We start from the raw sequence: 72,089 nt of genomic DNA, 5'->3' as shown, positions 1-72,089 counted from the left end.
CCTGCACTTTGGTTGGAGTCTGGATCTAAAGCTAGTCAGAGCCATTATAAACATAAAGGTCTTCAGGGTAAGCAGCAGTGGCTAAAGACCCTTGAACCCTACATGCTCCTTTTGGCTTTTGGGTCTCAATAACATGCAGTTCACCTGAGGTCAATTTCATTTCACCTCTGGTCTGTTCCTCTAGGACCTTACCCGTAGGACTCCTGTTGTTTGCACCCACTTTGACGGTTTGCTGTGAAGCAGTCAGATGTATGATTAATCACAATAATCACAGTAATCTTTCCCCTTCCAGTGCAGGATGAGGTTTTCGAGTTCCCTGGCGTCGCAGCTGGACACCGAGACCTGGACAGCAGAGCCATCACACTGGTCACAGGCTCCTCTCGCAAGATCTCCGTGCGGCTGCAGCGGGCCACCACCAGCCAGGCCACCCAGACCGAGCCTGTGTGGTCAGAGGCTGGCTGGGGGGACTCAGGGTCCCACACCTTCCCCAAAATGAAGTCCAAGTTCCATGACAAAGCAGCAAAGGACAAAGGCTTTGCCAAGTGGGAAAATGAGAAGCCCAGGGTGCAGGCTGGTGTGAATGTTGTTGACCGAGGCACTGCGTTCGAACCAGACCAGGATGAAGCTGACATGGTTGAGACCAGACAGGACGGTGAGGTCAGTGCTGGTCAAACCACAAATAAAATCAGAAGAGGGAGGCTGAAAGCAGCTGAGATGAGTGTTATAGTGAGTCCACAAGGCAGCCTGGTAGTTTTGAAAGCAGAATGGTTGGGAATCAAGACATATCACTTTTAGTCTTGTCTTTGGCTAGTTATGTGACTCTGGACAAATGGTCTCTTCTCCTTGGACATCAGTTTTATGATGTATAAAACTGAACCGAATGGGTTCTAAAACTCAGTGAAGGTTTCTGTGTCTGTATACTGACGTGATGTCCAGGGGCCCTTGACTGTTGCTTGTATCCAATATAACAGTACGCTATACCCATCAGCTTAGTTTTCCAAGCTAGAATCAGGGTCCAAACTCAGAGGAGGCAGTGAAAGCAAAAGACATGTAGATAGAGAAGGAGAGCTGGAAACTCTTGCTCTTACTTAAAAAAAAAAAAAAAAAAGGCTTTTGACAGCATCATGGAGGAGAGGGTGGTGAATATCAGAGACATGGGGACCTCAGGGTTCTATGTGTCAGGCTTTGCCTCCACACAAAAAGTATGTTCAAATCATCCAAAGCAAATTGGGAAACATATGGAATTTGTTAGAACAAGCTGAAAATATAAATTGATTCAAGATGGACTTAGATAAATTTATTAGTCAATAGTCCATAGTGTATTAAGAAAAAGGATTTGGGGAAATTGGTGTCACATTCCTAACCTAAAAGTAATGTCATGGAGGGAAGCCATTGCCTCCCTACTGAATCATTTTCATAAACAGAATATTAGGTTAGGTAGAGACCCTACTGGATCAAGCCAGTGCTCTTTTTTCTCATGACTGGTCCTCCACATTCCACCTGTCCTCAGGAGATCTAAGCGCACAATCTCCATAGTTTCCTATGATGAGAAAATCGCCAATGACCTTTAACCAAAATTCCTCTAGTTCCTTCCTCATCGAAGACAATTAGTAAGGATGCCGCACATGGTCTTCAGTAGTATGAAGTTTATTGTAAGTTCCTTCTGAGCCATTGTTTCCTTTCTTTTAACACCAACTTTTTTTTTTTTTTTGCGGTACACGGGCCTCTCACTGTTGTGGCCTCTCCCGTTGCGGAGCACAGGCTCCGGATGCGCAGGCTCAGCGACCATGGCTCATGGGCCCAGCCACTCCGCGGCATGTGGGATCTTCCCGGACGGGGTCACGAACCCGTGTCCCCTGCATCGGCAGGCGGACTCTCAACCACTGCGCCACCAGGGAAGCCCTAACACCAACTTTTAAAACAGCTTTATTGAGATATAATTTATGTACTATAAAATTTACCCATTTAAAGTGTATAATTCAATGGTTTTTAGTATATTCACTGAGTTGCACAACCACCACTACAATCTAATTTCAGAACATTTACATCATGTGCTTTGTGGACTACATGATCTTTTATTTCCCTCTATAAATCTTGAGTATACAAGGCACTGATCATTTGAGATGTTCCCTTGAAAACTGCTTTCTAGGAGTAGTCTTATTTTTTTAAATGAGATGCAGCCATACAACAGGTTCTGATTCGTATTGCAGGAAGGCTGACTTCAGGCTGAGGACACTGAAGGCAACTGTGTTGGCATTTGGAAGGAGCAAGATGAGACGCTCTGAAGAACACTCCAAAACTCAGGAAGTTATCTGAAATTATCTGGACATTTACTGCCTTGTGACACTGTGGGATCTCCCTGATTGAACTATGGGACAGAGGACTTACCCTATGAACTATTTATTTCCTCCTTCCCTGCTCCTAGTGAGGTGCCACAAAGACTGTGTTATGTAGTTGGTAGTTTTCTCTCCTATCTTTCTCTAGAGCCATTTATATACGGGTGAAATGAAAGCTTTTGTGCATGTACTTGATATTCATTCTCTAAACTCAGACTTTGCTTTTTCTGTGAGAATGTTATTTCCGTATTTTTATAAACTTTTGAGGGGGGTGTTTAACGAGGAGTCGATTTAGGGGTCTTTTTGTGTGCTTTTTGGACGGGACCAGGACTTATTTTTTTGAGGGACAAGGAAGCTCTTCCAGACTTGGAAGGCAGTGGTTCTTCTAATGATGATCTGCTGCAAGGAGAAGCTGTTTACATTGTTCTTACCATACAGTTGCTATTATAATGTGTAACAAGTCACACTTCTATAATCATATAAGTCTTGCCAATTCGGCATCACTAGGTAGCTATGACACAGTCATGAAAACTATCCTAATATTTGTCATTGCCATGGGGGGAAATTAACTAAATACATGTCCCATCTCACTAGGTTTAGCCATCTTTCATAAGACTGCTATTAAGAAGTATGAATAACAATTTAAAAAATCAATTCAAGTTTTTGGGAATAAAATTCAGGAGAAAAACAAACCATCCCTCAAACCCCTTACTGAAATGCAATTTTTAAAATTCAACCAGCAATTTTTAAAACCTCAAAATAGTTTTGAGAATTTTGTTTGTTATAAAAGAAAACTTTTTGGTTGTGAAAGAGAGCTCTCATGCTCTTCCTAAGAAATTGCCATCATGATTAAGAAGAGTCATAGAAAGCAAATCATCACAAACCACCTTTGATTAACATTTCATTTAAACTTTTAAAGTATCAATATTTTGAATATCTTCCTTTGACCCAACATTACTAGACATGGGTCTGTTTCTTACATGATGAGAGAAGAAAGAACTTGGTTGAAGATGTTCAAAAATAGAGCTGGGTTTGAGCCTATGGCTGAGGAGAATGACCTGCTACCAAGTGCCCAGTCAGAAACTGGACCCACAGAGGTGCACTGGTCTGCATTTGGTAGTTTAAGTGTATATAATCCACATAAGACTGAATTTGTTTCTTTGGGGGCAGTCGCTTCAATAAAAAAATGCCTTTCTTCTCATTTTCCATTAGGTAAATGAAGACAGTTCTGTTCAGCAAACACTTGTTGAGTACCTGCTCTGGGCAGGTCCTGTGTTAGATGCACAAAGAGGAACAACTCTTCATCTCTGCCCTTGGGAGCTGAGAGCCCATGGGCATTTAAGGCAAGATGACTCCTTAAAATAGAGTTTCAAATCCGCTAGAACTGACTTAATCATGCCAAACAGATTCAGAGATCAATTTGCAGAGATATTGCAAGTTAAATGAAGTTATTAGGTGAGGGAGTTGTGATTAAGCTCAAAAATGTAAGAACTCACCATTTGTGAGCACCTCAGAAAGCAAATAGCCATCCCCAGTGTTGGTTCCATGTATATATACTCTCTATTCCTATTCATAAATGCAATGAAATACATGTTAGCAAAATTAAAAAGAGAAAACGGCAATTTAAGTACAAGAAACCCTTCTTCTGTGTGTGTTTTTTTTGTTAATGAATGTTAAGACTATTCTTTTTCTTCTCAAAGCAGTTATTTCACTTGCCACTTAGTTTGGGTTATTTTTTATTTTTCATATATAAGAAAAGTTTTATAGGATCAGCCTTCCTGTTACAATGATACTAAATGAACCTCGAGTAAAAACAAACCAAAAAAATAATAAAACTAACATATTATGTGTATATATGTACGTAAACTATTTTTGTATATGTGTGTATATATGTGTTTATATGTATACACAGGCACGCAAACACACACACATACACACACATACTACTATTATTACTTTGCTGAAGAGGAATTTGAGTCCATAATAAAGCTGCTTTATAATTTTGATTATATCATTTACTCATAACCAATGGTGACTCTGATGTTTCCAATATGTCAATTTCCCATAATCAATAAAATAAGTAAATTAGGCAAACCCATGGTGGAGCAAAAAGAACTATGATGGTTGGTTCCTCCAGACCTTCCTTTTGTAGGTTTGATGATCACTGTCAAAGCAAAACCAAAACCAAACTCTTAACAGTGAATATTGGGAGTTCCCTGGTGCTCTAGTGGTTAGGATTCTGGACTTTCACTGCTGTGGCCCGGGTTCAATCCATGGTCGGGGAACTGAGATCCCACAAGCTGAATGGCACAGCAAAAAAAAAAAAAAATTAATAATATTAGATACCAAGAGAGGAAATGTTAGATACTGCAACTGGGTCTTCATTGAAGGATGTGCTAATTGTATTGATGCTTTTTGAGATCTGCCTAAATCAGAGAGTGATCCTAACTGGTATTTGAACATTTTATGTTGAGTGGTGTTTCCTGAAGCAATAATGTCCCCAGATTTCCATGGTAAAACAGCCTCTCCAAAAGACAGAGAGGTTTGCTGTTTAACAATGAAGGCAGGACTCCTACAGAAGGAAGTACCAAACTGTTATTGATGGCAAGAAGCTTAAGCATTCCTAAGATAAACACCTTGATTTTTGACTGAGGAGGTAAATTCAGTCAAATGAGATTCCCACAGCATATCTTTGGCATGCAATCCACAGCCAGATTTAAATCCCATCTATGCTAGTTGTAGTCATGAGATCCTGGGCAAGTCATTATACATCTATTTGAGCCTCAATTTTCACATTTGAGAAGGAGAGATTTTACCACCTTCTCCAACTACCTTATAGAGTTGTTGTAAGGATGAAGTCTAATAGTACATGTAGAAGTACTTTGTAAAGACCTTATAAATTAATATTATTTTACAGTTAAACAAGGTTCTTCTCTACAATTGTCTTCAGACTACATGTTTACATGGCTGTGTTCTTTGGAGGCTCTAAATCCAACATTTAACTAAATTTTGTGTCAAAGAATTAAAAAAAAGAAATATTCACAGGGGTTTTTCTTACGCCTGGCACTGTGTGTGTATAGGGTCAGTTCTGCTCTGTTTTCTAACATTAGCTATTCTCACTCTGTTTGAAAATAGGTAGACAAGATTAAGAAACCAAATGGGTAAAATGTAAATAAGCTTAGAGAAAAATAGGTCAAAGTAGAAATGTGCTTAAGAGGCTGACTCTTGGAAGAATTTATTTTACTACAGGGAGACGAGGAAAATAAAAATTAACTTTTCAAATAAAAAGGACTCCATTTATTTGACAACTAGAATGTATTTTATAGCGATTGAAGGTGGTAATGATAGGAAACTACTTGGAATTTAAGGCTCATTCAGGAAATATCTTCCTCCATGCTTCATCCAAAACTTGCTTGCTGAAGTTTAGAGAGTACTCAGACCTCAAACAACAACATTTATTCTCTTTTTAAAATGTTAATGGAAAGCACATTGGAGTTCACATCTATTTAAGTGACTTGCAGTTTATACATAATAGCATAAGGAAAGCATCACATGGGGCATTCTATAAGGCAGTCGACCTGAATGCTTCAAAAATAAAATGTCTTAAAAAAAAAAAAGGGAAATGGATGAAAGGAGCAGTTATGGATCAAACAAAACACAACAACAGAATGCAGTGTTGTAAACCTTGATTGGATTCTGAACCAAATAATAAATAAAGCAGACATTTTTGGAGGGCAACTGTGGAAATTTAAATGTGAACTACATATTAAATGACATGGAATGAATGTTAATTCACTCCAGTATAATGATTTTATGGTTATGTAGGAGAATGTCTTTATTTTTAGGAGATAGCTGGTGAAGTAGTTAGGGCTATTACAAGTTAATCACTAAAGGGATGTTCCCTATCAGCTTAAATTATACATCACGGCCCATCTCTGGGAAACCTGCCTCCCAGGTAATGAGCCTTAAGCTAAAATACCTTTGTTTAGCTCACAGGAAACATCCTGACCAGGCCCACCTGTGAATGACTGCAGGCAGGAAGAAGTTAACACACCCCTTCCGGAGGCTGACCAGAACCAGGAAATGTTCGACTTTACTCCCGCCCCTTTTAGTATAAAAGAAGCCTGAATTCTAACTCAGGCAAGATGGTTTTTTGGGACACGGGTCCACCATCTTCTCGGTCTGCTGGCTTTCTGAATAAAGTCGGTATTCCTTGCCCCAGCAAGTCTCTTGATTTATTGGCCTGTCGTGCAGTGATCAGTATGAGCTTGGAGTTGGTAACAAATTTTGGTGCAGTCAGCCAGGAGCCTTGCTGCTCGTGGCTAGCCAGCCCTGGTTGGGGAATTTTCAGTTAAGGCCCTAGCAGCTTCAGGGGTCACTTGCCCTGAAGATCCTCCTTTCAGATTTCCCCAAAGTGGCACTGGTTGCCCCAACGCTTGGCAGTTGGAGCAAGGAATCAACACTTGGGAGTCGATGGGCTCCAGACAGCAGGTAAGTCACTCTGGTGAGTACAGTTGGCACTTTCTTTCCTCCCTGGGACTTTTTCTCTGGAATAAGCCAATTTATTTTGTATTTGAGCGGGGTACACTGTTGATGAGAGAGAAGAGTTGTTGGACTTTTACCCAATTTGTGAACTGGTTCATTTGTTTCTTTGGATGATAGCATTTTTGTGTATAATTTGTGTTTTGCTTGTCTTGAATTTCTGTCTTTAAAAATGGGGAATGTTTCAACTATCCCTAAAGAAAATCCTGTGTGGCACATTTTGGATAAGTGATCTGATTGTAACTATGAACCCATGGGTGAGAGGAAGATGACATTTTTTTGTAAAAATGTGTAGCCATAGTACCTGTCAGGAGTTTAGGCAGGGTTATCCTGGGGCCCTGTGCACCATGTACTGCTACTGTTGCTGTGTTAATTAAACAATTTATGGTCTCCTGTGTCGTTGGTGTATGTAAAACCCCAAGACCAAACTTGAGGGTTTATTTAGGATTTTCTGTTTGTCCTTTGGATTTTTCATTTTATTTTGTTTGGTACTGTTTCTCCATTTACAGCCAAATCAATTCTGTGATATTTAAAACTTTTTTTTTAACATCTTTATTGGAGTATAATTGCTTTACAATGGTGTGTTAGTTTCTGCTGTATAACAAAGTGAATCAGTTATACATATACATATGTTCCCATATCTCTTCCCTCTTGCATCTCCCTCCCTCCCACCCTCCCTATCCCACCCCTCTAGGTGGTCACAAAGCACCGAGCTGATCTCCCTGTGCTATGCGGCTGCTTCCCACTAGCTATCTATTTTACGTTTGGTAGTGTATATATGTCCATGCCACTCTCTCACTTTGTCACAGCTTACCCTTCCCCTCCCCATATCCACAAGTCCATTCTCTAGTAGGTCTGTGTCTTTATTTCTGTCTTACCCCTAGGTACTTCATGAGCTTTTTTTTTTCTTAGATTCCATATATATGTGTTAGCATACGGTATTTGTTTTTCTCTTTCTGACTTACTTCACTCTGTATAACAGACTCTAGGTCCATCCACCTCACTACAAAAAACTCAATTTCATTTCCTTTTATGGCTCAGTAATATTCCATTGTATATATGTGCCACATCTTCTTTATCCATTTACCTGTCGATGGACACATAGGTTGGTTCCATGTCCTGGCTATTGTAAATAGAGCTGCAGTGAACATTGTGGTGCATGACTATTTTTGAATTATGGTTTTCTCAAGGTATGTGCTCAGCAGTGGGATTGCTGGGTCATATAGTAGTTCTATTTGTAGTTTTTTAAGGAACCTCCATACTGTTCTCCATAGTGGCTGTATCAATTTACATTCCCACCAACAGTGCAAGAGGGTTCCTTTCCTCCACACCCTCTCCAGCATTTATTGTTTCTAGATTTTTTGGTGATGGCCATTCTGAATGGTGTGAGATGATATCTCATTGTAGTTTTGATTTGCATTTCTCTAATGATTAATGATGTTGAGCATTCTTTCATGTATTTGTTGGCAATCTGTATATCTTCTTTGGAGAAATGTCCATTTAGGTCTTCTGCCCATTTTTGGAATGGGTTGTTTGCTTTTTTGTTATTGAGCTGCATGAGCTGCTTGTAAATTTTTGAGATTAATCCTTTGTCAGTTGCTTCATTTGCAAATATTTTCGCCCATTCTGAGGGTTGTCAAATGGAGGAAAGAATCAGGAAAAAACCCAAAAAAACCCTGTCTGTTCTTATCCAAGAGTGGGACATTCCCAGGGAGAAGAGAAATTTCCACTTGACTCCTAAAATCACCAAAAGCTATAAATAGAAGTGTCTTTTCCATAAATACTAGTAAAAAGGGTTTAGCCATCTAGACAGGTGATCCTGATTTATCCCATCTGGCAGAAACCCAATTTGAATCCAATCTCTTTTGTAACTGATGGGTTTTACATTGTTACACCTGATTCATGGCTGAAATTTTGGAATGGGAACTATGAGGTTCCTGTGTTTGTATGTGTGTTATAGATGCATGACACTGCCAAAATTAATTTGTAAAAGAGCTCTATTTAATTAGCTTAAAGGAAATTAAGCACTTATATAAATACTCAAACATAAAAGACTGGCCAGAATGAATTTTGGGTTCATGTGATCTAGGAAATATTCAGTATTGAATTAATATCTGGTATTAAAGTTAGCTTAAGCTTGCTTGTTTGATTAATACAGACATGTCTTTAGAGTCATCAATTTAGGTATAATACATTTATGGTACCTAGGTCTACTAGAAATAAAATAAGACCTTATTATTCCTGTTACAAAGTTTGTCAGCAAAAGATAACAATATGACAAAGCTTTTAAGTAAATAGAGGTAAATGAGGTAAGAGTTTTAGATAAACTCTATAGGAATAATTATGTTTTGGGAATGTCTAACTAAAATAGTCTCTCCAGATTTTCATAACTTGAAACTAAACTAAGTTAAATGAAGAGAATTCATTGACTATCTGGGTCATTTCAAATAGGATAAAATATTAGAACATTAATTGCTGGGCAGTCTAAGTTTACCTAACTTTGCCTTCTTAGGAGAGGAAGACTAAAGCATACGTTTGTCAATCAGGAAATGCTAGTATGACAAACAGATATGGATATTCATTGTTTTTTTTGTTTTTTTTGTTTTTGCGGTACGTGGGCCTCTCACTGTTGTGGCCTCTCCCATTGCGGAGCACAGGCTCCGGACGCACAGGCTCAGCGGCCATGGCTCACAGGCCCAGCCGCTCCGCTGCATGTGGGATTTTCCCGGACCGGGGCACAAACCCGTGTCCCCTGCATCGGCAGGCGGACTCTCAACCACTGCGCCACCAGGGAAGCCCTCACTGTATTATTTTTAAGGTTTTTCTGAAGGTTTGTAGTTTTAAAAGTTGTGGGAAAAAAAAAAATTACTGCTTCTCTTACTGGAATTCATCAAAACAGCAACAATGAGAATAAAAACAAACAAACAAAAAAGCCAAGCTCCATTTGCAGAGAAACTAGAAGAGATCTGAAATACTAGGCCCAACAGAGGAAAGATAAAAGCATCAGAGATTGATCAGAGAGGCTTGCAGGAGAACATGGAGAGAAGTTGCTGTAGTGGAGAGGGATTTAGCAGCTGCAATATAAAGAAACAAAGAAACAGCAGGCAGCGACAAATACCCCTCTCAGCACAGAGGGGCACAGTCTGAAGTGCAAATCCTCAATCCATTGTTTAAAACCAAAGGAGTGGATACCAGCAGGTGGTGGTAGCTTCCTGGATCTGGTCTGGTTCTGAGAAGCAGTAGGGAAGGAACACACAGATGGAATATTGGCAAGAAGTGATCTGTCTCTAAGATAGCAAACTGCTAGAGAGTCCTTCTGATGGGAAAAAAAAAAAAAAAAAAAAAATCCCACAGTTGCCAATCCCTGCCAATTAGCCTTTGGTAAGCAAAGTTACATGTAAAACCTAGGATCATAAGACAAATTTCACCTGGCCTGGATATTATTCTGGCTTCTTTCCTACAGGAACTTCCTACAAATTTTGGATAAGAACTCAAAATTAAAATGGTTAAGACAAAACAAAAAACGCAGAACATACTAGAGGGAAAAAAAGGATAGTTAAATGTGAGACCTCTCACCAGAAAAACAAACAAACAATGCTGTTACAAGCTAAGAACTAAAGCCACTTAATGAATTCCTGATCCCAGAAACCATGATAATAATAAACACTTATTTTTTTATATCTTTATTGGCGTATAATTGCTTTACAATGGTGTGTTAGTTTCTGCTGTACAACAAAGTGAATCAGCTATATGTACACATATATCCCCATATCCCCACCCTCTTAAGCCTCCCTCCCACCCTCCCTATCCCACTCCTCTAGGTGGTCACAAAGCACCGAACTGATCTCCCTGTGCTATGCAACAGCTTCCCACTAGCCATCCATTTTACATTTGGTAGTGTATATATGTCAGTGAATGCTTATTGTTTTAAGCTACTAAGTTTTAGGGTGTTTTATTACACAAAATACCCTACTTGGTGATTAAACCATAACATTTGGATTATCTTCTCTACTGCACAGAAATAATTTGCACCTCTATCAGATAAAAATCATTTGCATCTTAACAAAGTTTCTTCAAGTTAGCATCTGGGACCTAATCCATAATAAATAGTATATCAAACAAAGTTACATTCTCCTAGAAGAGCTTTTCAACCTCTGCACTACTGACGTTTTGGTGTGTATAATTTATTGTTGGAAAGGGGTGGGGGCTGTCCTGTGCATTGTAGGGTATGCCACTAGATGCCAGTAGTACTCTGTCTCCCCTCTGAAGCTGTGACAATCAAAAATGTCTCCAGATATTTCCAAATGTCCTCTTTGGGACAAAATTGCTCTTGTCTGAGAACCACTGCTCATGCATCAGAATCATGTGGAGGTCTTGCTCAAGCACAGATTGCAGGACCCCATCCACAGAGTTTCTGTCAGGGTGGGGAGGGCCTGAGAACTTGCATTTCCAATGAGTTCCCAGGCAGTGCTGAGTGCTGATGCTATTAGCTGAGTACTGCATTTGATAATTGCTGCTCTAGGAAGTCAGCTAACTCTTAAGCCGCTCTTTAGACACTGCTCTAGAATGACATCGAAAGGGCAGTGCAGCCATCTTGCCTTATTTCCAGGTTCTGGATGACTTTTCTTAGTAATTCTTTCTAAAGAAATATAAGGTGAATCCAATTCTACATAGTTATAAAGGTAAACACTGGAACAAAACTCTAAATCTTTCTAAATATCAGAATAAATACAAAAACCAAAACAAAGAGATTCTCTATGACTTGTTATAAAAGTAGAAAACAGAACCTAAAATAAGACAGAACTAAGTTCAAACATATCTGTCATATAAATATAAATGGGCTAAACTCAACGATTTTTTAAGAAGATTCTCAGACTGATAACAAAGAAAAATTCAATTCTATTATGTGTACATGAGACTTCTCATGAGTGATTCAGATGGTTAAAAAAAAAATAGGCAAAGATATAATGGGCAAATGCAAAGAGAAAACACTAATAAATATAATATCATACAAAATTAAATTTAAGGCAAAAGGCACAAAAAGAGAAAAAGGCAGGCTGATTTTTAATGCTAAAGGATACAATTCACAATGAAAATTTAATAATTGAGTATTTTTGCTCCAAATTACAGAGCATCAACATTTATAGAACGGGAACTAAAAGCAATTCAAGGAGAAATACACAGAAATATATTAATGGCATAAGACATTTATTTTCACCTTACTCAGCACATGATATACCAAGCACCAAGTACACAAAAAATAAGTTGCTAGACGTATGCCATCTAGTACAGTGGCCACTGACCACATGTGGTTATTGAGCACTTGAAATGTGGTAAGTCCAAATTGTGGTGTGTTATATGTATAAAACGTGTCAGATTTCAAAGACAGTGCACAACAAACAAGCTAAAATATGTCATTAAGAAATTTTGTACATTGATTATATGTTGCAATGATAACATTTTGATATAATGAGTTAAAATTATTTTTAATAATATATTTTATTTACCATTTTTTTCACTTTCTTAACATAGCTACCGTAAAATTGTAAATTGTGTATGTGACTTGTGTTATATCTCATGTGGATAGTGCTGCTCCAGAAGAACTAAAAAATCAACAAGGTAAATCTAAATAATTGAAACAGCTAATACATATATAGTGGTTATTTCATTCTAGACACTGTTCTAAATGCTTTGCATATTTTAATCCTTACAACAACGCTTAGAGGTACATGTTATCATTATAGCCATTTTACAATGCGGAAACTGAGGCATAGAGAAGTTAAGTAATTTGCCTAAGATTCCAGTAATGAATCTGGGATTTTGATCCTGTTAGTCTGGCTTCAGAGTCTGTACTCTAAACCATGATGTTAATTGATATATATACAGGGAGGAGCTTTAAGATGGCGGAAGAGTAAGATGCAGAGATCACCTTCCTCCCCACAGATACATCGGAAATACATCTACATGTGGAACAACTCCTACAGAACACCTACTGAACGCTGGCAGAAGACCTCAGATCTCCCAAAAGGCAAGAAACCCCCACGTACCTGGTAGGGCAAAAGAAAAAAGAATAAACAGAGACAAAAGGATAGGGACAGGACCTGCACCAGTGGGAGGGAGCTGTGAAGGAGGAAAGGTTTCCACACACTAGGAAGCCCTTTCATGGGCGGAGACTGCGGGTGGCGGAGGGGGAAAGCTTAGGAGCCGCGGAGGAGAGCGCAGCAACAGGGGTGCAGAGGGCAAAGTGGAGAGATTCCCGCACAGAGGATCGGTGCCAACCATCACTCACCAGCCCAAGAAGCTTGTCTGCTCACCTGCCAGGGCAGGCAGGGGCTGGGAGCTGAGGCTCGGGCTTCGGAGGTCAGATCGCAGATAGAAGACTGGGGTTGGCGGCGTGAACACAGCCTGAAGGGTCTAGTGCGCCACAGCTAGCCGGGAGAGAGTCTGGGAAAAAGTCTGGAGCTGCCGAAGAGTCAAGGGACTTTTTCTTTCCTCTTTGTTTCCTGGTGCGCGAGAGGAGGGGATTAAGAGCGCTGCTTAAAAGAGCTCCAGAGACGGGCGCGAGCTGCAGCTATCAGCGCGGACCCCAGAGACGGGCAGGAGACGCTACGGCTGCTGCTGCCACCACCAAGAAGCCTGTGTGCGAGCACAGGTCACTATCCACACCTTCCCTCCTGGGAGCCTGTGCAGCCCGCCACTGCCAGGGTCCCGTGATCCATGGACAGCTTTCCCGGGGGGAACACACGGCACACCTCAGGCTGTTGCAACGTCACACCAGCCTCTGCCACCCGCAGGCTCACCCTGCACTCTGTACCCCTCCCTCCCCCCGGCCTGAGTGAGCCAGAGCCCCCGAATCAGTTGCTCCTTTAACCCCATCCTGTCTGAGTGAAGAACAGACGCCCTCAGGCAACAAACACACAGAGGCGGGTCCAAATCCAAAGCTGAACCCCAGGAGCTGTGCGAACAAAGAAGAGAAATGGAAATTGCTCCCAGCAGCCTCAGAAGCAGCAGATTAAATCTCCACAATCAACTTGATGTACCCTGCATCTGTGGAATACGTGAATTGACAACAAATCATCCCAAATTGAGTAGGTGGACTTTGTGAGCAACGATATATATATATTTTTCCCTTTTTCTCTTTTTGTGAGTGTGTATGTGTATGCTTCTGTGTGTGACAACAAATCATCCCAAATTGAGTAGGTGGACTTTGTGAGCAACGATATATATATATTTTTCCCTTTTTCTCTTTTTGTGAGTGTGTATGTGTATGCTTCTGTGTGTGATTTTGTCTGTATAGCTTTCCTTTTACCATTTGTCCTAGGGTTCTGTCTGTCAGTTTTTCTTTTTTTTTTTACTTTAAAAACTTTTTTCTTAATAATTATTTTTTATTTTAATAACTTTATTTTATTTTATGTTATTTTATCTTCCTTCTTTCTTTCTTTCTTTTCTCCCTTTTATTCTGTGCCGTGTGGATGACACGCTCTTGGTGCTCCAGCCAGGCGTCAGGGCTGTGCCACTGAGGTGGGACAGCCAAGTTCAGGACACTGGTCCACAAGAGACCTCCCGGCCCCACATAATATCAAACCATGAAAATCTCCCAGAGATCTCCATCGCAATGCCAAGACCCAGCTCCACTCAATGACCAGCAAGCTACAGTGCTGGACACCCTATGCCAAACAACTAGCAAGACAGGAACACAACACTATCCATTAGCAGAGAGGGTGCCTAAAATCATTATAAGGCCACAGACACCCCAAAACGCACCACCAGACGTGGACCTGCCCACCAGAAAGACAAGATCCAGCCTCATCCACCAAAACACAGGCGCTAGTCCCCTCCACCAGGAAGCCTACCCAACCCAGTGAACCACTGGGGGCAATCACCAAAAACAATGGGAAATATGAACCGGCAGCCTGCAAAAAGGAGACCCCAAACACAGTAAGTTAAGAAAAATAAGAAGACAGAGAAACACACAACAGATGAAGGAGCAAGGTAAAAACCCACCAGACCTAACAAATGAAGAGGAAATAGGCAGTCTACCTGAAAACGAATTCAGAAAAATAATGATAGTAAAGATGATCCAAAATCTTGGAAATAGAATGGAGAAAATACAAGAAACGTTTAACAAGGACCTAGAAGAACTAAAGAGCAAACAAACAGTGATGAACAACACAATAAATGAAATTAAAAATTCTCTAGAAGGGATCAATAGCAGAATAACTGAGGCAGAAGAATGGATAAGTGACCTGAAAGACAAAACAGTGGAAATAACTACTGCAGAGCAGAATAAAGAAAAAAGAATGAAAAGAATTGAGAACAGTCTCAGAGACCTCTGGGACAACATTAAACACACCAACATACGAATTATAGGGGTCCCAGAAGAAGAAGAGAAAAAGAAAGGGTCTGAGAAAATATTTGAAGAGATTATAGTTGAAAACTTCCCTAATATGGAAAAGGAAATAGTTAAGTCCAGGAAGCACAGAGAGTCCCATACAGGATAAATCCAAGGAGAAACATGCCAAGACACATATTAATCAAACTATCAAAAATTAAATACAAAGAAAAAATATTAAAAGCAGCAAGGGAAAAACAACAAATAACACACAAGGGAATCCCCATAAGGTTAACAGCTGATCTTTCAGCAGAAACTCTGCAAGCCAGAAGGGAGTGGCAGGACATGTTTAAAGTGATGAAGGAGAAAAAACTACAACCAAGATTACTCTGCCCAGCAAGGATCTCATGTAGATTTGACAGTAAATTAAAACCTTTACAGACAAGGAAAAGCGAAGAGAATTCAGCAGCACCAAACCAACTTTACAACAAATGCTAAAGGAACCTCTCTAGTCAGGAGACACAAGAGAAGGAAAAGACCCACAATAACAAACCCAAAACAATTAAGAAAATGGTAATAGGAACATACATATCGATAATTACCTTAAATGTAAATGGATTAAATGCTCCAACCAAAAGACATAGACTGGCTGAATGGATACAAAAATAAGACCCATATATATGCTGTCTACAAGAGACCCACTTCAGACATAGGGACACATACAGACTGAAAGTGAGGGGATGGAAAAAGATATTCCATGCAAATGGAAATCAAAAGAAAGATGGAGTAGCAATTCCCGTATCAGACAAAATAGACTTTAAAACAAAGACTATTACAAGAGACAAAGAAGGACACTCCATAATGATCAAGGGATCAATCCAAGAAGAAGATATAACAACTGTAAATATTTATGCACCCAACATAGGAGCACCTCAATACATAAGGCAAATACTAACAGCCATAAAAGGAGAAATCGACAGTAACACAATCATAGTAGGGGATTTTAACACCCCATTTTCACCAATGGACAGATCATCCAAAATGAAAATAAATAAGGAAACACAAGCTTTAAATGATACATTAAACAAGATGGACTTAATTGATATTTATAAGGCATTCCATCCAAAAACAACAGAATACACATTGTTCTCAAGTGCTCATGGAATATTCTCCAGGATAGATCATATCTTGGGTCACAAATCAAGCCTTGGTAAATTTAAGAACAATGAAATCGAATCAAGTATCTTTTCCAACCACAATGCTATGAGACTAGATATCACTTACAGGAAAAAAATCTGTAAAAAATACAAACACATGGAGGCCAAACAATACACTACTTAACAACCAAGAGATCACTGAATAAATCAAAGAGGAAATCAAAAAATACCCAGAAACAAATGACAATTAAAACACAATGACCCAAAACCTATGGGATGCAGCCAAAGCAGTTCTAAGAGGGAAGTTTATAGCAGTACGATCCTACCTTAAGAAACAAGAAGCATCTCAAATAAACAACCTAACCTTACACCTAAAGCAATTAGGGAAAGAAGAACAAAAAAACCTCAAAGTTAGCAGAAGAAAAGAAATCATAAAGTTCAGATCAGAAATACATGAAAAACAAATGAAGGAAACTATACCAAAGATCAATAAAACTAAAAGCTGGTACTTTGAGAAGATAAACAAAATTGATAAACCATTAGCCAGACTCATCAAGAAAAAAAGGGAGAAGACTCAAATCAATAGAATTAGAAATGAAAAAGGAGAAGTAACAACTGACACTGCAGAAATACAAAGGATCATAAGAGATTACTACAAGCAACTATATGCCAATAAAATGGACAACCTGGAAGAAATGGACAAATTCTTAGAAATGCACAACCTGCTGAGACTGAACCAGGAAGAAATAGAAAATATGAACAGACCAATCACAAGCACTGAAATTGAAACTGTGATTAAAAATCTTCCAACAAACAAAAGCCCAGGACCAGATGGCTTCACAGGCGAATTCTATCAAACATTTAGAGAAGGGCTAACACCTATCCTTCTTAAACTCTTTCAAAATATAGCAGAGGGAGGAACACTCCCAAACTCGTTCTAGGAGGACACCATCACCCTGATAGCAAAACCAGACAAAGATAACACAAAGAAAGAAAACTACAGGCCAATATCACTCATGAATATAGATGCAAACATCCTCAACAAAATACTAGCAAACAGAATCCAACAGCACATTAAAAGGATCATACACCATGATCAAGTAGGGTTTTTCCCAGGAAGGCAAGTATTCTTCAATATATGCAGATCAATCAACGTGATACACCATATTAACAAATTGAAGGAGAAAAACCATATGATCATCTCAATAGATGCAGAGAAAGCTTTTGACAAAATTCAACACCGATTTATGATAAAACCCTCCAGAAAGTAGGCATAGAGGGAACTTTCCTCAACATAAAAAAGGTCATATATGACAAACCCACAGCCAACATCATCCTCAATGGTGAAAAACCGAAACCATTTTCACTAAGATCAGGAACAAGACAAGGTTGCCCACTCTCACCACTATTATTCAACATAGTTTTGGAAGTTTTAGCGACAGCAATCAGAGAAGAAAAAGAAATAAAAGGAATCCAAATTGGAAAAGAAGAAGTAAAGCTGTCACTGTTTGCAGATGACATGATACTATAAATAGAGAATCCTAAAGATGCTACCAGAAATCTGCTAGAGCTAATCAATGAATTTGGTAAAGTAGCAGGATACAAAATTAATGCACAGAAATCTCTTGCATTCCTATACACTAAGGATGAAAAATCTGAAAGTGAAATTAAGAAAACACTCCCATTTACCATTGCAACAAAAAGAATAAAATATCTAGGAATAAACCTACCTAAGGAGACAAAAGACCTGTATGCAGAAAATTATAAGACACTGATGAAAGAAATTTAAGATGATACAAATAGATGGAGAGATATACCATGTTCTTGGATTGGAAGAATCAACATTGTGAAAATGACTCTACTACCCAAAGCAATCTACAGATTCAATGCAATCCCTTTCAAACTACCACTGGCATTTTTCACAGAACTAGAAGAATAAATGTCACAATTTGTATGGGAACACAAAAGACCCCGAATAGCCAAAGCAATTTTGAGAACGAAAAATGGAGCTGGAGGAATCAGGCTCCCTGACTTCAAAGCTACAGTACTCAAGACAGTATGGTACTGGCACAAAAACAGAAATATAGATCAATGGAAGAGGATAGAAAGCCCACAGATAAACCCACACACATATGGTCACGTTAGCTTTGATAAAGGAGGCAAGAATATACAATGGAGAAAAGCCAGCCTCTTCAATAAGTGGTGCTGGGAAAACTGGACAGCTACATGTAAAAGAATGAAATTAGAACACTCCCCAACACCACACACAAAAATAAACTCAAAATGTATTAAAGACCTAAATGTAAGGCCAGAAACTATCAAACTCTTAAAGGAAAACATAGGGAGAACACTCTATGACATAAATCACAGCAAGATCTTTTTGACCCAGCTCCTAGAGAAACGGAAATAAAAACAAAAATAAACAAATGGAACCTAATGAAAGTTAAAAGCTTTTGCACAGCAGAGGAAACCATAAACAAGACGAAAAGACAACCCTCAGGGGCTTCCCTGGTGGCGCAGTGGTTGAGAGTCTGCCTGCTGATGCAGGGGACATGGGTTCGTGCCCCGGTCCAGGAAGATCCCACATGCTGCAGAGCAGCTAGGCCTGTGAGCCATGGCCGCTGAGCCTGCGCATCTGGAGCCTGTGCTCTGCAACGGGAGAGGCCACAACAGTGAGAGGCCCACGTACCGCAATAAAAGAAAAAAGACAACCCTCAGATTGGGAGAAAATATTTGCAAATGAATCAACAGACAGAGGATTAATCTCCAAAATTTACAAACAGCTCATGCAGGTCAATATCAAAAAAACAAACAACCCAATCCAAAAATGGGCAGAAGACCAAAATAGACATTTCTCCAAAGAAGATATACAGATTGCCAGCAAACACATGAAAGAATGCTCAACATCATTAATCATTAGAGAAATGTAAATCAAAAATACAATGAGATATCATCTCACACCAGTCAGAATGGCCATCATCAAAATATCTACAAACAGTAAATGCTGGAGAGGGTGTGGAGAACAGGGAACCCTCTTGCACCGTTGGTGGGAATGTAAATTGATACAGCCACTATGGAGAACAGTATGGAGGTTCCTTAAAAAACTAAAAATAGAACTACTAATGACCCAGCAGTCCCACTACTGAGCACATACCCTGAGAAAACCATAATTCAAAAATAGTCACGCACCACAATGTTCATTGCAGCTCTATTTACAAAAGCCAAGATATGGAAGCAACCTAACTGTCCATCGACAGGTGAATGGATAAAGAAAATGTGTCACATATATACAATGGAATATTACTGAACCATAAAAGGAAACGAAATTGAGTTGTTTGTAGTGAGGTGGATGGACCTAGAGTCTGTTATACAGAGTGAAGTAAGTCAGAAAGAGAAAAACAAATACCGTATGCTAACACATATATATGGAATCTAAAAAAAACAAAAAAGAAAAAAAATTATCATGAAGAACCTAGGGGCAAGATGGGAATAAAGACGCAGACCTACTAGAGAATGGACTTGAGGACACAGGGAGGGGGAAGGGTAAGCTGTGACAAAGTGAGAGAGTGGCATGGACATATATACACTACCAAACGTAAAATAGATAGCTAGTGGGAAGCAGCTACATAGCACAGGGAGATCAGCTCGGTGCTTTGTGACCACCTAGAAGGGTGCAATAGGGAGGGTGGAGGGAGGGAGATGCAAGAGGCAAGAGATATGGGGACATATGTATATGTATAACTCATTCACTTTGTTATAATGCAGAAACTAACACACCATTGTAAAGCAATTATACTCCAATAAAGATGTTTAAAAAAAGAAAAGAAAAAATCATGCTTTCTCACTTTTATTGAAAATAAGTATATTGGAAAAAAAATTGATATATATACATATTAACTCTGTCTTCTGAAAACAGAGTACATCTCCAGTTCTATCTTCTTCAATGAAACTATCACAAAAATTGACCATATGTTAGGTCACAAGGAAAACATCAGTAAATTTCCAAAATTTGGAAATAATAGAGATAAAACTTTATCATAATACTATAAAATTAGAACTTAATGGCAAAACCAGAAAAATAAAATCTCTAAAATCCAGAAATTAAAATAAAACAAAACCCACCTGTTCCAAATTTTTCAAACAACTCTTAAAGAGGAAATTGAAATTTAAGAATTTATAAGAAATGATCATGAAAACACTATACATACTTCCTATAGGTTCCACATAAGCACTACTCAGAGGAAAAGATAAAGTCTTAAATATATGAATACATTAATAGAGAAGAAAGGATAAAAATAAACCACTACTTTGCTCAAATCTAGACCCAAAAAAGAAAGAAATGAAAACCTAGTTAAAATGGCTAATTTCTAGGAAAATACAATCTGCAAAAACTGACTTAAGAATAAAAAAGTGGAGTCGTTGAAAAGCTGCTTTTCAAGGTTATCATCAGACTCAAATAGTTCTACTAGAAAATTTTATCAAACTTTTAAAGTATAGATTAATTCAGTGTAACTTACATTGTTCTAGAACACAACAAAGAGTTCTAAAAACTTTAAAATAAACATAATATTGGGCTTCCCTGGTGGCGCAGTGGTTGAGAGTCCGCCTGCCGATGCAGGGGACACGGGTTCGTGCCCCGGTCCCGGAAGATCCCACATGCTGCGGAGCGGCTGGGCCCGTGAGCCATGGCCGCTGAGCCTGCGCGTCTGGAGCCTGTGCTCCGCAACGGGAGAGGCCACAACAGTGAGAGGCCCGCGTACCGCAAAAACAAAACAAAACATAATATTGACACCAAAACCCAATGAGAATTGCCCCAAATAAGAAAACTGGAATAATCTCATTTATGAATATCAGGGCAAACCTGAAATATTTTAAGCACAGTGCAAAATATGAAGGTTCATACCAGGAATTTAAGAATGGTTCAGTATTCACTTATCTATGAATATGTGATTATGTTAATAAAATATAAACAGGAAAATTATATGACCATCTTAATAAATGCTAAATAAACATTTGACAAAACTCGACACATATTTTGATTTTAAAACTTTTGAAAATAAAAATAGATTAAAAAAATAGATGAAAACTTCTAAATGTGTTTAAAATTTATCTATCTCAACCACAAACCAGCAAGATACTTAGAAAACACTGTAAGCATTGTTACTAAAGACTCATCTAAGATAAGAAGGCCTATCATCATTATTATCTAACATTCATTGCCTTTGAGAGGTGTTAGGTAATACAGAAGATAAAAAAGAAAACAGGAGTATAAATATTTTAAAGTTGGCAAAATAATCACTTTGAAGTGACCATATTGAGAAACTCAAGAGAATCAACTGAAAACTTACTACAAACAAAAAGAAAAACCAATAAGATAGTTGGGCATTAAATTAATAGACAGAAATAACTGTCATAAATACAGACAGTAATCAGAAGATAAAATAAAAGACCTCATATACAAGTGACAAAAATAGTTATGATATCAAGGAATAAACTTAATAACAAACAAGCAAGCTAAACTTTAAAATGCTCCCAAGAAACATGAAAGAAGATTGAAATGAATGGAAAGGTACCAAGTTCTTGGAGAGGAAGAAAACATTGTGAAGATCTCAGTTTTCTTCCAAGTGAACCTTTGAATTTCTTACTTCGAACCCCAAAAAACACAGGGAATTTTTTATGCGTTAGCAAGTTGATTTAAAGTTCATAGGAAGAGAAACAAACATGAATAGCTAGGAAATATCTGAAAAAGAGCAATGAGGGAATACTAATTAGCCCTGTCAGATATTAAAACATAAAGTAAAACAGTTTATTACAAGGGTATGAATCGATAGAAATAGAATAACAAGTCCAGAAATATCAATAGAAGTAATATGGTAATTAAGTATGTGCTAAAGTGGCCATCTCATATCATTTCAGAAAAAAATATTACTCAAAATAATTTAAGACAACTGGGTAACAACCTTAACATAAACTTGGATTTATTGCTCAAAACTTATACCACAATAATTTCCAAATGAATGAAAGATTTAAATGGAAAAAATTATACCATATTATAAACTATGGAATAACTATTTAAAATTATTATCTTGGATTGGGAATGCCTTTCTAAATAGGACACAGTACCCAGAAGCCTTAAAAGAGAAGATTGATAAAACAGCTGTGTAAAAAAATAAATAAATAAAAAGTCTGAGTGGCTTATCCCACCAAAATCTAGGTCCAAAGATAAACAAAAAATGTTTTAGAATGTATGAAGTCATATCACTAACAGAGCTAGTTAATATATAAAGAGCTACAAATGCATAAAACAAATTCAACATCCTTGTTTCAAATAAAATGGGCAAAGGAATTAAACAGATACTTCACACCAAAAGAAATCCAAAGGACTCATGAAACCACGTTACAAAATGAAATGTAACTTAAAACTACTCTGTGATAACAGTTTTCACTCATCAGATTCAAAAATTTCAAATACTTTCTTCACATGAATGTGGGGAAATAGACATTCTATTCACACATCACTGCTGGCAATGTTAATTTGTGGAATCTTGATTGAAGACCATTTTGGCAATATTCATCAAAACTAGAATTGTATTTTCTTTTTGACTTAGTAATTCCATGTCTGGGAATTTATCCTAAAGATAATAGTGATAAGAATACCAGTAAGAGTAGTAGCAGCAACTAATACTTACAGCATTTACTGTATGTCAGGCACTTTTCCAAGTAGTCTGCATAGGCTGATTCACTGAATCTTCACAATAACCTGAGTTCTTACTGGTAAGAAACCTGAGGCACAGAGAAGTTGAGTAACAGGCTCAAGGACACACAGCTGCTGGGGTTTGAAGCCTGGTGGAGCCAGGCTTCAAACCCCAGCAGTATATCTCCAGAATCCAGGCACTTGCTTGTGACTTCTCAAGATATGCTTGGACGTAAGAGAAATACAAAGTGAACTAGGCTTTTCAAAACAGTATTGTTTGGGATAGGAAACAACTGGAAATAATCCAGTATCCATTAATAAAGCCTTGGTTAAATAAATGATTACATCCACATAATGTAATACCATTCAGATGTTAAAAAAAAAAAGAAACTCTATGAATTGATATGGAAAGGTCTCCAAAATAAATATTAAATAAAAATCAAGGTGAAAAACAGTATGTATTGCATGCCATCATTTGTGTACAAATGGGGAAAAGAATGAATATATTTAATCTCTTTGTATGTTTAAAATATCTCTGAAAGAAGACACATGAACACACACACACATCCCCCTAACAAATTAGATGTCTGTGACAGTAGAACTGTGTGGCTGAGGGGCAAGAGTGAGGAGATTTCTTTGAATAACTCTTTTCTACATTTTGAATTTTGATCCATGTGTTACCTATTCAAAAATTAAATAATAATAATAATAAAGATGGTATGGACCCTCCTCAGGGTCTGTGTCACAGAGGAACAAATTGTGGCAAGGTTGAACAAGGGTGACAAATGCCTCCTTGCAGCAAATTCCTAAGAACGACTACAGAAGAATGCATACAACACATTTAATAAACACTTAAAGAAATAGAAAAATCATAGAATTGGTTATTAGCAGAATGGAGATAAGAACAAATTTTTTCAGCTCCTAATATAGTCCCCTTTCCAGTACATCACCCATCACTCTTATTTTTCCCATAGCTAAAATGACTTCAAAGGTGGTGTTCTATATACTCCAAAGATAGTAGAGATTATATTTTCAAAAAGGGGCTGGTCTGGCGTATAACACACAGGGAGAGATCTCTCTGGTCCAGGATGATGCCCTAGTAATGAAGTATTCCTCAAAGCACACATGAAGACATTTATCAGTTAGTGGTCTTTAAGCCTTTCTGCTCACCTGCACATTTTAAAGTTTATATACAAAATGTTTTATCATAAATTTAAATGTTTGTTTTTGGTAAAATGAAATGAGTTTTGACTGTGATCAGAATGCACACCTCATGACATGATTTGGTAAAATCGGTTCTAACTATCTTATTTAAGACATAAGGACCCCTGAATCTGAAAGAAGTCATTTAACATTTTATCCATGAGTTTTAATCCAATGTGTCTTAATAGATTGGTTTTTGTAAAATAGTCTACATATTTAAAAGAATTCGTATAATTAACAAATACTCTTTTGGGTGTTCTGAACTCAGAGTGTCCCTAGACAGGCCAGTTTGATCCTTAAAGGAAAATAAGTAAAAAGGGATTTAAATGACTAGAATGCTTTGAATAGATTTTAAAGGAGGCCTCCTTGACCCAGTATTTTGAATGATCTCTGTGATTGGTATCCAGAAGGTTTTATACTCTGGGGCAATTCATAAGAGGAAGATGTAGGGTGTATTTTGGGATTTTTTATTTTTATTTTTGCAAAGTGGGAAGGCTTATTTTCTCAGCTAGTTTTGAGAAAGAGTACTTGTGGAAGATGAGGATAGAAAATGTATTCCTTTGCTAAAAGCAGTCAATTCAAGCAGCATATCCCTTGCAATGACTGTGTATTCTTGCTTATACCATTTTGGAAAAACATGCCAAACCACAGACATCAACCTACCTTCTTATTTTAGCTTGACTTTGATGAAAACAAACTAAAAAAGATGCTCACCTAGAGGGAACATTCAAAAGAGATATAAGAATTCTGTAACATGAGCCCACGAGTGATGAGTCTCCTAATCTTCAACTCACTCCCTTGGTTGTCCTTGATGATGCTGCTACAAGGCTGCTCTGTTCTACAGACACTAAATACATCGGAAAAGATTCTCATGTTAGACCAAAAAAAAAAAAAAAAACCTAAAAAGCAAAAGACTGTCCATCATAGATTCTGTATGTGCGGGCAGTTGCGATATTTTAGGCTGTTTTGAAGTTGTAGAAAAGAGAACTGAATGCTATGCACTTCTTTACAACATTTGCTCCAAACTTGAACCAGGAAGGGAAAAGAGATATTCTCCCTTAGATTCTGTTTAAGTTGTTCCTGAGTACTAATTACCTCTGTATTGATAATTGCTAAATACTGAGTGCACATTACGTATCATACAATGTGGTAGGCACTTTACACAGATCATCACACTTAATCTGCACAGCTATTCTTTGAAGGTGGGAATTGCTATCCAGATTTTCCCGATTGTAAGATTACTTATGGTTTAGATGGTTAAGTAACTTGCTCAAGGGCACAGAGCTAGTGCACCAGAGTTCTGAATCCAGATCACCTGCCTCCATGTGCTCTAAATGAATTGTTAGGCAAGTACTTCTTGCAATCACCCACTGCTTTTGGATTTTAATACAGGTACACATTTCCTTGCCCTAGTTTGTTACAGAGCAAGTGCCTCTAGGGGAGGCTTTCCATTACTTTTGTTTTTCCATAGTGAGCACTTCAATAACTGGGTAAGAAGTTAATTGATAGCAGCCCTACAAGATTTTAAACGGTTATAGGTCATCATCACTGTTAATAAGATTATAAAATAGCCCTCGCTCATCCCTTTATGTTAGGGTTTACTTTCTACTTGTTTCATTCAAATTTTTTCATTAATTACTTTTTTAAAAAGATCTATTTATTTTTATGGCTGCATTGGGTCTTAGTTGCAGCACATGGAATCTTTGTTGAGGCATGTGGGATCTTTCATTGTGGCGTGCAGGCTCTTTTTTGTGGCACACGGGCTTCTCTAGTTGTGGCGTGTGGGTTTTCTCTTCTCTAGTTGTGGCGCACAGGCTCCAGGGTGCATGGGCTCTGTAGTTGTGGTGCAGGCTCTCTAGTTGAGGTGTGCCAGCTCAGTAGTAGTTGTGGTGTGCAGGTTTAGTTGCTCTGTGGCATGTGGGATCTTAGTTTCCTGACCAGGGATCGAACCTGCATCCTCTGCATTGTAAGGCGGATTCTTTACCACTGGAACACCAGGGAAGTCCCTTCATTAATTTCTGATAATTGAGAATTAGTTAGAATGAAACAAGTTTCTCTGTACTTTCACATTAGTGTAGTTGACCTGTGATTGGTCTTCTATACCACACAACTGGTCTCTATTGAGAGAGAAAGGATTCTGAAGCAGGTAAGCCTTAGGAGACATTAGAGATGGTGTTGGCTAAGGCCTAAGTAAGTGCTGGAAGCTACGTATAACGATGAGTAAACCTATCTGCTCTGAGGATCTGATGGCACTTTCAGACTTTTCCCTAAGAAAACCTGATAAATCCAAACCATCTTGTAAATGCCTCATAAAAAATAGCATTAAGTTACAGTGAAACCTAGTTTTACTTTGAATTCCTAAAGAATTCTGCAGTTGACACTTTTGGGTTTTTAAGGATATTCAATCACTATATTTTCTTGAAAACTTCCTTGGCTTTTTGTAACCTTTCAGAATACATTTCACCCAGCCAAGTTTTATATTGTTATTTTACCGTGTCCTTCCCGTCTCAGTGAAACTTCCAGAGCTAGTCTCAACTTACTTTCTCGCCTCTCATTCTTTCCTCAAACTCCAGGAAACTGGCTTCAGCATTTATTCTGAATGTGCTCTTGAAAAGGTCAGGAGATGTGGATATTTTAAAGACCAGGTTCGTTGAATCCCTGTAGCGTCTGGAATTGTTGGTTACTGAGCTCTGGAGCCTGATAGCCTGTGTTTGATTCCAGCTCCCCTGCTTACCAGCTACATGGATGTGGGCCATCTACTCAACCATCCTGGGCTTCACTCTCCTTATGTGTGGAATGGGGGTAACAGTAGTACCACATTGCTCTTGATGAAGAACACACCAACTGCTCTGGTTTCCTTTTACTTCTGTGACCCTTCTCCATCACCCCTTAAATGATTATTCTCCAAGATTCCTTCCTTGGTCCAATGCTCTTTTCCCCCTCTTGAGTGATCTAATACAGAATCATTATTCTATTGAATGTTCCAATGCAAAAGTCACTGGCTGCTGATCATTCCCAAATCTCCATCTCCAGGCATCTTCTTGAGTTTCAGATTGAAATCATCACCACCTCTCCCACTCTGCATATACCTTTCCCACTTATTATATTCTGATTACAATTAATGGTATTGTCATCCAGTCACACACCCACACAAAACTAGTCATACTAAATTTCTCATTCTCACTCTAACCAATAAAGCACTATAATTTTACCTCCTAAATATTTCCTGAATTTGTCCTTTCTCCATCCCTATTATTATACTATATTAGTTTAAGCTTTAAGCTTGTTTCCAATCTTTGCCCCCCCCACCCCTTAAATCTACTCTCTACTTTTTAGCCAGTGATTTATATAGAACCCCAAACTGACCACACTACAAGCCTCAGCATACTAAGGAACATAAATTAAGTCCAAGTTACTTAGGAAAGTATGTAGTGCCCTCTATTACCTGGCTCCTGCAACCTTTCCAACTTTTCCTGCCAACTTCCACCTCATATGAGCAATTCTGAACACCGAGCTAGGCTAGTACCCTGGTATAATGTTCAGTTTTTATTATGCCATGCTACAATGACCTATTTCTGACTCTGCCACTGGTCATTTTCCAAGGCAGGGACTTTCTCACTTATCTTTGTGCTTCAAATGCCCAACAGTGCCTGGAGTAGAGCAGGCACTCAAGTGTTTACTGAACTGCAGACTTTTCTTCTTCTTGAGGAAAGTATAACAACATAATTTAACAAGTACTGGTCATTTTCATAGATTTTCCCCACAAATTTTCCCTCAAATTCCTAGGGAACGTTAAATTTTTTTTTTTTTTCTATTTCCACCCTAGGTTTCTTCATTTACATTTACTGGGCAGTGAATGATTTAGTATGGAAGTTCTCACGCCAACAGTTATGTTTATGCAACGTCTTTAGCAACATAATTTTGCAGGTGACTCAAAGCACCCAAGGTGAATGAATGAGTTCAAACACTGACATGCATACCTGCTTCCATCAGTGATTTGAACCCTAGGAATACACTAACATATACAAATGTGGAAATGTAGCACTGAATAACACATAGCAGCATTTCTAGTGACTATAATCATGTTAGTGACGATTGAGAAAAACAAGAAAAGCAGGGGAAAAAAGTTTTACATAACGTTAGATACCCTGTGACAAATTTATTTTTTAATTTAGGTAAACATAATAGTCCTTTCTGTTAAAAAAACAATTGAATCAAATATTATCCAAATTACCTAAGGGGGAGATGATTAAATAATATGCACACATTTAAAATTTATTTTCAAAAGGATATAACATAGGCAAATAAAGTATCCAAAAAAGGTAGGATGGCCACAACCTAAAAACATCTAAGTGTAAGAATGTAAGCAATTTGGGCAGTGGAAAAATTGATCCTTGTACAACAGAGGTTTGAACGGCAAAGGTCCTCTTAAATGTGGATTTTTTTCAATAAATATAGTACTACACAATCTGCAGTTGGTTGAATGCACGTTGCAGAACTGTGGATACTGAGGGCCAACTATGGGACTTCAGCATCCTTGGATTTTGGTAACCACACAGGTCCTGGAACCAACCCTCCGCGGATACCAATGGACGACTGTAGATGAACTTCCAACTGCACAGAGGGTCAGAAATCCTAACCCCCAAATTGTTCAAAGGTCAACTGTATATAGAAATTATTTTAAATGCTTTCCCTCAGCACGAATTTATTTAACTCTATTCCAGTTGGACATGATGAGAAGGAAGAAATTTCTACCTCTACCCCTCTTGAAGTTCTTGTGGCTGGACTAATAATAAAATTAACATAAGACAGATTAACAGGAGAAAAAGAAATTAAGATTTTAATTTGTACACACTGAGGTTTCACAGAAATGGAACCTAGCCAAAGTAGGCAGCTTTTATATTTTTTAGACAAAATAAAAAAAAAATTGTGAGGAATTAACAGGATAAAGAAACTTAGGATTTGGGCACTTAATTAGTGAAAACTCTAAATAGAGTTTGGGCTTGGGGTAGTAAATTAAAGAAGTTACAAGGTTTGTTTATACAGACTTCTCAACCCGAATTCCGTATCTCCAGCAAGAAGGGTGTCCTTCTATCTCCAGGTGCAGGGAGTGTACCTTTCACATGAGAGACTTCTTGCTTTCAGTGAGAAGGAAAGGAGGGTCAGAGTGTCCCTCTTGCATTGGCCATTTCTTAAGTAACTTTAATTCAAAAATAGTCAGTATGCCATTGTGGTGTATTTTGGGGGTGGCCTGTCTGGAGCCCCAAGAGACACTAGCTCAGCTTGGATCCAGAACAAGAAATGAAAATGATAGTGGCATACCTCTGATAATTTTCATAGAGACTGTTGACATCCTGTTCTAGTTACTGAGAGAGGAGGAAACAAAGCACTAACGAAAGGTACTGTCTCAGTCTATCTGTTTAAGAAATATTTTAAGAGTCCATATGTCAAAAATTCCCTCCTAAAAATTTTGTTTGTTTCTCCAAGAAATTCCCACATTCCCTATGCCAGTAAGTCATTATTTTCCACAAGTAAAGTTATGAATGTGTATAAAATCAACACTCTATGGGCTTCCCTGGTGGCGCAGTGATTGAGAGTCCGCCTGCCGATGCAGGGGACGCGGGTTCGTGCCCCCGTCCAGGAAGATCCCACATGCCGCGGAGCGGCTGGGCCCTTGAGCCATGGCCGCTGAGCCTGCGCATCCGGAGCCTGTGCTCTGCAACGGGAGAGGCCACAACAGTGAGAGGCCCGCATACCACAAAAAAAAAAAAAAAAAAAAAAAAAAAAAATCAACACTCTATACAAACCTAAGTTTATTTTAGTATAACAAAACTAACCGGTGACTTGAAATATCCTCTTTCTAGAGAACTTAATATATGTCAAAGAAAAGAAACTAAAAGACAATTCTTTTACGGGTTTATAATGTGAAAAAAAAGTTCTCATTTGAAGCAGAAAATAAAGTGCATTGTGAAGAAATGTATATTTGTTTTCTTATACATGCTCATGTATGAAAAGTAATCACATGAAAATCACATATGAAAAGTAATTCACTAACCATAAAAATAAATCAAAATTATGTGTCAAAAGAATGAAACATTAAGTATATTGTGGAGTCTGAGGCTAGAAAACAGATTAAAGCAAATGCTAAGGTATGTGTTAAAACATTCTAAGATATCATTTTAAGGTATGAAAACTTGACAATTTTATTTCTAACAGAAAACTCCTATACATACTAAACACATTTAACAGCATAAAGCAAAGAGACGAATACTTAACAACTTTCAAGACAGAACTTAAAATCTTTAATTAAGTAAAAGTATGTTAAATTGTTTTCAAGTTTGAACATTTTAGAATGGTAAATGCCAATCAAAAAATCTAATAAACAGGTAAAAGTAATAAAATGATCAAGGCTTTTTTCAGCAATCAAAAGAATGTGTTTATCTCAACAGCAAACAGAATTATTTTTAATGGTAAGCCATGAGTTGATTCTTTACTCTAAAAAGCCCAATTTAGTAGGAAAAGGAAATACTATTTCTTTTTACAAACATATATTTATATTTTCAATTCACTTCATTCAAAATGTCGCTCATTCTTAGGAAGAATGGAGAAACAAATAAATAAAAAAGCCCCCTAAAAGATCAGGGCCATTAATGGATCTTTGCCTAACACAACTGTGCAGCAACAGCTACACCTAGGGGCCAGGGATAAGTAGTGAAGTTTTCCAGCTATAAAGTTATAGTAAAAGGTAAATTTGGAAATAGCTATTTTTCAACTTACTTAAGGTTCTAGAGTAAGAGTTATCTTTCACTACAAATTATGTTTCAAGGAAACACTTGAGAATCTTTGGGGAACAAAGGCCTTAGTTCAGAAGCTTGAAGCAAGCGTCCTGAATAATTCAGTTTAAAAAAGTGGCTAAAATAAAACTCAAACCAAAGAGAGAACATACAAATACTTTATTGCTCACCTTTCACACAAAGCACACCTCCAGCCATTTTCTTTCACAGCTTGACAATATTTACGTGTACAAAAACCCAGCAAGAAGCGTCATGTAGATTTCAGTAAAGGTGAGTGTCAAACATCAACGCAGCCAGGCTTTTGTTTTCTGCAGCAATAATAAAGGGCCTCCTGCTCTAAGCAAAAATCTGTCCTCTTACTCGGTAGTGCATTTTTTCCATTACAAAAAAAGTCTCCTGCCCAAAGCAAACTAACTTGTATTTGCTGAGCCAGTGGTATTAACTCGTGCATAAAACAAATTTCAGTTTGCTGTTTCTTCTAGCAGATTTCAAGTAAAAATAAGGTTGAAGGAGGAACTTGTTTTGAATGGATGCAGGTCAGTTTGAATTGCTATACTTAACTAAATGCCTACGTGTACTATAGGTTCACAACTTAGTTTGCTTTTATAATCTTTATGGATTTTGGCCGTGTTCAAGATTTTCAGAGTTGAGCATATGGTACAGTATTCCATCGAAAGGATAAGGCTACTGAATGTGCTATCTGCAGAAGAGCTCATTTAATAGGAACTGACCTCGAAGTTCTATCATGAAGCAAATGTTGCATAACCTCTCAGAATAAAAAGCCAATCAGGGCAGAACTGTGCTTGGAAAATAGGCATTAGAATACTTTAAGGAAAATACATATAAATGGATTGTTAATATGAGGAAGGTTTCCTAGTTGTAAATCTAAAAAAATCTAGGAGAATCCTCATTTTTCAAAACTGCATATTGAAAACATGAAAACTACTTACTCAAGTAATTTTGTTCAGAAAAATATGCATGTTCTGACTGTGGAATTAGTCTACTGGTCAATTAAAGGCAATTTTAATTACCTTTTAAGAAATTCTTCATACAAAGGAGAGATACTGTATGTGTTTCTCAAATAAACAGCATTATGTAAGTCCATTAAAAAAAAAACAAAACCCAAAACAAACAGTATTGTATGAAGACCTACAAATGCTTATGCCAAGCAGGAATCTGCCTGTCACCTGTGGTCTCACATTAACTCAAAAACATTGCTGGATTCAGGATTCTGAAACTAAGTTTCTATTACTTGAGCTCTAGCAAAATGTAAGGTTCTGTAGCCTCAACTAGTATAATGTCTGCCCTGTCCAAATCCAGAATGATTATACTGATAACCTCCATGCTGGAAGTGCTGTTCAAACTGTCCCCCCTGGTGATAATTCTGGCTCCCTCTTCCTCCCCAACCTCCTCCCTGGCCTGCGCGTCCACCACCTCGGCCTCCACGACCACCTCTCCCTCCGCGACCACTGCCTCGATCACCATGATGCCCTCCATCTTGGTATCTACTGTCCTGCTGATATCCACCACCCTGGTATCCACTTCCTGTATATGTAGATGTTTGGAAGCCACCATAACCACCACCCTGGTAGCCACCACTGTGGCCACCGTGATAGCCACCCGGCTGGAAACTGGAATCTCGGTAACTACCATCTTGGTAGCCACCGCCCCCTCCACTCCCTCCGTCTGTCCAGCCTCCTTGATGCTTATTTCCTCTTCCTCCCCCTCGGCCACCGTGGTCATAACCACCACGTCCGCCCCTCCCCCCTCCTTGTTCGTGACCTCCTCGCCCTCCGTATGAGGCATGTTCATAACCACCTCTCCCTGCTCCGCGGCCTCCTGCTGGCTGCTGGGTGCCATCCTGCCTCTTCTGCCATGGTGGCATCTCCGGGGGTGGAGGTTCAATTTCATTGGGCCTACCTCCTCTGTCAGGAACCCTGCCCATCAACACCTATGGGATAAGAAAGACATTTAAAATTTTGAATTACTTTATTTTATAAACAGAAATAAATGTATTTGAAAGAAAATTAAAGGTACTCTCATCACCTTATTGATGGCACAGGCAGTCTTTTCTCTTATAGAGCCACTGCTTGTCCTTAAAATCTTTGACAAGTCTTGTCTTGCAGCCAAAAGGTGGGCAACAGAAATAGTACTTTTAGGAGATAAGACTGAGCGTTTTGGCTGGTAAACCTTTGCTAATTTTTCTGTCTGACTCTGTGAAAGAAAGTGTTCAAAGACAAATGTCAATTTTCAAGATGACACAGAAACATTGATATTAAATAAGATTTCCAAAATGTCTGATGATAATATTTACTAGGCTCCAGATGACAGAAGTTACATACTCACCATTGCTCCTATCTAGTGAAGAACTAACTTAAGAGTACAGCTTAGATAAAGCCCCTTTACCCCCGTATCCCCAAGGAATGATGGGGGGAGGGGGATATGGGGGTAAAGGGCTTCCCTTTTAAAAGGACTGTGGGACAAAAAGGTTCCCCATGCCATTGGTCTCAGATCAAACACCTTCATTTTATCTATTTAAATATAAGAATGGAAACCCATTTCAACAATTTTGCTTTAATTTTCTCATCTGCTTACTATGAGATAAAAAAAGTTACCCGTGACTAATTTGAACTAATTATGTTAACATCATACATATTTCTTGCAAAAGTGATCCCCCCATGTAATACTTTCCTCTATTATAAATAATAATTAAGAAAAAGAGTCTACTTTAACCAATTAGTAGAAGTACATTTAATGCATGTGTAACATAAGACCACAAAAGATGAATGAACAAAGGATATAAAGAGCAAGTTAGGGCTTTCCTGGTGGCACAGTGGTTAAGAATCTGCCTGCTAATGCAGGGTACACGGGCTCGAGCACTGGTCTGGGAAGATCCCACATGCCACGGAGCAACTAAGCCTGTGCGCCACAACTACTGAGCCTGCGCTCTACAGCCCGCGAGCCACAACTCCTGAGCCCGCGTGCGTACAGACCACGCTCTGCAACAAGAGAAGCCACTGCAATGAGAAGCCCCTGCACTGAAACGAAGAGTAGCCCCCACTTTGCCGCAACTAGAGAAAAGCCCGTGTGCAGCAACAAAGACCCAACACAGCCAAAAACAAATAAATAAATAAATTTATTAAAAAACAAACAAATAAAACCCCAGAACTGTAGTGTTAATGCCTTGGGTCAATGCACACCCATCAATCATTACATGCTTTTCTAGCTGAGAGTTGCAGGTTTTTGTTTTTGAAGTATATGTATTATGCCGAGAGTAAAATGATTGTTTTTATCAAAGACAACTTTAAGAAAGTATTGGTATTTCCTCAACAGTCCCAGAAGAGAACAGTTTATTCCTCATGTTACTACTGACTCACTGTGAGATCTTAGGCAAAACCTTCCATGTACCTGGCTCTCCATGTTTTTAGTTGCAAAATAAGGGGAGTTAAGACTGATCTCTAAAACCCCTTTCCAACACTAAGATACTGTTAACTCAATAAATATCTACCCCATAAATTTAGCAGCTAAATAGGATTATGCTATGGTTTAAAGATTTTAGGTGAAACTAATGTATTAGGAAGATAATTGGAGAACTAAAGAAAAACATTTTCTCAGTCAATTAAAATTCAGAGAAAAATCTACTTTTAAAAATGAATGCACTATTAAGGGAACATCAAATACTAACATATTTGGACCAACCTCCACATAAATTCAATAATTAGCTCCATTTCAGGGTTCTAAGAAGGTCAAATTAATCAACTGCGCCTATTAATTAACACTTACTGATAAAATAGTAGATATTTAATAAATACCTGTTGAATGACCAAGACAACGGATTATTTTATTGAAGCTGAAATAAAAAAAAGTCTTACCAGATTCTCCAATTCCCTATAAATGGATCATAATATTTGGTCCTCCAAAACAGTATTTCTAATTTAATTAATTTATTTAATTAGCAAGTTAAATCGCTAGCTTAAAGTACAGTAAACAAATAATTGTAAAATTTATTATTTTTAGTAATTTTCAGATACTCTCCTTTTCTCTCACAAATGGGAACTCCCAGTAGGGTTTATAACATATAGCTTTGTTGGAAAATATTAAAAAATTGAAAAATAAACGTTTTTATTATTGCTGAATGGCTGAAAGAATTGCTACTCAGTAACTCACTAAAGAAAAACTCCTATGTGGGTCTCCTATGTATTTCTCTTATAGTCTCCACTGTATCTAAACTGGGCTAAGAATGTTTAAGGATCATGTCTATAAATACTTTGCTCTTTTAAGTGATATGTGTACCTTAGCTCTGTCAGACCAGCCAAAAGACTGGACAGTGACATCCAAACGTTTTATTAGCAGCTTTCTCCGAACTTCATATTCATTGGCTACGGCTTGGTTAATTGCTTCTATCTTTTCCTGAAACAAAATTAAAAAGACCAGTTAGAATTTAAATCTGCTTGACCCCCTATTCCAAAAGGGCAGAAACTGTATCTGTTTTATTCACAACTGAATCCCCAGCACTCAGCACAAAATGAATTAGGTTATTTAATAAATAGAACAAGAAGTTATAATAAGCTAATGAAATGATAGGCTGTCTCAAAACATAATAAAGAATATGTAAAGTACAAAATTCTTATTTAGTTTTCCTATAATTCACTGTGTGAAGCTCAGCCCAGTGAAGTTTTTGGCTTGAAGGCAACCCATTTGGCAATTAGAAACATGCATCATACTGAACTTCAATTTAATCAGCTGTGTGAAATATTTACAAATTATGAAAGAAGCGCTTCTAATCTTACATAAATAAAATTATTTTGGATAAATCTTAAGATTAACAAAAATGATTCTAAGGATGTCCACCTAGGAAACTACATATTAGAAAATACAACTTCAAAAACACAAACATAAATATCGTGAGATAGGTAGATGGCTCCTTACAAAGTTTACTCAGATGATTACTACTCACCCAGTGGGCCGGTCCCATTGGCTTCTTCAATAAAGGCTTTCCCACATGATTAGGTGGAACTTTTGCTAATGTTTCCTTTAACTGACACAAAAACATAAATGAATGAATAAACAAACCTAAAAGTAAAACACATCCTCCTCATCTTCCCAATTCCCATCATATCTTGCCATCAAAAGAAGATTCCTGACAGAGGCAAAGGAGGAGGATGTTTTGAAATGTACAAGACCCACACGATAAAGACACTCACTTGACCCACTCCTCACGTGTCTATGGAAGCATGAGTCCTTCACTGCACCTAGAACAGTGCCTGACAACAGTGGGCATTCAATGTGTATTTGCTGAATGAATGAATGAACACACAGAAAAATATGGACTATGGATACACTGCTGCTCCCCTGTAGAGTTCAGCCAAATTTGTGCATCATGGCATCCATCTACCCCACAATGCAAATGTACCAATTCTTAGAGTCCAGCAGATATGCATACAGAGAATAACTCTGCTATAACAAATATCATTCTCTTCTGTTCACTAATTTTTAATTAAAATTGCTTGTTCCTAATCAATTATATAAAAACTCTTAACTGTTGATAACATGTGGTATAAAATAATTCTGACTTATTTTCACATACTAGATTATATTAGCAGTCAACATATCTAGTTTGCCAGTTGAAACATGTAAGGCTCAAAGTGACTGGATTAAAATCCCAAAATATTTACATCCTTTTCTGTCCAGTCAATGGGGAGAATGGTGGTAACATTTAATGATAAGGACCTTAAAATTAATTGCATCAAAGTTCAATGATAAAATAACTTTTAAATGGATGCAAATCCTAATACTTTTTACATTATTTCTAGCTTATTTCAGTTTATAAATCAAAGTGCAAAGTTTCCTTTTTGAAAAAGAAACATGCTAATATGTTAAAAAAAGAAAACAGTAAAATACCAATTTCTCTTGAAGGTATCTAGGACTTAAAACCCAAAACTTATTTAGTAACAATTACTTAATAATATGCACATTAGGTTCCCATTAAGAGAAATTAACTTGCTTCATTTCAAACAACTGTAGGACTATGCCTTTAATACACTACAATCTGGTACTAAAGGTCTTACTTTTTTTTCAATCCCGCTGAAGAATTGGAACATAGTTATATTGGCTGGAGGTTTGGACATTCCTAGAGCAATACATATGCCTTTCAACTCTTGAAAGACCTCACTACCGCCTCCTTCTTGAGCTTTTTTTGGAAGAGTATTCACACAGAGCATTCTGGCAGCTTCTAGTTCTGAGATGAGGTATGCTGAAGTAAACAAAATAAGATTTCAAAATGAGATACAGCTACAATTAATAGTCATAAGTCTGGAGTCACAACTCTATAGACCTAATGATATGTAACTTTTAAAGCTGCAAGAATGGATAAAAACAAGAAAGGAAAACCATTTTTACCTGCAAATGACGTAACATATAAACTGGTTCTGTAATTCAGTATTTAACCAATATATGTTTAAAGCCTGATTTAAAAGCAAGCAATTCTTCTTTGAAATCAAAGGATCAAGGTAGATCACATCTTAAAATGTGGATTCTTGCATTTCACTATTAAGGAACCTCCAGAACAGGGGCTGGCATCTGTTAACAAATTTGCAAAAGGTGGCAGGCGGCCAATTTTTAGCAACAGTTAAAAAATTATTATTATTATTATTTTTTTACTTCTCACAACTGATACACACCAGTGATGCAACTATCCTGCCCTCTTACCTTCCAAAACTCAGGTAGTCTGTTTAAGACCAGAGTGAAAGAACATTTTTTAGTAGTCAAAGCTTCACTTACAAGAGAAGGGGGAAAGGACTAAATTTCCAAACATTCCTTTTTCATGGTCTCCAGTAGCCTAAGGTCACCCTCCAGCTGTTCACAGAAAACCCTCTTCCATCTATATTCTTCTCAATATTCCCTTTCCTCCTATGTTCCTCATTCTCACCCCCGCCCCTGGGGAAAAAAAAAAACAAACCCAAAACTTTCTCATCATTTCTGGACAGAGTCCTTTTGTATCAATATCATCACCTTGTGTGTTGATTTCAGGCAGGTATTCTGAGGGCTGCAATCTGCTTCAAGTAATTCAGTTGAAGGTATAAATATTCAATCTTATTACGTTAACCTTCCCAAGGACATTTAACTTGTTATAAAAGATGTTTAATAATCATTTGGATCCCAGGAGTTCAGGTTATGTGACAAAGTGAGAACCTTCTGACAATGTTAGGAAGATAGTTTTGGAAAAAGACATTTTCTGGGCTCTTAAGCCTTATTATAAGTATAAAAGAATGATCAGCTTGAATATCTCATTTCCTACACCCAAGGTGTAATGTGAGAAGTACAGGGGTCATAATTTTGGCAGATCATTTCTGAAAAGCTGCCAAATCCTATTCTAGAATAAACACAGCTAAGTTTCTGGAAAGGTCTTCTAAATGGGTTTGATAATTTCTTAACATGTTCCATATAGCAAACTGTATGAGTTAAAAGATCGAAACAGTAAAACCCCAATGTCATGAAAATAATCATGTTTTTGCAAATAAGGTTTTATTGGAACACTGCCACACTGATTCATTTACATATCATCTATGGCCGCTTACATGCTACAACAGCAGGGTTAAGTAGCTGTGACAGAGACCTTATGGCCCACGAAGCTGAAAATATTTACTATCTGGCCATTTAAGAAAAAGTTTGCCAACCGTTGCTCTAGAAAATCATATATTATATGATTTAATAAATTGGTCTCTAAATTTGGAACAACATAGCTCAGGCATTCACAAAATTAGTTTACCAACACAATTACCATTGAAAAACATTAACTTAACTGATGTGTTCAAAGTACCAGGAAAGGCACTATGAGTATTATACATAACAAACAAAAAAGATCTCTACAGACAATCTAGTTAGGAATAAAGAATATATGCATCAAAGACATCTGACTAATTATACCTAAGGGAAATATCCTAACAACCGCAAAGGCCAATGAAGAGCCACAACAGTTCTTAACCTGATACATGACAGTTTTTCAGACACTACAGACTATTAGAGAATAGACTATTCTATTTTACTAACAATTCTAATGAGGTTGGTTTATTTTCCCCCTCAGAATGCAATATATTAAAAGATTCAAATCAGTAAGGTAAGGGTGCTGGAAGAAGCAAGTAAAATTATAGCATCGAGATGTGACAACTGATGCTTGGAAAGATGAGAAATATTTATACAGCACGAAAAGAGAATGAGTATATGTACATCAATGCATACTAGCATGAGAGAGAATACAAACTAGGGAATATTTTCAAAAGGGGAAAGAGCAGAAGTAAAGATAAAGAGGAGGAAGGGAGCAGTGTGTATGTATGTACAAAGAATTCAAAGAGCAGAGTAACCTTTTGTTGATTTAGTCATATAGTTGAGGAGCAAATAGTTGTATATTCTTGAAAAGCTTTTGAGGGGTGACAGCACATTAAAATACAATTATGACCCTGAGTCCAAAATAATAATGTTGAGGACACTCGCTTAAGAAACAGGAAAGAGTTAAAGGCATTTTATAAATATTTATATTCCAAGTGGTTTTTATAAGTATCAGTACCAAAAAGACCAAACTCTGAGCTCTTTGGAAGAATTACGTATTCAGGGTCATTACTGAGGTTTCCACACAGCTGTTGTCTTCCTATGTAAGATAACATATTCTAAGTGCCAAATATCAGGTATTGGAAAGGAAAAGCAGTGCTACAAAGGAAGATTCAGTGAGTATACTATGGCTGAGCCAGTTATTGAAATTATACAATTTGAAGGATAATGAATGCATGCATAAGAACTATATGCAGCGATATCAATATCTAAAGCAATAACTAACGTTTTGTGTCTATCCCCTGCCCCCATACCCACCCAGTAACAATCATTTGACGAAGGGGAAAATAAGAAAGTGATTTTGGAATACCTTAGTTCCTAAGTAATGGCTGTGAACACACTTTTTTTCTTTTTTTGACTGAACCTTCAAAATTGGAGTTGCATCATTTTTCAGAAGCTAAAGTTCAGTTGTATCAGTTAACCAAAGTTTACTCTAAGCGCATCTCAGAATGCGACAAAAATTCTGAGTTTAAGACTACTGGTGGTGTTTATTGGAGAGTTTATATAAGGCAATAAAATTTGTGAGTCTACTTATTGTTTCTCAGGGTGAAGAGAGAAATAGTAGTTAGTATATTTAAAACACATGGAAGGAGAGAATTTTTCATAAAAATTTACTTCCCAGAATGATCAGTAGTACAGGAACAATCCAAATAGTATTCCAGAAATGCTTACATTGTAATTTGACATCTTTACAAACAAAACCAAAATCCCCAAACAATTACCCAGCCACAAAGAAATATCAACAAAATACTTTAAATAATTACATTTACCATTTACTGCACTAGAATGGTTACTGTCCTAAAATAAATTAATTTAAAAAAATCTTCATTATTCCCACAGTATCTTCCTAGTTTATTTTAAAATGTGTTTCTAGTCTAGAACACTGAGGTGTGGTGATCACACACTTGTATAACCCTCCAGCACTACCTTTGGTCATGTTAGGTGAAGCACAGCACGCTGAGCACCACACCAAATTTAAACCATAAAAGAGTAGCAATTACAAAACAACACTGCTACCAGCGCATGGACCCATCATTAGCTTCTTAGTTAGAAATTTAACAAAGTTTTCTTTACACCCATTTATTAGCCATGGAAAACATAAATAAAAAATAATGACTACATTCTAGTAGCCATGAACTTACTGAGCAAAAGGAGGCAGTTCTTCTGAATGAGAAGGCGCTTGGTCACATCCCCAGATGTCAGTGAAAGATATGGACAGTTCATCTCCCCTAGTAGCCCACTCACCTCAAGCTGGAATTCTTCAGCTTCACTTGGGCCTTTTAAGAATTAAAATAATCTTATTTAATAAAAATTATTGTTTTCCCCATTGGCATAGTAATTATATATAAATTGAAAATTTTAATAGTATTTTCCTAATACAACTTCCTGTCTCTTCTAATTCATCCTTTCTCACACCACTGCCAATTTGCCTTCTTAAACAGTTTTCATTAGGTTATTGCCTTGTTTGAGAACCTTTCATGGCTTCCTAATTTCTACCTCATCCAATCTGATTTTTTCTGTTTGCCTTTAAAGATTCTTCACAGCCTCTCTGCTTGCCCTTCCCAGTATATTGTTAGGAGTAGTTCCTACTACATGTATATAGTAGTTACCTACAACCTCCACAAACATTCCCTCTATTTGTGCCAGGCCAGTCTCCTCACTGTCCCAGGAATGGTCAGTCTCATTTCTACTTGCGTGCCTTCACTTAAGTGACTCCTGGTGATTGATATGCCCTCTACTCTCTCCTGCTCTATCAAACCTCACCTATCCATCAAAGCCCAGTGGTCTTGCTCCTTGATGAAACCTTCCCCAGGGCCTGCTACACTCACTGATTTCCTTCCCCTGTGAACCACAAAGTGAAGTATTTAACTACTGTTCTAATCTCCAGTTGTTTCAGTTGTGCCTAAAATTCCCAGTTAGACTATATTTGAAGATGGCGAACATGATTCGTGTTTCTGTTTTCTCATAACGTGTCAAGTATAGCGTTTACTGGGTGAACCAAGGAAAAGCAATGCTCGTTCTTCTTTACTATTTTGATAGTTCTCTAACCAATATCACAAAGGGGTAAAATTTAACTAACAAACTTTGAGAGTCACTTGATTTGAGTCCATTTTCTCACCTATAAAATGGGAAGAATGTATAATCAATGTTTTGCAAACTGTGTTCCGTGAACTTCAGTTCCAAAGAACTCCGTTAGAGGCAGCCGGGGAGGAGAGAGCTGTGTTCAAACTAGTCCCTCTCAACTTCAACTAAAACAGCCACACTTTTTACCTGTTTTATATTGACTTCTATAAGATGTTTTCATTTGAACAACAGGGCTCCTGGTTATAAACAGTTAACACCGTATAGGTGTTTTCAAGGGCACCTACAACCTCTGAAATGTTAGGTCAAGAGGCAGCATGAACACTGTCTCCCAAACTTGACTGCGGGGGACTGAAGCACTTACTGGTTGTGTGACCTCAGGCAATGTACTTAACCTCTGTGCTTGCTTGTTTAACGTATAAAAGAGTAATAAAGGCTGCCTGGTAGGGTTGCCCTGAGGTTTAAATGAGTTAACACTAGTAAAGTGCTTAGAATATGGCTAGTGCTCAGTAAGTAAAAGCTGCTGCTACTACTGTTACACTATACTCTCCTTAATAATTAGAATTGGATGCCACTGATGTATACACATTAAATGTACTAAATATGCAAGAGTGAGCTCTTCGAAATGGGATTCTGTGGGGGAAAAAAATGGGATTATGTGTATAGTTCTCCATAAGGGTGGATTAGCAGGTGGGCATTTTTCCTTATCTCCTGTTATGGGTTTACCTATGATAGGAGGGAACCAGGTTGTGGAGTATCAGATTCCAAGCTTTTGCCTCTTTCTCAGCATCAAAACTAGCGCTCAAGCAGTTAACAAAATTGGCAAATGTAAAACAGCTCTCAACACCATAAATCTGATGGTGCTGGATCTAGTTTTGATGCATCTAGTGATACATTCCTATGACACGGAAAGCTTCTTAATAAAGTATTCTTTCTCCCTATGTATAACAGAATTAGAATGCATTTACTTTACATGCTATATGTACTGGAATTTGGTAGTCCTCAGAGAAAAACGCCCCAATTTCTAGTTCTAGCCACCAATTTAAGATCTCACAACTTTTTACAAAGAATGAAAAGTTCATATATACTTGTCTCCATTTTTCTGTGTCTCAGTAATAGGGTCTTTTCAACTTCCACAAATTTTTAACAGTTGTATGACTACATTCCAGTTTTTCAACTTCAGAATCACCTTATCTCTAAAAACAATGGAGGAGAAAAAAGCATTCGGTTTCTTTATAAAATTTTTTTTACATTTACAAAGAACTTGAAATTTCAGCTGTAATACTGATAATGTTCACTTGACAATACAAACTTTATTTTTACATTTTGCACCTAAAACTGAATGTTTACTTACTGTTAGTTGCTTGCACATTTTCGTCTAGTTTACAGAGCACTCTTAATTCAGACACCAACCAAGCACAGAGTTTGGTAAACTCAGGGGAACTGGCTCCAGCAGAGACTGCCTGAGACAGAGCGCCATCTTCTAACAATGGACCCTTGTAACTGGTGAGTAAGAAATTATACTTCAGAAGAATATAAAATCACATCTAATACATTACAGATACAATGTATTTACATTTTTATTTGTATAATTAAGCAAAGGTTTAACAAAGATAAATTACAATGACCAGTCTCTAAACTTGCAAATATAAATAAACCATTAGAAAAAACAAGCTAATCCCCTCAAAATATGTGAATATTGAATAGAATCACATGTACTAAATTATGTCAACCTCTGTACATTTACTGAGAGCTCTTATGTACAAAGGTTTACTTTCTTACTTTAATTGAATTAGTATTAAAACTAGATTATAAGTGATAACTAGTTATACTATAGTTTACTATTTCAGAAATAAAACTTAGGTTATATTTTCTAGAAATTTTTCCAGAAATTAATTAGATTTGGTTTTTAATGATTTTCTTTAAAAGCAAAAGCTTTCCAATTATTCATTTATTTCCTCCTTCTATATTTAAGGATAGTTAAGATTAGTAAGACTTACTAGTACCAGAGAAATGTGAAGATTAATTTAATAATTGCTGGTGAGTTGATGTTTGAGTGAACTGGTGCAACTGAATCCCAATTCTTTGTAAGTGATTCAAATGTAATTTTAAAAAATTATTAAATGTTCAAACATTCATAAAAGACAATAGTAACAATGAACCTCAATCTAGAAAGTAGCTAGAATTAAAGATTTTATCATTCTCAAGATAATTTTAAAATACATATTCTTCAGGTTATTTTATCTTCTTTTAAATGTAATATTGATAAAAGCACTTATTAAATATGATACATTATATGCTTAAGATAATTCGATATTTAGAGGTATAGCGATGTTAGAGAAATGATAACAGTCAATCCTTCTAAAATATAATTATGTTTATATATTTAATGGGACAGAAGAAATCTCACACAAAAAATGAGATTATATATAGCCTGGCATCTAGATTCAAAACCACATATTATTAGACAGTGAAATAAAAAAACTAGGCCTAGAAACTTCTCCTTGTGTTACACATTTAAACTTTATTAATATATTCTACAAGTAATTACTGAATTCCTACTGTGTACCAGGTTAAAAATGAATGGTCATTTATTTCTAATATTTCACAGTAAATCCTTGAAAACTACACATCATTCAATTAAGGCTAAATTTTAATGACTGAATGCCACCAAACTAGGCAGTTATGGGTTAAAATGTATAGTCAAGTTTTCAGACTATCCATGGTTTACATTACAACCCATCTCCATGATTTATTTAACTAGAGTTATTATAGTAACAATGACTTTTATAGTACCCAAAAGAAGAAAAACATAGTTAACAGAAGATAAAAGAATGGGAAGAAATGGCATCCATCACCAATTGTTAAGGGACCTCTATCCATGCAGAATGACTACATTTAAATACAGTTTACCTCCATCCTCTCTCTACTCCTCCTTCAAGATTAATCTTAAGTGTCACTTCTTCTAGGAAGCTTAGGACTTGTTTCCTTTCTCAGTTTTCCTTCCCCATTTCCTGTCCTTTTCCTGGCCCTCCTCAGTTCTCCTCACAGCATATTTTCACAGTGTGAACTTCTCTTCTACCTCACTCTGTACCCTTAAGTGCTCAGATCAACACTGTCAACAGAAAAAGTGTTCATCAAAAATGTTTACTGAATGGTTTCATGTGTGAAATTTAGGAATTTAGTCTGAGAGGTCCACCAAAAAGACACCATTTTGCTGAATGTGACTTTTACTTAGGCTCTTTGGGCTCTCATCAAAGAAATAAGCCGCCTAAACTCCAGAATAGTCATGACAATTCAGAGCAAGTTCCAAAGAAAAGAACAATGATAATTCATGTTGACAAAAAAAGATGATAAGCACTACCATTTCCTTTCATAAAAATCTGTTCCAGGACAAGTTACTTAAATGGGCAGATTTTGGGAACCCAAGGTATCCTTTCCTGAAGAAGAAAGGTTTCCCCCAAAGGTTTCCATGGCATGAAAGAACCTCGGGGAAGGTTTTGATAAGTGACTTGTTACTTTATAAATATGGTTACCTAAATCTGTTTTTCTTTTCTTTCTTTCTTTTTTTTTTGATACCGTACCTGTAGGCAAATATATAATCATACAGTTTCTTTCCGGAACCACATTTAGCCCAAGAAATTCTAAGTTCTCAAATTTTAACAGAGTACACTGATCTGGGTGACCCAGTGAGATAAGAATCCCTATTTCCAGCTTCTAGATACTGATAAATTATGGTTGAGTTAACTGTCACGAGGAGAGACAAAATGCACAACAAATATGCAGAGACTTGGTGGGTGAAGATGCCCCTAAGGGTAAGGGCTAACGGTGGCTCAACGAAGGAGTGTCAGAGTCAAGGGAAACTGCCAGTGGTTCCCAGGAAGGTGGTGACAGGTTAGGAGCACAAGTGAGCTAGCGGGCGGAACGTATGCAGCGCACGGACTTGTGGCTGAGGGCAGCCTGGGCACATGCATACATGACTGGGCAAACCAGATTTTTTTGAGAGTAGGGGGGTGGGGTAGGAGTAGGGGCTCAAAACAGGAGCAGGAAGTTTGGAGAACAAATAGGAAAACAGATAATCAACTTTGGCAACCTCCAGAGTGAGGGAGTAGGGCAGGAGAATGAGGCGCAAGGAGAGGACCTCGGGGAGCGTGGTGGCGAGAACCAAAACCCAGACAATGACACGCATGACTGACAAACGCTGCGGGTAACTCGGCTGCAGGAAGCACAGGGGAGGCCTAAGGTGTCGCAGCTGGAGGGCCCCGACCCGGCAGGGCAGGCAGTGGACGTGGCATTGGGGTCCCGGAGCTACAGGGAGGCGACAGTTAGGAGCCACGGGGTGCGGCGTGAAGAGGCAGGTGTCTCTGACTGGGGCGGAGGAGGAGTTCCCGGGGCGCCGGTAGCGTGGGGTTTGGGAGACCCGTGCCAGGCAGTCTTACCCGAGATCTTCCAACGACTCCAAGATGTCAGTCTCCATGAGGTCACACTCCATGCTACTGTGGTATTCAAATTTCCGAGTCGTCAGGCTCCCCTCTTCGCCGGTTACTCGTAAACTCGCGCATGCGCTGCCTCCCCGGAACTTCCAAATCGACAGCGGGCGCCTCAACCGCTGCACTGCGCATGTCTGGAGCGTGCGCAAGAAATGTGGTTCCGCCTGCCGTCCCGCCCCGGCCGGCTAATGGGTGGCCCGGAAACACCGTTTGCACATGCGTATTACTGAATAGTGAAGCTAGCGGCCCCAAGAAGGGCAGGAGGACTGGCTGCGTGGCAGCTGGGCGTGGGGACTAGGCGAGTCGGGGAATGTTCTAACTTCTCCTAATTGGGTGTACGCATGTGCGAATCTTGGGGCAAGGCGGGCGGGGTAGGATCGTCGTGGGTGGGGAGGGTCGTAAGACTTGGGTGGGTGCTGGCTGTGAGTCTCAGGAGCTCAGTCACCCGAGTGGGTGTCTGCAGCCTGCTGGCATGTTCTACCTTTAGCTGTGGGTTATGGAGAAACGGGAAACTCGTGCGCTCCGGTCTAATTCTTTAGCACAGGGGTAGACGGGCCAAATGCGGAAAATGGCCGATAACATGCCATTGTATTTCCTTGTGGCTGTAGTAGCTGTATTTCAGGGTTAGGGAGGAGTCAACTTTCCCTTGACACGAATGTACTCATGAAGTTGTTTCATTCCTTCCCTTTACATTCTTTACTTTGCACCTTAAGCCCTTCCCAGACACTAAGCATCTTATTTTAAAGGGGGAACGGAGGTAAGAGGAGGTTTTCACTCCGTATCAATCTCAAATAGAATAGATTTAAATTCACACAGTTTAAAGAGTAAATAAATTTTTGTTGTACCGTTATTGATTTGGCAATATTTGGCAGGGTGTGACACTTGGTTCACGATGGGTTGTGGTTTCTTTGCAGTTACTGGCTGGGTATGTGCTTAGAAATTATTGAAAAAATGAGAAAATTTGTTTTCAAAGTGATGGCATATTTAGAAAATTATATTTAACTATAAATTGGTATACGCTGCACTATGTAGGCATTTTTTAAAGAGTTTTCACATTGATACCAGTAGATTTAATTTTGTAGTTCTCATTTTCGTGTCTAATGGATAAATGCTCCCTATCCTTAATAGTACCTTTTAAAATTCCTTATTTTGCGCCATCTGGAGTGGGGGGAAGGAATTAATATTTATTATGTACCTAGTGTGTGCTTGACATAGTATTACTTCCTTGATCGACATTATTTTATGCAAGCACCATAAGGCTGTGTAAGTATTACTCCCATTTTGCAGATGAGGACACTAAGGGCTCAGTGGCTTAATGGTCTGTAAAAATGGTAAGGCCAATAAGGACCTGGCTCTTGACACGGAGGTATCTCTAAATCCGTATTTCTTCTTATCTGACTAGTCAAATAAGGATTTATAAGCAGGATATGAAAAGATAGGAATATCTAGCTAGTTGAATAAACAACTTATTCAACTTATGTATGCTTGTATATCTTGTGTATAATTACCTTACAATAAAAATGGAATAATTATTCTCATAGGGTTGTTGAAGGTGCTAAACAAAAAGTAATTCTTAGTGCAAAACCAATTTGGGGGGGGAGTTTTCATTCTTGACTCACTTTTCATTGTAAGTTATAACATAGTATTTGTGAGTGAACAAATGATGACTCCCCTAAATATATTATTCTTCTCTACCTAATGCAAATTGTTAGAGTAAATGGAGCGTAGCCAACACAAAGGTTTTTTTTATTATTTAAAATAATTCTATAAAGGACTACTGCAATGAAATCAATGCTTTTAAAAGTAAATATTGCCATCATTTCTATAGGATCTACTAGGAATCACTTGCATTTTGTTTTGAAATTTTTTTTTTTTTTTGTATTGTAACCTGGATATCTAAAGACCTTACTCAAGCTGAATTATATGAAAAAAACTCTGATCTGGGAGTTAGGAACCCTGGTTTTTGCCTCAGTTCAATATAAGAAAGAGTTTTCTAACACTTAGAGTTGTCTAAAGTCCATCAGATTATCTTTGAGAGATGAGTTTTCTGTTTAGAAGGTGTTCAACTAGAAATAATGAATAATCTTAGTTTACAGTCCAGCCTTTCCAAATATTCTTGTAAAGAGTAAAGAGAAAACGTTTTATACTTGTGAAAAAAATGTAATCGAGAAAATTGAAATGAAAATGACTTTAGTTTTCAGAGGAACATCTTTTTATGTCATAACCTTAAAGAGGATTATAGGCAAAGTTTTGAATTATGTAGTAGTTAAATTTTTATGCAGCTGAGATTCTTAAAGTTACTTCTAAAGTTCATAGAAGGGTAATTTTTATAATGGCAAGTAAGTTGGTACAAACTTGAATATAAGATTTGTCATTTGTCATAGAATGGTTTCTCAAAGTTGATTAAACAGGCACCTAAAATAAATAATTTTTTCCTCAATTAAAAGTCTGAAAAAATATATCGGGACTTCCCTGGTGGCGCAGTGGTTAAGACTCCATGCTCCCAATGCAGGGGGCCTGGGTTCGATCCCTGGTCAGGGAACTAGATCCCACATGCATGCAGCAACTAAGAGTTCGCATGCCACAACTAAGGAGCCTGCAACTAAGACCCAGTGCAACCAAAATAAATAAATAAATATTAAAAAAATATATATATAGCACTTTCCAGTTTTAATGAATTTGCCCTTAGAATGACTCTCCAACAAGGAGAAAGTAAGAAAGACCCTAGATTTGCTCATGTTGCTCATGAAATTAAAGTTTGTGTATGCTACTAAAGTCCTTTTCAGCTTGCATAGTGAAAACAGTACTTTTTCCTCCCTAAATATTAGCATGTAGAATTAATCTTGTAGGGTCTCAAATACTCTGATAGGCATGCCTCGGAGAGGTTGCAGGTTTGGTTCCAGACCATGGCAATAAAGTGGATATTACAATAAAGAGAGTCACATGAATCTTTTGGTTTCCCAGTGCATATAAAATGTATGTTTACACTATACTGTAGGCTATTAAGTGTGCAATAGCATTATACCTTAATTTTAAAATACTTTATTGCTAAAAAATGTTAACCATCATCTGAGCATTCAGCAAGTCATAATCTTTTTGTTGGTGGAGGGTCTTGCCTTGATGTTGATGGCTGCTGACTAATCAGAGTGGTGGTTGCTGAAGGTTGGAGACCTGTGGCAATTTCTTAAAATAAGACAACAAAAAAGTTTGCCACATCAATTGAATCTTCCTTTCACAAATGATTTCTCTGTAGCATGTAATGCTGTTTGATAGCATTTTACCCACGGCAGAACTTCTTTCAAACCTGAAGTATATTGTTTCAAACCTTGTCATTGCTTTATAAACTAAGTTTATGTAATATTCTAAATCATTTGTTGTCATTTCAGCTATCTTCACAGTCTTTACCAGGAGTAGATTCCATCTCAAGAAACACTTTACTCATCCATAAGAAGCAACTCCTCATCTGTTAAAGTTTTATCATGAGATTGTAGCAATTCAGTCACATCTTTGGGCATCATTTCGAATTCTAGTTCTCTTGCTTTTTCCACCACATCTGCAATTACTTCCTGCACTGAAGTCTCGAACCCCTCGAAAGTCATCCATGAGGGTTGGAATCAACTTCTTCCAAACTCCTATTCATGTTGATATTTTGACCTCTTGCCATGAACCACAAATGTTCTTCATGGCATCTAGAAGGGTGAATCCTTTTCAGGATGTTTTCACTGTACTTTGCTCAGATCCACCAGAGGACTTACTACCTAAGGCAGCTACAGCCTTACAAAAATGTATTTCTTCAATAATAAGACTTGAAAGTTGAAATTACTCCTTGATCTATGGGCTGCAGAATGGATGTTGTGTTTGCAGGTATGAAAACAACATTCATCTTATTGTACATCTCCATCAGAGATCTTGGGTGACCAAGTTCATGATCAATGAGCAGTAATATTTGGAAAGGAATCTTTTTTTTTTTTTTTCTGAGCAGTAAGTCTCAACAGTGGGCTTAAAATATTTAGTAAACCATGTTGTAAAGAAATGTATTGACATCCAGGCTTTATAATTCCATTGATAGAGCACAGGCAAAGTAGATTTAGCAAAATACTTAAAGACCCTAGGATTTTTAGAATGGTAAAAGAGCACTGGCTTCATTTTAAGTCACCAGCTACCTTAATCACTAACCAGAGAGTCAGCCTGTCCTTTGAAGCCTTAAAGCCAGGCATTGACTTCTCCCTAGCTATAAAAGTCTTCTGGCATCTTCCAGTAGAAGGCTGTTTCCTCTACATTGAAAATCTGTTGTTTATGGTAGCTACCTTCATGAATTATCTTACCTAGATCTCTGGATAACTTGCTGCAGCTTCTACATCATCACTTGCTGCTTCACCTTGCACTTGAACATCATGGAGATGGCTTTTTTCCTTAAAACTCATGAACCAACCTCTGCTCGCTTCAAACTTTTCTTATGTCCCTTCCTCACAGAATTGAAGAGAGTTAGGGCCTTGCTCTGCATTAGGCTTTAATTTAAGGGAGTGTTGTGGCTGGTGTGATCTAAGCAGATCACTAAAACTTTCTCCATATCAGCAATAAGGCTGTCTTACTTTCTTATCGTTCGTGTGTTCACTGAAGTAGCACTTTTAATTTCCTTCAAGAACTTTCCCTTTGCATTCACAACTTGGCTAACTGTTTGACAAACGCGGCCTAACTTATGGCCTCTCTCAGCTTTAGACAAGCCTTCCTCACTAAATTTAATCATTTCTAGCTTTTGATTTAAAGTGAGAGGTGTGTGACTCTTCCTTTCATTTGAACACTTAGAGGCCACTGAAGGATTATTAACTGGCCTAATTTAAATATAGTTGTGTTTCAGGGAATAGGGAGGCCTGAGGAGGGAGAGAGACAGGGAGGAGCTGGTCAGTGGGGCAGTCAGAACATACACAACATTTACTAAGTTACCCATCTCATATGAGCACAGTTTGTGGTTAACTCAAAACAATTACAATCAAAGATCACTGATCACAGATCACCTTAACAAATACAATAATAATGAAAAATTTGAAATATTGCAGCAATTACCAAAATGTGACACAGAGACACAAAGTAAGCAAATGCTGTTGGAAAAATGGTGCTGGTAGACTTGCTTGAGGCAGGGTTGCCACAAACCTTCAATTTATAAAAACGCAAAGTGCAATAAAGTGAAGCACAATAGAATGAGGTATGCCTGTTCACTAATAAAGAATGCTTTTTTTCAAATCATGCCTCTGGCTGTGATAGTATACTTTCTAAGCCCTGGCAATTTTTGAAAAATATCACAAAGTTTGAGAATAATATCTTGCCTATATTTAAATTGAGGAAGATATAGATATCTATATGTACATAGATATAAATCATATAGATGTGGATATAGATATATACAGACATAAACAGGTCTTTCCAGAATAAAAGCTCCAAACTTGATTTTTGTTCTTTCCCAAAATGTCTTCAGCCTAGCTGCCATGTTCTGCCAACCCATGAATTAGGCACATAGTGAATTACACAGACACTGGTCTAATTTGGATGCAGTAAGAGTTTATTAAACTCTAGCCCAGAAGTGATAAACTAGCATCCATATCAGGCCAGGAGTTGTGTGGGGTTTTGGCCTAAATAATAACTTGAAGAATTTGGAGTCATTATTTAAAAGTTTGGAGATATTATCTAAAAATCTGAATTTCTGGGTTTTCTTAAAAACATAAATCAGATGACTTGGCAGCACCAGGTCCTTCATGCCCAACAAGGCAGCTGTTGGCTTGGGTTGAGAAGGCTGCCCCTTTTAGATGGGACATGAATCTACTCATTCTTTGTGGTTTCTGGACCCTATTACTCGCACAATATATCATATGCACGTACACCCAGCAATTTACTTTCCCCCCTGAGGGTTTTGAGAAGTTCAGTTTTATTCTTTTACTTCTTAATCATGTTGACCACTTCTCTTACCCTATCTCTCATAGGGCTCTCCTCTTCCTCCTCTGCCCATTCTAGTATAGGGGAAGAAAATTTTTTCCTCTACCCTCTTAGGTTCATGAATGGGGCCTACAAATTAAACTGACAAAAACAGATTAACAGGAGAAAAGGCACAAAAATTTTTATTGATGTTGTTATTATTATATACACATATTTTTTAAATTTATTCATTTATTTTTGGCTGCATTGTCTTCGTTGCTGCACACGGGCTTTCTCTAGTTGCGGCGAGTGGGGGCTACTCTTGGTTGCGGTGCGTGGGCTTCTCATTGCGGTGGCTTCTCTTGTTGCGTAGCATGGGCTCTAGGTACGTGGGCTCAGTAGTTGTGGCTCACAGACTTAGTTGCTCCATGGCATGTGGGATCTTCCTGGACCAGGGCTTGAACCCGTGTGCCCTGCATTGGCAGGTGGATTCTTAACCACTGCACCACCAAGGAAGTCCCTGTTGTTACTATTATTAATGCTCGTGGTGCTTCAGAGAAATAAAGTGAAAACCCCAAAGAGATGGTTAGATTTCAGAGTTTATATACCACTTTAGTGAAGAGCGATACATAGTGAAGAAGTGACTAAACAAAGGGAAAGGAGGTTGAGTTTCTAGGGAGGATAAATTGTGGGAAGGTACATGTATGGGGAAAGTAATGGAAGATCAGCATTATTTTAGTAAGGTTTATTTGTGTAGATTCATTCCACAACTTTCTTTCTTCTTCATGGTCATAAAACTTCCCCAGAGTGGAGATTTATGACACTCCTAGTTTCTTAGAAGTTTCTGCTTTTAATCATTTAATGGAAGCTCTACAAAGACTTCTTTCTGCATCTGTTGATTCTCAATTGACTTCAGCTCAAAATAATCTATATGCCTGTCAACTGAAAAAATTGCACAACCTAAAAGTTGAGACCTATGTTTTATTCAGCGGACTTGCTGAGGACTTAAGCCCTGGAGACAGCCTCTTGGAAAGCTCTGAGGGACTGCTCTAAAGAAGAAAGGGAGGAGCCAGGGTATATAGGAGTTTTTGCAATAGAAACCAGGTAGTTAGCACATCAAAAGATTACTGTTAATTAAAGAAAAAACACACATCTCAACTTAATGAATTTAGTGCTTTTCCCTGTATGAGAAGATGCAAGAGTCTGGGCTTGATGAAATTACTCCTTTGATATGCACCTCAACTATCTAGAGCCAGTATCCTGTTCTTTTCTATCCTGAATCCCCTCGGGGTGTAACACTGGGGGGCAGCTGTAGGGGCTGATGGTCACTACATCCTTTGTTTGCTGATATGGCAGGTGGCATTCTTTGTCTACACGCCACACTCATTATTTTGGGGTGGCACATTCTGATCTCCTTCACTGGTCATACGCAACGTCTGCTCTTCACTTAACACATCTTGCCATGCTACATCTCTATACTGTGTATAAGTTGTTTCCTCTGCCTGAAATCCCCTTTCCCTCATTCTCTGTTTGACAGATTCTTCCTGCCAATCTTTAAGACTCAGTTTGGGGGAAGCCTCTGACTGCTTTAGGCACTCATTCTTTACCTTCCAAAGCTTCTTTAGCACTTTGTCCCAGGTAACTTTGTCCCAGGTAACTTTGTCCCAGGTAACATTCCTGCTCCAGGCAAGTGCACAGATGCTCTTTGGTCTCTCTGTTGCTTTGTTTGCTTTCTACCCTGTCCTCAAGGCTGAGCTCAGCTTCACTGTGCCACAGAGGTGTTCCTTGACTGTACCAGTTAAAATTAATTTTCCTCTTCTGGATTTCTAAGGTAGTGTGCCTAGCTTGACTATCATAACCATCTGGAGGACTTAAATGGGCCCTGGGCCTCATCCTGAGCCCTGCCTCTGATAAGTCTTATGTCAGTATTTCTGGGGTTAGGTGTAGGAATCCATTTTTCTTGAAACCACATCAGATGGTTTCATAATTAGTCCTTGATAATTTAACATTTCTTAATGTTATATTTTAATGTTGCTTATTTAATATGTTCTGATCTTTTCTATCCAGTTGCTATACAGCCATGCACATCCTACATATTTCTTAGTACACCGATGCATACACAATAGGCATGAAAAATGTAGATTCGTTGATTGACAAGAAAATTCTCCCTTTCTCATGACCAGATTTCGCTTTCTTCTGAAAGAATAAAGTGATTCTTTGCAGGGAATAAATAAGTATACAACAATGAATTATGCTCTGAGCTCTTGGATCATCCTGGAACTCAGTCAATGCCTATTTAAAACTAGGCTATTCTGGTAGGACGATTTGTTCTCTACTGACTTAGATTGTTATTAGCAACTTTGTCTTTCATCCTAGTGTAGTGATCCATTATCATGTGGGGGGTTAGAATCCTCAAGGAGACTTTTCAAGCTCTCCCCTCCCTGCATAAGAGTTCCCATGAGAATAGCAGCATTGTGATGAGAAATACTAGTGATTGGGAGTGTGCTGTGAACAAAACAGGGCGAAAGCAGGAAAAAGGCTATAAATCACTGTCCTAGGGAGAGCTTGTCAATATGGCATTATGATTAGATTAGTGAACTTGAGGCTGATTTTGAATGTCCTCAGCAAATCTTAGTTTCCAGTTCTTTAATAACAGTTATATACTTAATTTCTTTATCACAATAGGATCATTGTTTATAAACACAGTAGAGATAAGAAGAAACTATATTTTAAGCAGAAGCATTTATATTCAAATCCCTGTGTTGGATTACTTTATGTTTTGGAGAATTTAGGTAAAGTCACATAAATTTGACTCTGAAGAGAAACTTTGGGCATCATTCTAGACCAGCCCTTCTAGACCAGCACTTCTCAACCACCTGCAAGAGAGAATTAAGCCCTAATGCTTAAGGCATCCATTGTGTGTGATAATTTGCTTCTCTCCTATCTGTCTACAATGCCAGCTATCTATGTAATCATACTGGGAGAAAAGAGAAAAGGCTCTAGGGCTCAAGTCTCTCCTTTGCTTGAGAAAGGCTAAATTATCTAGATCCCAGTGGTTGTCAAATTTGTGTGTTTATCAGAATTGACTGGAGGCTTTTTAAAACACAGATTGTCAGGCCCCACCCCTAAAGGTTCTGATTCAGTAGGTCTGGGATGAGGCTCAAGAATTTGCATTTCTAATGAATCTCCAGGTAATAGCTGATGCTACTGGTGCAGAGACCATAATTTGAGAAACACAGATCTAGAACAACTCTTACATTGTTTAAAAAGACTGATGCTAGTCAGTAGGAAACCCACACATACACAGCTGAAACAGTTTAGTGAAACAAGACATAACCTTTGCTAGCACCGTTTTGTTTTTTCTTTCCTTTTTTTAAAGAAAGGAAACTCTATTCCCTTTATTTAAAAATGCTGGTTGGGAGCCAGTAAATTGATCTTTCAGGTCACTAATAAACAGTGTGAAAAGCAGTGGATGAGAAGTCTGTCTTTTCCAGCTTTAGCATTTCACTCTATGGCTTAACCACCCTCATTTTACAGCTAAGTACAAGAGGCTCCAATCACAAGAGCCTGAGATGGCTACTCACTAAGGATTCAGACACATCTGGTGAGCCTAAGGGGAAGGTGTTTGGGACTCAATTAGCAAATACCTGAAGCTGAAGTCTTGCCTTCGGCATCCTTTAGCAGTGAAAAACCAACATCCAGGCATTCAGCCAGACTGGGTAAAGAACTCACCCTAAGCAGAGGGCATGGCTCTGTAGAAACTTAGTCAGAGACACTGACCAGCATTTGTCCAGGAAGAATGGCTCTGAACATGTTATAGGGCAATAACACCTACATGGACTTTTGACTTGGCTCAAAGGAAAACTGGGCCTAATTCATAGAGTAGGAAACGAGAGATAAAGAAGAACTATAAGGAATTTTTTTTTTAAACCATTATAGGGGTATGACAGACATTTAGACTACAAGGAAGCTTTGTTAAATGACCTGAAGACATGATGGGGTTGGGGGAGAGGAATGGTATTTGTTCTTTTCTTTGCTCACTTTATTAGTCAGAACTTGGACACAGGAAAATTATGGACGACAACATCAGTAGTATGGGAACAACATCTCCATCAGAAGTGATGCCAGGAGCTATGTTAAGAGAGGAAAGGATTGCTACCTGGATTTCACTAACGAGGACTCTCTTTAGACTGAGGATTTTTCTTGAGATTCAGAACCTGTGATTGTTCCCTAGGCTAATGTGCCCTGGGCAGTATATTTATTTAGGGAAGAGAGTTCTCAGTTGTGTGAACTGACCTGCTCCAGGCCAGGAGTAACGATGAATTGATACCTGAACCCATACCCTCTGATTCTCAACTTAGTGCATTTGCATTTTTACTGCTATTATTATTTGTTTGTTTACCTTTTGAGCAGAATGGACCATGGAAGCACAGCTTGTCCCCCATAAGTCCCTGCCTGGGACCCTGACTATCCCTCCATGTTCTCGAATCCAGACCCAACCAGGAGAGCGCGGATCCTGTGAGGGAGCGGCACGCGCATGCGCAATTCCGTCAGCGCCCCGCCCACGGCATCCGGGACATTTAAGCCTGTGAGAAGAGAGGCTCTCTGAGGCCCTCTGAGCCCCTCAGGAGTGGTTTTTGGAGCAGCGCGTTATCTGCAGGGCACTCCTGATGCTGAGCTGCGAAGGTCGTTGGAGTCCGACCTTTCTTAGCCCCGCGAGGACACACAGGGACCCTGTGGAAGTCAGGTTCCTTAGTGTCTCTTCTCAGCGGAGGGCGGAGTCCAGGCGTTCCTGTGAGATGTAACTTCAGGAAAACAGGTAACTGTTTCGAAGCGGGGTGGACCTTGGCATCGCGGCGTGTCCTTCAGAAGTACCTGCTTGTGGCCCAGTGTATTCCTACAAGGCCTGGACCCGGGAACCATCCCAGGGCAGCCTGAACGCTGAGTCCTGCAGCCCCTAACGCGCAGCTCGCGCTGGGCCACCTGCCCTCAGGCACCGGGCTCTCCTGGCCTGTTGGGCAGGGCCTGCCTTCCCTCAGCAGGCCGTCCTCCTGGGGCTGCGCGTCCCCTCAGGCCGCCGTTGATGAGGAGGTTTGAAAGAGGGTTACCCTCAGGTTACCTCAGGCCTGCTGATCTTATTGGACTAGGGGCCTGTGTGACACTCCTTTGGTTTTTAATCTAGGGTGTTTTCTGTAGTAAAAATACTTCTCTGATTGTGAGGTAGAATTTATTGTAAGACACTCTGTTAATATAATAATAGATTTTTGGGAAAGCAGAACAGTACCTGACAGAATGCAGATATCTCTGGTGATAGCTCTATTCCAGGAATAGGCCCGCTATGTAAGTTCTTTTAGGTAGTTAGAGGGGAGGGAGGTCAAAATTTCTTCCTGAGTCTTTTGGGCCTTGATTGTTTTCAGCTGGAAATAATACACATGCTAAAGAGACATTTTGGGGTGGCAAATTTTGTTCCCCTACACCCCCTTTATAGTCGTTTGTTTGAATAAAGTCTACCTTACCATCATGACAAGTGTCATGAATAATTTTTTTTCTTTAACAGTACTAGGGTGTGGATGAGCTTTGGAGGCTGGGAGGATGATAATCCATGTTATTCAGTGGTTAACCAGTTGATAAAACTATTCCCTGCTATAACTTTGGAGAATTATATCTAATAAAGTTTAGTTCTAGGGAATAAGATTGGAAAACAGACTATTAGAAGCTTATTTAGGTTTCTGTTGGCTGCATTTGCAAGGTATTATTCGAAAGAGATGAACTCAGTAAAGAATTGCTATGTTTGCAGTCAGCAATGAAAAGGAGCAGGGAAAGTCCTCAAATTCAGGGACTTACTCTTGGAAGAGACAGTTGCTTCTCAATCTCAACTAGAAAAAGCCAGTACTAAAAAGGCTTCTGAGCATTCAGAGCCAATTAAAATTCAGTCTTGTGTCAAGCATTAAACTCTCCATGTTAAAGCAGTGGAACAAACTAAGATGTTTCAAAGTAAGCATCCGCCTAAATTGTCTTCTTGCCCAGTAAATCCCTCCAGTGACTCAAGGAAAAGAGATTAAATGTGAGGCGCTCCCCCTGAAGCCTTATAAACAAGGTACATGTGGTTAATTTAAGTGAGAGTGTCTTGAGGGCAAGAAAGCAAAGGAATGTAACCATTCTGAGAACTCTGCCTGGAAAAATAAAAATAAAATTTGGGATGTAGAACTGACAGGAATCGAAAATAAGAGACCTGTTGAAAGGAGTTAGTTTGGCAAAGGAACCACACACCTGGTCAAAGAAGCTGTGACTGATTTAGACTTAACTATGATCCTGGGTCCTGAACCTTCCATGGACAGGAAGCAGCCTGAGAAAGCTGCTGAATACTCAAGGAGGGGCTTTGACCCAGTCCTACTTCAGGTGTGGCTAAGGAGGAGGATGAATAGGAAGAGCCTCCCAGAGGGTGGACCTGAAGTTCATGGAGGCAGTTTCAGGGGCTTCTTCTGTGCCTTTCCCACCACAGTGACTCTTATTCTGCACGTCAGAGAGCCATGTGACTCTTTCAGCTGCTGATACATCCATCACTATTCTACACTCAGAGGCCAGGGAAATGAGTAGAGGGAAAACTGGAGGTGGATTTGAGCTATGACTCCATATGCTTCCACCATAAAGGGCAGTGGGCATGACAGCATTTTGGTTCCCTTCATACTGGTATCAGCTGGGACTCTGTATCTTACAGATCTGGGTATTCCCTTTACTCTATGTATAGTTATTCTGGAATACTATACACTGGAATACTATACAGCAGCAAGAATGTGCAAACCATAACTACACACAAAATCAGTGAGTCTCAAACATTGAAAAACAGAAGCAAGATACAGAGTACTAGTGTGTGTCTATTTATAGAAAGATCAAAAACAGGCAAAACTAATCTATCATCTTTGATATCAAGGTAGTAACCTTTGGGGGGTTAGAGACTGAGAAGGGAAAAAACATGGGCTTCTCAGGAGTTTGTAAAGATTTATCAGCCTGTACATCATAACTTATGTATTTTATGTTTGCTATGGTATAAATGTTACTTAAGTCTTTGTGGGTAGATCTACAGCTATGTATTAATTTCTTTAGGATATATACTTAAGAGTAGTATTATAGGGTCATAGAGTAGTTTTTTAACGTTATTAACTACCAAGTTTTCCAAAGAGGTTGTAGCATTTTACATTCTTACGAGGAATAAGTGAGAATTCCGTTGGCTTTACTTCCTTGTTATTGTCAACCCTTGTTATTGTTTGTCTTTTTCACTTTAGCCATTCTGGTAGCTGGTCTTGGTTTGTCTCATTGTGGTTTAATTTTTATTTCCTTCTGGGCTAATGGTATCATGCACCTGGATATTTAAAACAGGGTCTGGCACAATGTAAGTATTAAAAAAATATTTAATGAATAAAGGAATTAGATATCAGGAGGTTCAATATTATGCCTTTTATTAAATATGATTCTGTGTCCTAAGCCACAATTCATAGCACAGTGCAACATATGGCTTTTCTTCGTTATTGCATGTGAAGTTCCTAAAAGCAGGGTAGTTTTTAAAAAATTAATTAATTAATTAAATTTTGGCTGCGTCAGGTCTTCGTTGCTGCGTGTGGGCTTTCTCTAGTTGCGGAGAGCGGGGGCTGCTCTTCGTTGCGGTACGTGGGCTTCTCATTGCGGTACGTGGGCTTCTCATTGCGGTGGCTTCTCTTGTTGTGGAGCATGGGCTCTAGGCGCGCGGGCTTCAGTAGTTGTGGCACTCAGGCTCAGTAGTTGTGGCTCTCAGGCTCTAGAGCGCAGGCTCAGTAGTTGTGGCGCACGGGCTTAGTTGCTCCACGGCATGTGGGATCTTCCCGGACCAGGGCTCGAACCCATGTCCCCTGCAGTGGCAGGCGGATACTTTTTTTTTTTTTTTTTTTTTTTGCGGTACACAGGCCTCTAACTGCCGTGGCCTCTCCCGCTGCGGAGCACAGGCTCCGGACGCGCAGGCCCAGCGGCCATGGCCCACGGGCCCAGCCGCTCCACGGCACGTGGGATCCTCCCAGACCGGGGCACGAACCCGCGTCCCCTGCATCGGCAGGCGGACCCCCAACCACTGCGCCACCACGGAAGCCCATTATTTTTTTTTTTTTTGCGGCATGCAGGCCTCTCACTGGTGTGGCCTCTCCTGTTGCGGAGCACAGGCTCCGGACGCGCAGGCTCAGCGGCCATGGCTCACGGGCCCAGCCGCTCCGCGGCATGTGGGATCTTCCCGGACCAGAGCACGAACCCGTGTCCCCTGCATCGGCAGGCGGACTCTCAACCACTGTGCCACCAGGGAAGCCCTGGTATGGTAGTCTTAACTGTTCTCTTTATATCTATGACAGAGTAGTTAAAAGCCTAGGTTCTAGTAACAGACTCACTGGCTCTATCACTTATTATCTGTATGATTTTAGGAAAGTTACATGACTGTTTTGGGCCTCGGCCTCCTCATCTGTACAATGGGTATTGCAATAGGATCTACCTCATGGTGCTGTTTTGAGGCTTGACTGACACAGTTTATGCAGTGTGTTTAGAACACATAGCCTGGCATATAGCAAGCTATCAGTAAACGTTAGTTCTTTTTTTTTTTTTTTTTGGCGGTACGCGGGCCTCTCACTGTTGTGGCCTCTCCCATTGCGGAGCACAGGCTCCGGATGCACAGGCTCAGTGGCCATGGCTCACGGGCCCAGCCGCTCCGCGGCATGTGGGATCTTCCCGGACTGGGGCACGAACCTGTGTCCCCTGCATCGGCAGGTGGACTCTCAACCACTGCGCCACCAGGGAAGCCCCTGCATCACTTTTTAAAAAAATTTATTTATTTATTTATTTTATTTTCGTATTCTTGGCTGTGCTGGGTCTTCATTGCTGTGTGCAGGCTTTCTCTAGTTGCAGTGAGCAGGGACTACTCTTCGTTGCGGTGCGCGGGCTTCTCATTGTCGTGGCTTCTCTTGTTGCGGAGCACAGGCTCTAGGTGAACAAGCTTCAGTAGTTGTGGCACGTGGGCTCAGTAGTTGTGGCTTGCGGGCTCTAGAGCTCAGGCTCAGTAGTTGTGGCACACGGGCTTAGTTGCTCTGCAGCATGTGGGATCTTCCTGGGCCAGGGCTCGAACCCCTGTCCCTTGCATTGGCAGGTGGATTCTTAATCAGTGTGCTGCCAGGGAAGCCCCACTTTTTTTTTGGCCACATCGCATGGCTTGTGGGATCTTAGTTCCCCCGACCAGAGATGGAACCCGGGCCCCCAGTAGAAGCACGGAGTCCTAACCACTGGACCACCAGGGAATTCCCATCATTGGATCATATAAAATGCTATGGGAAGAGAAGTCAGAAAAAAATAGTAGCAGTGGAGACGGAGGTGGTTGAATATACATGCTTTCAAGATGGCAGCTTGTGTTATGGATGGTACAGCCTCCTATTCTCAGTGCTACTAAGTTCAAACTTGCCTTCAGTCTTTCAGTATCCACTAAGTGAACTGTCTGAAATGGTAAAACTGCTGATATATTGAGTTTGGGCTTTTGACCTGTGAGGCCCCTTGAAGTTGGGTCGAGTTTGAGAGGCCAAGAAAAAGATGAACATGTGATGCTCAAACACCTTTTCCAGTCTGTACAACCAACGTTAGCCTCTATTCCAAATGTCAGAATACCAATAGCTAATGCGTTGAAGACTCACAATGTTCCAGGTGCTGTTTTTAGAGCCTCACAAATACTGCCTCACTTATGCCTACAACAACAGTAAGAGATTTGTACAATTATTATCCCATTTTACTAATGAAAACATCGAGACATAAGGAGGGTAAGTATCTCTCAATAGCCAGTGAGTGTCAGAGTAAGAACCGTGGCCAAATGACTCCAGAAGTACACTTCACTGTCTTGCTCTCCATTGGCAGAGAGGTCCTAGAGGAGCGAGTTGGGAGAAAGCTGGGAGGAAGGGGTCGCTAAGGTGAAAGGAACAGAGAAAGATGGGAGCATGGAGATGCTGCACCTGCTTTAGACCCTCAGATCCTGTCCTTGAGAGTAGACAGCTCCCCAGAAGGCCTGGTTGTCTCTGCTGGTTATTCAGAGGTGCCCTGAGAGTGGGATCTGGGTTCCTGGAAACTACTAAGGAACTGAGGCTTACGCTTTCTCCTTGAAAGTGACATTCTTTGGTAAATTCATTCACACTAAGAAAAACCCAAGTAAGACCACACCTCCTATCTTTGCTTAATGTGTGCCTGTCCTCACCTTGGCCTGTCCTTGCCTAGTTAAAGCCACCTCTTTTGTTTGCATTATAACCTATCCTTTAAAAAATACTTTGCATTAGCATTTATCTTAGTAAAAACTGCCTAATTGTTTTCACTTTGCTAAAGTAATAGAAAACCAGAGCATTGATTCATTAATGCATCTGTTAAGCATTTACTTAGCATCCACTATGTGGCATCCGAAGATCCAGGGCCTGAGCTACTCTGGTGCTCCCCTCCCTGTCTGTCTGCTAGAGGAGACCAATAGTTATTCACAAATTACTGGGTGGCATTTGGTACTTGAGACTAAAAGCAGAATCTGTCCCAGTAAATGTCTTGGTAGTTTGTCTCATTATCATATTATCTATCAGATCTAAAACTATCATATTCTAAAGTGATGAAAATTCTCAAAATTTGTTTGAATTGCCTTGACTTTTCCTTCTGCATTTGAATTTTATGGAACTTCATTTTTTAATTTCACTGATACAAAAAGGGATACTTCAGAATTTGTTTAGTGTTGAAAAGTGATAAAGAAACCTAAGAAACATATATTCTAAATGCAGTTCTAAGATAGATATTTTAATCAAAGCTTTAAAATATTTTGTTAGCTCAGAACTATTGATCATTGACTGCCCCTTCCACCTTCCCTTCTATTGAAATTTTCTCTGCTGTTGCTAAACCAGCAACAGGATCTTGTGTCCTCCCACATCAGTTGTAGTTGACTGTGTGAGGGGAGAATACATGACTTAGGAATAATGCCCCCAAGATCTGTAGCCTCATGTGAAAAGATGAGCTGGGCCAAGCATTTTTCTCCTTTGTGAATTTGGGATTGGAAAACTGTAGAACTAAGACTGAGCGATTTGGCCATAGAGACAGTGGTGAAAGGATGTGTAGAGGGCTTCTGTGGTGTAGCATGGCCAGGGGGCCTGAAGTTAGGAGAGTGAAGTGAGGAAGCCACTCACTCAGAAGACCTGAAGAGAATAGCTGTTTTCTCATCTTTGTGGATGAAGCTGCAGCTCAGAGAGCTTGAGGTAAATTATCCAAACATGCAGAGCTAATAAAGGAAAATTGTTTTCACAACTTTCTCTTCTTATATCCTTTCTCTTCCTATAAAAGTAAAACAAAACAAAACAGATTAAAAACCCCCAAACCCCCAAGCCCACAAACCCCCAAACCTGGGTAGTACTGATGAAATAAAATTCTAGGAGAGGAATCTCCGTCTTTTTTTGCCTATGATCTCTCTCTGTCTCTTAAAATGCTTAGAGGCCGCGTACGCATATTTTTCTGGTTTATCTAATTTGTATGTCATCCAAAGTAATCTTAGAATCACCAACCTAGTAAAATGAAAGATTAATGCTTTATTTTCCTTATTTCACTTAGTACTTGCTCTATCCATTTTTATCCGTATCTAAGACTCTATTCATTTCCCACCCCGTTTCTACCGGTAAAGTTGATATCTACAGCCTGATTTTTGCTTACTGTTCTAGTGAGTGCAAGCGTTTCTGTTTAATGAAGGAGGCTCAAAAAGAGGAGAACGAGAGGTTCTTTCTATGCTGCAGCTTCTGGGGGAGAGAGAACTTTCTGTACCATTGAAAGCAGTCAAATCTAATTTGATAAAGCACTAGAAACATTCACTAGACTCACAGTCTTGCTTTTTTGTGTGTAGTAAAGAGATTTCTGTGAATATTAATAATTGTTGCTAACTTGTTTCCTACTAATATAAATCTGCCCTTGGAAGCAAAATTGAAACAAAGGGAACTTGTAAGATTCCAAAGACCTTAGAAAATGGTGCCATATCCTGTGAAAATAACCTTGAAAGAGAAACATGTAATTCAGATAGTTTTCGTATTCATTTTTAAATTTTTTACCCTGGTTATAATGTTGAAATTGACATCTCTCTATTTTCAAAAAGGAAAAATAATTAGAAGATGTTTTTCTCAAATTGGTGGCACTTTCTTTTCCCTCATGTTGGGGGGTGGGTGGGTATGACTGCTAGTTTTCATCATTTAAAAGTGATGAACAGTTTTATTTAACAGTTATTAGATATGCATAATTTATTAACTCATCTTTCTGAAATGAATCTGACCTGTTTCACCTGCTTCAGGAAAAACATCACTTCATACTCTTCATCCTCACATACCTTATTTGTCAAGAAATCAAGTATCTCCCATTGTGGCTTTTTAATGCCCTTCCCAGTTGTCCAGGAACCCTTAGACCAAAGCTTCTGTCTTTCCTCATGCCAGACAGAGAGCAAGGTAGGAAGTCAGTCAGCCTGTTAGCTGCCTGTTCAGATGCTGTTGCTGAGTTCTGTTGCTCAGTATCTTGCACAGCCTGATGGACTTTTGTCTATTCCTTCAGTGATGCCTTTTTTGGCATAGATCCTTGCAAAGGCTGAAGTTAGTGCCCTGGCGTGGTCTCCAAGCTTATGTTGACATAATCAACTGTTTTCCCCACAGCCTAACACTGTGCCTCAGTGGATCCAGATGGGCTCCACAGTCAGCCCCACTCTGTGCTAGGGTCAGTTCCCACTGTTGGCTGAAAAAACCCAAAAATGCAAAACCTAAAAGTCGAGAGTTATGTTTTATTTGGGGACCTTACTGAGGACTGTAGCCCGGGATATAGACTGCCAAATAGCTCTGAGGAACTATTCCAATGAGGTAAGGGAAGAACCAAGATATATAGGAGTTTTTGCTGAAAACAAACAAACCCAAAACCCATGTAGTCAAACAAAAAGATTACTGCTAATCGTAAAAACCAGACATCTCAAGTTAATGTTTTTGTGCTTTTCTGTGTATGGGAAGATGCAAGAGTCTGGGCTCATTGAAATTATTCCCATGATATGCATCTTGACTATCTAGGGTTGGTATCCTGTTTTTCTCCATCCTGAATTCCCCTCAGGGTGTACCATCACGGTGGCTGCCTTGGTGGTGGGCAACATTTGTTGTTCACTGGAATGGCCGGAAACAGTCTTTCTCCACACCACACTTTGCCTTTTACTCAAACCTGCTCTGCTGACTACCAGCTCAGACTCCTTATCCCCCCATAGTGATTCCACTTTGGGGCTCTTGATATCTTTTCCCACCAGTGGACTACACGCTAAGCCACTCTGATCTACCTGGGTCATATGGGGCTTACGTATCTTCCAGGGGTCTTGGGATCCTTGAATAAAATTGTCAACTTCTCCTGAGTGCTACATACCAAGGGGTCTTGGGTGGGAGGGCCTTTATCAAGCCTCACAGGTTTCTCCCAGGACTTGGCTGCATGCCTGCCTTTTACTTGCATCACAAAAAGAGCTACCATTCAAATGATAGCCCACTTAACAAGACAATCTGCTCCTAGATAAGTTATTCCTCAACTTTGGATCCGGAGGCAGCTGCCATAATTTAAATGTTTTCCTCATCTGAGGCACCAAACACCTTGGCCATGTGCTACCAATAATAGGGGATTTGAGGGCATGCAAAAGGAGGCATGAACTTTTGAATTTGTGTGTATTCATGTTGAGTAGAATTTTCCTCAAATTCACACCAAAACAAATTGGACCTCTGTCCTCTACCCTCTCATGTTTAGTTCTGGAGGCTTGCAAATTAAACTGACAAAAGACATGAGCAAGAGGAAAAAAAACATGCATACTCATGGGAGTGCTCAGAATGAGCAACTCAAAGGGGTAGTTAGAATTTGGGGCTTATAGACCATGTTAATATAGGAAGGGGAAAAAAGCATTGGGAAAACAAATGACTTCTTAGAAGGCAGGCAGGAGAAAGGGAATTTATGGAAGTCAAATGACTTTTTGGAAAGATAAATGGGCTCTTAGGACAATAGATGGGAGATATAACAGTTTTGTGACAAGATCTTGTTGGGTGTAGTACCTACTCTTGAGTCCTAGTCTGAAGATTGGAATTGCCCCCAGGGAGGGGATTGATGACAATCGAGTTCTTTTGGAAGTCTCTGCTTTTAGGCAGATGAGGAATTTCAGGAACTTACATGCCTTCAACTCAAAATAATTTTTATGCCACAGTGGCATATTTTGGTATGGCATGTCCTGATCCCTTTCAAAAAGGATCAGATCATTTGGGCATTATAAAATATAACTAACTTAAAAAATATAGAGAGGATAATTTCCTGTTCCTTCGAAGAAAAATATAATTCACTTTAAGTTCAATTAAAACCCCCTAGAAAGTCAACCATAATTAATTTTAATCCTAAATATATGTTCATCATGTCGACTGAAAAAAAATGCACAACTGAAAAGTTGAGAATTATGTTTTATTCAGCGGACTTGCTGAGGACTGTAGCCCAGGAGGCAGCCTCTCATATAGCTCCGAGGGACTGTTCTGAAGAGGTGAGGGAGGAGCCAGGATATATGAGTTTTTGCAACAAACACCAGGTAGTGGGAACATCAAAAGGTTACTGTTAATTAAACAAAAAACATCTCAAGTTAATGAATTTAGTGCTTTTCTAGGTATGGGAAGGTGCAAGAGTCTGAGCTCATTGAAATTATTCCTTTGATGTGCACCTTAACTACTGAGGGTCAGTATTTCTCCATTCTGAATCCCCTCCGGGTGCACCGTTGGGGGCAGCTGCGGTGGCTGATGGCTTGTTGGCCACATCTTTTGTTTACTGATATGGCAGACAACATTTTTAGTCCACAGTCACAATGGGTCTTGGACAAAGGAGCTTTACGACTTAGAATTTCCTTTACTGTGAAACCTCAGCCAGTAGCAGGAATAAATTCTTATGTCAGTGGACCTTGACTGATATCTCTCACTGGTCAATTCCATGGTGCCTCACAGTATAGGAGAGAAGAGGGGGCTGGGCTGGTGGTCCACGTGGCACATTGGAAGTGAAAATGCAGTTGCCTCCCAGGATAAAAGCTTGGTTTCTTGCTTTTAATTTTTGTACTCCTTGATTTTTAGTTTTTAGTCATTAACATCTAATAATATTTTTTACTGCTTGATAATTTTTGTCTACTTGATATCTTACCAGGTTGGTTTATTTTAGTCTACCAAGAACTGGATGTATAATATATTTTTTAACCTAAAAGGTAAAATTTAGAGAAAGTATCGTTTTCAAGTTAATTGTGTGCCTGTGGATCCAGAGAAAACAAAAGATTAGTTGACTGAACCCTAATGAAGTGGAAAATATGTGTGTTTTGTATTAATAACTATGAGCCCCAGAGCCTGTGTGGACACTTGGTTTTTATTCTTTGCTGCAGCAGGTACTCAACAATGGCTTTGGAATAGTTTCTTTGTTCTGTGGCCAATGAAGTTTTCCTGCCAGTGGCAGATGGCAATTTATTTTTAAATTGACCTGGACAGGGATACCTTTTTTTTCTTGGTTCTGGTGATGATTTTGGGAAGACAGACCTCTATGGAATGTTAGTTCTGGCAGGTTGGATTTTTCATGTAATCCTAATTGGAAAAATTGGAAATAATGACTGAAAGTAGACCAATAAATACTTCCCACAGGGGAAAGATCTACTCAGAGTTGTTGTTAATGATGTCAAGGTCTCCAGCATCTTCTATAGCTGATGATGGTTATAAATTCAGACTTCTCTCTTGTGCCTTATCCTGATAGATATGCTTTGAAGCCCCTACTCCCGTTGCTTCCACAAGGCCCTAAACATTCTTGCATAACTGGTATTTCATATTTATGTTTCCTTGATGACTCTCCTGAGCCAATAACAGCATCTGCTCCCACAGTTTGCAGGGCATTAAAACAAGAGCTCCTCTCAGCACTCTGTGATCTATGACGGACACTTCTTATCGACTGCATTTTAATAAGGTTCTCTCTGTGCTTCTAGGTAGCAATGTTTTCTACATTGTGGCATTGACAGATAGAGGCTCTCCTCAGCTCTGTTCAAAAATTCATAAGACAATTAGTTTACAGCTTGAAATAATACATTACATTTTCTTTAGTCAGATTTGTTTTTATCAAGAGAGGAAGATTTGCTGTTTGCCTAGGAAGGACTGAATTGGTTCTGTTCTTTGTTAAAACACTGAATGACACTTTGGCAGTACCTCTGTGTGTGTGTTTTATTCATTTTTAGATAAGAAGAAATTTACTATGTAACTTATGCTACATAAAAACTTTTATATAAAACAATTCTGTTGATCCAAGCTGTGCTTTGAAATGATCATTCATTTTATGGGAATTTTATTTCTGGAAATGACATTCATAACCTCATATTAATTTACTTCGTATAAAGTTATTTCACAGCACTGAAGAAATAAGTCAGAGAAAGAAATGATTTAAGTATGTACATTTTCCCAAATGTATCCAAGAGCCATTGTTTGAGTATTGCTGTGGAATCTTATATAAAAAAGGAATCTTAAACTATTCATCTTAGAAATTATCTTAGGGTAGTGTTATAGACTGAATGTGTCCACCTCAAATTCATGTGTTGAAATTCTAACCCCCAATATGATGGTATTATTAGATGGAGCCTTTGGGAGATAATTAGGTCATGAGAGTAGGGACCTCATGAATGGGATTAGTGCCCTCATGAAAGGGACTCCAGAGAGCTCTCTTGCCCTCTTCCTTCCATGTGAGGACATAATAAAAGGCTAGCAGTCTACAACCTGGAAGAGGGATCTCACCAGGACCCGACCAAACTGGCACCCTAATCTCATGCTTCCAGTCTCCAGATTATGAGGAATAAACTTCTGTTGTCTGTAAGCCACCCAGTTTATGGTATTTTGCCATAGCAGCCTGAATTGACTAGGAGAAGTAGCGTTTCCCTATGTTTTTCACAGAACAGTAGTTTAGAGACCTGTCAGGTTCAAAGAGAAAACATGGTGAGGAAAGCACATGGTCCAAGAGATTTATAAAGGTTAAAAAAAAAATAGAAAGCTTTCTTTATTGTAAGATTTCACACCCCCTTTAAAATGTTAATGTGGATTGGTGTCTCCAAGAGACAGTTCAGTTATAGTGCTTCCAAAAGTTATTTGACCACAAATTATTTTTTTCCGATGTATCCTTTTGTGAGGTTCATGATTAATCAAACACACATGGGTCTAGTGTGGCTTTAGTGCCTCAGTGGAAGAATATGAACCCAGAAGAGGAAACTGATCTACCCAAGATGTACCCAGATGATGAAGTGCTGACTCAAGGCTGGAGCCAAACTCTCTAGTCTCTGTTTCCATGACTCCGCATTGGCTCCACCTGGTTATGCTCTCTGACATGAAGATCACAATTAGAGTAGTTCCTGTATAATTTTTTTCATGACACGCTTTTTGCAATATACATTAAAAAAAAAAAATCACTTCAGGCCAGAAGGGAGTACCAGGATAATTTTAAAGTGATGAAAGGGAAAAACCTGCAACCAAGAATACTTTACCCAGCAAGGCTCTCATTCAGGTTCGATGGAGAAATCAAAAGCTTTACAGACAAGTAAAAGCTAAGAGAATTCAGCACCACCATACCAGCTTTACAACAAATGCTAAAGGAACTTCTCTTGGCAAGAAACACAAGGGAAGAGAACAAAAGAGGAAGGAAAGAATAAAAAAATCACTTCATTTTTTAGAGCAGTTTTAAGTTCGCAGCAGAGTTGAACAGAAGGTACAGTACAGAGGTTTCCTATACATCCCCTGCCCCTACACATGCATAACCTCTTTCACTATCAACATCCCCCACCAGAGTGGTGCATTTGTTACAATAGGTGAACCTACCTTAACACCTCATTATCACCCAAGTCCATTGTTTACATTAGGGTTCACTCTTGGTGTTGTACGTGCTGTGGGTTTGGACAAATGTATAATGACATATATCTAAAATTATAGTATCGTATAGAGCAGTTTCACTGCCCTAAAAATATTCTGTGCTCCTTCTGTTCATCCTTTTCTCCCCCCTAACCCCTAGCAACCAATGATCTTTTTACTGTCTCCACAGTTTTGTCATTTCCAGAATGTCATTTGGTTGGAATCATACAGTAAGTAGCTGTAGGAGAGGAAAAACTGAACTTTTTTCCCTCTACCCTTCTAGGTTCTCCAGCTGGGGCTTGTAAATTAAACTGACAAAAGATAAATTAGGAAGAGAAAAACAAGTTTATTAACATATGCATTGTGCATACACATGGGAGCCCTCAGAAATGAGAAACTCTAAGGTGTGGTTAGAATTTGGGCTTATATATCATCTTAAACAGAAGAGCAGTAAGTTTTTAGAGAAGTGACAAGACAAAGGAAAAGGACTTTGTGCTTCTAGGGTGGCAAATTGTGGGAAGGCAAATATGTGGGGAAATTAATGGACGATAAAGACTAGTTTTAGCAAGGTTTGTTATGTAGATTCCTCTGGTGCTGTCTACAGTTTTCTTTGGTGATTAACTTCTGTCATTCCTGGTAGAGAGGGGAGGAAATTTTGGATTTTGCCCATTCTTATAGGTGTATGGTCCTTATATAATTTTAAAATTTTATTTTAAATTTTCTAACAGGGGTTTAACATTTAAATAAAGCTAAAAGACTTAAAAAAAAAATCAACCTATTGGACTCACCCCTTCCTAATCCCCAGTAAATCCCAGAGGTAAACACTTTTAACTCTTTTGCCTGTTTCTTTTGGTATCTACCTCCATAGTTTAAAACAATACTGTAGTGTCTTAATATATTAATTCTGTACGTTATCTTTTCATTGCTTATTATGAGAGATGAAGATTTAACACTTTGAAGTAATGTTTTTCCTCAGCCTAACTTCGTTGCTCTCTTTCACTATTTGTTTTTATTTTCTGTACAGTTTTTTTGGTTTATCGTGAAGTTAATAACTGTTGATTTTTCATTTGCTTCGTTTTTATGTACATGCAAATATATAAAAATATTTATATAGATATATTTTCACACACCTGCATACCATATATACACAAAAACATACATAGGAAAAAGTGGAGAGAGTGGAAGAGAGAGTGAGAGAAGGAGGGAGGTGTTACTGAATTGAATTTTTGTCCGTTTGCCTGCCTTTCAGCAAAGCAAATTTACTGACACCAGGTTGTGCAGCGTTTATTGCAGGGCCCACCAAGGGGAACAGGCAGCTCATGCTGAAAAGACATGAACTCCCCGGTGGCTTTCAGGCAAGGGTTTTTAAAGGCAAAATTTGGTGTGAGGGCTGCAGGGTGCAGGACTTTCTTCTGATTGGTTGGTGGTGAGATAGCAGGATGGTCTTTAGGGATCTTAATCATCAGTCTTCTGGTTCCAACCAGTCTGGGGTCTATGTGCTTGTGCTCAGCATGTCCTCAACATCTTCCACTGGGGTGGGGTCTTAGTGCCTGAAGAACAACTCAAAGATTTGTGTCATATTGTTATGTATATCCCTTGAGGAGGAATTAGGATGCTGAACTATTGTTTCTTGACTGTTTTTCCTTTGTTTCTGCATTCTCTCAGTTCCCTAATTAATAACTGCTTGAGTCTGCTCTTTGGAACTCAGGAAAAGCCTAGGAGACTAAAGCCACTTTCTACAAACAAGAAATGGGGGACATGGAAGGACTTTTGTACCCAGTGGGCTCTGTAAGGTCCTGCTTGGTTTCAGAGGGAGGAGTAAGAGAGATCTTTTCAACCACTCAGGCAGATATATGTAACTTCTCAATACAATTTTGCATATGGACAAGCTCATCAGATAATTCACCAGATTCTCTTTTTCTCTGGAGACATTCCTTAAGCCCACACACTTCCTGTCTCTAGGCCTGGTGCACAGCCATCCTCTAAGAGTATTCTCTGTCACCCTTTTAGATCCC

General features: G+C 38.9%; 2 protein-coding genes across 6 annotated transcripts in view; one reads left to right on the top strand and one right to left on the bottom strand.

Annotated features, from left to right (window-relative positions):
- Nucleotides 1-4,672, top strand: part of RASGRP3 (RAS guanyl releasing protein 3) — a 104,101-nt gene extending 99,429 nt beyond the window's left edge. For 3 of the 5 annotated variants that reach the window (XM_029231844.1, XM_029231845.1, XM_029231843.1), the window contains exon 17: nt 293-4,672. In XM_029231844.1, coding sequence (XP_029087677.1) covers nt 293-795 — 503 coding nt within the window. In that variant the 3' untranslated portion in view covers nt 796-4,672. The remainder of the gene's footprint in view (nt 1-292) is intronic. The other 2 variants (XM_029231847.1, XM_029231846.1) reach the window with 2 other exon arrangements.
- A 26,529-nt stretch (nt 4,673-31,201) lies between these two features.
- FAM98A (family with sequence similarity 98 member A) lies at nt 31,202-46,304 on the bottom strand. Its single transcript, XM_029232467.1, has 8 exons — nt 46,184-46,304; nt 43,099-43,247; nt 40,805-40,939; nt 37,127-37,311; nt 36,016-36,096; nt 35,352-35,468; nt 33,105-33,272; nt 31,202-33,009 (listed from the first exon to the last, which is right to left on the bottom strand). The coding sequence occupies exons 1-8, from the start codon at nt 46,234-46,236 to the stop codon at nt 32,344-32,346; spliced, it is 1,554 nt and encodes a 517-aa protein (XP_029088300.1). The 5' UTR covers nt 46,237-46,304; the 3' UTR covers nt 31,202-32,343.
- Between the last annotated feature and the right edge of the window lie 25,785 nt (nt 46,305-72,089).

Source organism: Monodon monoceros, unplaced genomic scaffold (assembly GCF_005190385.1).
Source record: "Monodon monoceros isolate NGI ecotype Baffin Bay Population unplaced genomic scaffold, NGI_Narwhal_1 Super_Scaffold_19, whole genome shotgun sequence".
NCBI classification, from domain to species: domain Eukaryota; kingdom Metazoa; phylum Chordata; class Mammalia; order Artiodactyla; family Monodontidae; genus Monodon; species Monodon monoceros.
This window is presented reverse-complemented; position numbering and strand designations above follow the sequence as displayed.

What these genes read in the sequence shown, in the direction of transcription:
- FAM98A (XM_029232467.1), bottom strand. Translation starts at nt 46,236, where the DNA reads ATGGAGTGTGACCTCATGGAGACTGACATCTTGGAGTCGTTGGAAGAT. An exon ending in GCTGGTCTGACAGAGCTAAG is followed by an intron (nt 33,273 to 35,351) that starts GTACACATATCA and finishes TTTCTTTCACAG; the next exon opens with AGTCAGACAGAAAAATTAGC. An exon ending in CTGCCTGTGCCATCAATAAG is followed by an intron (nt 33,010 to 33,104) that starts GTGATGAGAGTA and finishes CTTATCCCATAG; the next exon opens with GTGTTGATGGGCAGGGTTCC.